At 37.6% G+C, this 52853-nt stretch overlaps 2 protein-coding genes and 1 long non-coding RNA gene across 11 annotated transcripts; 1 reads left to right on the top strand and 2 right to left on the bottom strand.

Moving 5' to 3' along the window:
* Positions 1-8576: 8576 nt before the first annotated feature.
* On the top strand, positions 8577-42122 carry LOC137241402 (ATP-binding cassette sub-family G member 1). 9 transcript variants are annotated; one of them, XR_010949994.1, is made up of 11 exons: positions 8577-9568; positions 27140-27515; positions 32556-32679; positions 33657-33846; positions 33913-34297; positions 40660-40782; positions 40930-41105; positions 41182-41350; positions 41412-41453; positions 41564-41668; positions 41737-41780. XR_010949994.1 is itself a non-coding variant. In XM_067768961.1 (11 exons), the coding sequence occupies exons 3-11, from the start codon at positions 27368-27370 to the stop codon at positions 42079-42081; spliced, it is 1917 nt and encodes a 638-aa protein (XP_067625062.1). In that variant the 5' UTR covers positions 8593-9568; positions 27140-27164; positions 27266-27367; the 3' UTR covers positions 42082-42122. The 9 variants fall into 9 exon arrangements, 7 of the variants coding, with proteins under 7 accessions (XP_067625063.1, XP_067625062.1, XP_067625061.1 ...); XR_010949993.1 differs by having other exon boundaries at positions 8579-9568; positions 41560-41668; positions 41737-41875; XM_067768961.1 differs by having other exon boundaries at positions 8593-9568; positions 27140-27164; positions 27266-27515; positions 41412-41668; positions 41737-42122.
* LOC137241406 (uncharacterized) lies at positions 24561-26994 on the bottom strand. Its single transcript, XR_010949996.1, has 3 exons — positions 26851-26994; positions 24892-24999; positions 24561-24827 (listed from the first exon to the last, which is right to left on the bottom strand). It is a non-coding gene; the product is annotated as an uncharacterized lncRNA (long non-coding RNA).
* Cdc23 (cell division cycle protein 23) lies at positions 41924-46403 on the bottom strand. Its single transcript, XM_067768954.1, has 5 exons — positions 45492-46403; positions 45245-45424; positions 45021-45185; positions 43102-43538; positions 41924-43022 (listed from the first exon to the last, which is right to left on the bottom strand). The coding sequence occupies exons 1-5, from the start codon at positions 46300-46302 to the stop codon at positions 42567-42569; spliced, it is 2049 nt and encodes a 682-aa protein (XP_067625055.1). The 5' UTR covers positions 46303-46403; the 3' UTR covers positions 41924-42566.
* Positions 46404-52853: the final 6450 nt, after the last annotated feature.

The raw sequence follows: 52853 nt of genomic DNA, 5'->3' as shown, positions 1-52853 counted from the left end.
ATGAGCTCTTATATCACAAGGCCGGAAAACAGCACTTAACATCTTTCAACTTAAAATCGGTCGTCTTTCATTCTAAAATATCGTTTTGATTTAAGGAAGACTATTGAAATCAATGTTGTGAACACAAACGTCTGCAAACTTTGGTCTAAATTTTAAAAATTTTATCCAGGGTCCTTGTAAACTTTTAATTATGTAGATTCGCCGAGGATTTTCACCCATGAGTTACGCAATGACATCCACTTAGACTGCTTATGATTTCGATGGCGGCATCCTTGGCCGAATAGTCACTCCCTAACGTTTCAAGGTATTTCTCTGGTGCAGCTCGGCATCATAGCGCGTAACATCCGTTAGGAAGTCTTCGGAGCTACACCTAGAGCTTCTAGAAAAGTGACGTTAACGAAGGTATGAGTGAGCTTCTCTGCTGGCATATGGTGTGAGGGTCAGGAGACGTAGTAGCGACTTGTGGTCAGGATTGCTACTGTTCGCATATCGGGAATTGTAGCTCTTAAAAACAGCCGAAAAAACTGGAGGCGCCCTGTGCCACGAGAGTCATGAGTATTAATAGACCATTAATAGCAACCGTATGTCGCCTTTGTGCGTGGCCGCCAAGGAGCCACATATGATTTAAAGAAATTGTGTTCGCGGCGATTATTAGGAGTCAACCCCAGGTGAAACTACGCTTTGCACGAGATATGTGTGACCATTTTATGTACTCTGTTTCTTTTCAGCAGACGCAGCAGTACCAATTCCAAAGACCGGGGTTAGGTTCGGAGTACGGAACGAGGGACAATGCCTCCGCAAGGAGCTACTCCTGAAAATGTTTGAACGATCTGCAAGATTTTGAGGCAAAAACCCCGGATCTTTCGGAAATGGCCAAAACGTTGATTTCCTTAAATACATACAAACAAAACCTTTCCCAAATATTATTTTTTTAAATAGAAAAATCAAGCTTTTTAAAGTAAGACACCGGCGTACACCGGCGCGCCGCCCACGCCGCCTCCGCCGATGAAGTGATCGGCGTAAACCTCTACAATACATCATGAATAGAAAGCGATCTATGAAAAAAATCGCCGCTAGGTGGCGCAAGGATTGAGATATTCAAAAAAATCGTATTTGTGCTCCGATAAGGCTTTTGAACTGACACAATAAAACGCAAATATATTTGAAATAAATTTTTAACAGAATATTATGCAATACTTTTTTCATTGAGAGGCCCGAAGAGAATTCGGCCGAAAATCTCTTCGGAAGTAATCGCGCCGTACATTCATTTATTTAAATTAACGCAGAAGTGAACAAGCCCTGGAAAAGGTCACAATTTGGCAGACTTTGTCCTGCCCGAAAGCTGATTTGCCTACATTCAAGAACTGAGCCTCTCTTCCCTTCTTCACTCTCTTTACCATTCTTACCCTTCTACTTAATTTTTAATTGGATCATTCCATTTCAAGACACCCGGTCCGCGCAGAACATGATTTTTGATTTCGATGAAATTTTAATATGTTGTTCTTTGGTCAAAATAATGAAAACGTGTTTTTCTTTTGCCTCAAAAAAATTTTTTTTCGGATTTATCGGCAATTGAATTCCATAAAATGCAATCGGTATTTGGGGGTTAAGATACTTGGCTTGGATATCATACGTGGTTCCAGGCTCTGGATCAGGGACTGGTATCAGTCTTAGACCGGCCATAGTGACAAATTGTCACACGTGATTAGTTATCACGTGTTGCACGAGGTGCCCCTGCTTCTACTGATAATGGCGGATCTAGAGAGGACAACTCGATAAAACCCGCACCCCTGAGTCATTGGGTCCTGTTAAGGGTCAAGATCGGTACACAACGGTGACGAACTGGATTGTTAGGGATTTTGATTTTGACTCTGTTTTGGACTTGATGACTTTGGGCTGGTAGGTGCGGTATTCTGCCACCTCAGTAGGTCGGGGTGAAACCTTACCGAAATGGCTGGTAGGCTAATGCTGCACCTCCCCACGTACCGTTAAAACCGTGGCGGGCCTCAAGGTAAGTTCCGGCTCCGTCGCCGTTAAGTTGGTGGTGTAGGTGCGGTTGAAAAATTGCCCGCTTTGCGTCCGGTCTGGCTCTGAACGCATTACCCATAAGGTACTGCGTCAACCCTCGCGTGGCCTCCCTGCGTAGAGTAGAGAACCACGAGACCGTTGAAGGGCGACTACATAATCGGCTCCGGATAGCGGCCTTGAGGGGGGAATTTTTAGAATGGACAAGACTAACACGAATCCGCCAAGTGTGGGGTGCGGAAGAAGAGCGGTTTTGATGGAAATCCGTCAAATCAATCTTCAGCACTCTAAGGCGGCTTCCGCGAATTTGTTGCTCTGCCTTGAAAAAGGCGGAGTAGATATAGTCCTTGTCCAGGAGCCGTGGCTGAGTAGTAACGGCAGAAACATTTCTGGATTAAGGACTGGAAAATTCAACACCTTAGTGCATGGGGAGGCAGGTTGGCCTAGATCCTGTGTGCTTGTTAAAAAAGGCAAAGCTTTTATTCTCTCTAATTTCAGCAATGCTGACGTAACCACGTTCTGCCTCGAGCGAGGCAGTAACGAAATGTGGGTGGTCTCAGCGTGCATGCCCCATGGGGACGTACTGGGCGAAATCACCGCTGAAGCAAGGCGGAGAGGTGTTGGCGTGATCATCGGTGCCGATGCCAATGCCCATCATAGCATCTGGGGAAGCTCGGATACCAACACTAGAGGTGAGTCTTTATTAACTTTTATTGTAGATGAGGGGCTTTGTATATGTAATATTACTGCGGTAAGGGAGGAGGTCCTGGACCTCACCCTGGTTAGTAGAGAGCTGGAAGGACGGATATCTGGCAGGAGGGTTCTAAACGAGCACTCCTTCTCTGATCACCGATATATTCAGTTCTCGCTGAACGAAGAACGTCACAGTCAAATATCTTTTAGGAACCCTAAAAGTACTAACTGGGACTTGTATTGTAGGAAGCTGGGAGAGCTGTTGCCTGCGGCGCCTACCGTTAGTTCGGACCTGTCCGAATCTGAGATAGACGTTCTGGTGGAAAACTTCACGTCGGCAAGCAATAGCGCCTTTCAACTGTCCTGTCCATTGAAAACTTACAGGGGGAAGCGCAAGCCGCCCTGGTGGTTGGATTCTCTTGACGACCTAAGAGCGTCCAGTCGACGGCTCTTCAACAGAGCCAGGAGGAGTAAACTACCCTCGGACTGGGAGCTCTATAAGGTGAGTCTGGCGATTTATAAATATGAAATAAGGATAGCCAAGCGAGATTCATTGCGAAGCTTCTGCGAAAACGTAGAAAGCTGCAATGAATTGGCGAGGTTTAGAAAAATACTGTCTAGGAATCTCGTTCCTCTGGGGTATCTGCGAGATGATGGTGGGGACTGATCGATGAGTAGCGAGGAGTCCCTAAAGATTTTACTGGATAATCATTTTCCCGATGTCCCAATTGCGCAGGGATCTTCGCCTGCATGGTCGGCGGGCGTTGGCCATGCAGAAGTGCCATTCCAATACGGGAAAGTCCAATAACCTGGGCTATAGGGTCGTTCAAGCCCTATAAGTCTCCGGGCCCGGATGGAATCATTCCTGCGCAACTTCAAAAGTCTTTGGGGACTTCTTGGTACTTTCTGATAGGGTTAAATATTTGGGGATTGTTTTGGACAAGAAACTGTCCTGGAGACTCAATGTGGAAGATCGGGCCAGGAATGCGGCCGTTGCCTTGTACTGCTGCAGAGGGGCTATCGGAAAGAGATGAGGACTCTCGCCAGGAGTAGTACACTGGCTTTATGAGATGGTGGTCAAACCGAGTCTGCTATATGGGGTGTTGGTCTGGTGGAAAGCACTGGACACGGCAAGCACCTCCAAAATATTAGTGTCAGCGCAACAGACGGTGCTGATTGGTATCAGTGGCGCTCTGAGAACAACACCTACCTTGGCACTGAATGTCATGCTGAACATACATCCAGTAGATATTGCAGGAAAGGCAGCCGCGGCCCGGTCTTTGGTCAGGCTTCGTGATATGGGGTATGGGATTTCTGACTGCGGACACCCTAGCCTTCTTACTAATTTCGACTTTATCCCGGACAGGACGGACTATTGTATGCCGATGACCGCTCCCTTTGCAACCTTCACCCCAGTCGTTCCGCCGAGGGAGGAGTGGGGAAGAGGAATTATCTGGGGCGTGGAACCGGTTACCTTGTTCACGGATGGGTCGAAGTTGGACGGAAAGGTTGGCGGGGGGGTCTTTTGTCAAGAGCTAAATATAAGCCGCAAGTTTAACCCTCTGCAGCTGACGTGATCAAATTTTAACAATTTAACTGACGTGAGGTCCATCAAATCTCGATTTTAAAATGTTTATATTTATTAAAAATTCTGTTTGCAGTTTTCATGGTTATATTTTCTTGAACAAAAACTATTTGTTAATCCAACCTAATATTACATTTTTAAAGACAATAATTATTTTAACAAATACGATTTATTTCATTCAGTTTCATAAAAACAACAAAACAGTACAATGCTATCAACAAAAATAAAAAAAAAGCCAAAGTTCTCAAAAAATTGAGAAATTATTCCCCGTATATTTAAAAATACTTTTTAAATAAAGTCAGTCTCCATTTTGAGCCACATCCTGTGGTTAGATTTCCTTTTATGCAGTCTGGAAATTTTACATTTTTTGTTGGCAGTTGTCGCAGAGGGGACTAGAACACTGCAAACAAATAGAGTGTATGCAATAATATCAGCTGTATTTCGTTCCTTTTTATTTAAGGTGGGCATATATGGCATAGCTTCCTACCACTGATGGAGTCCAGCTGAATTTTTGGTAGTGGAAGGGGGCAAATCTCTTCCCAAAACTCGACTTATAGTCATGAGCAATTACTTTGGTAGTCTGTCGTTATATACGCGTGATTTTAAATGATCTGGCACCATTTCTTGAGCCATATTTATTAAAAATTCACTCCTCCTCATTTTGGGATTCATGTTTTCACAAGCTTGGTATGCAATATAACAGTTAATCCCTATCATATCCAGCATTCTATTGGAAATTTCCATCGGCTAACGTCACGTTTTGCGGCTGCACGAGTATACCGTAATATAAAATATATTTAGGTACAATGATCACCTCTCGATTCTTCCGTAAATTCATTAGATTCCTCTTGAGTTTCTGCTTCCAAAGAAATTTCGTCATCAAATGTTACTTGTTCTGATTCGAAATTTGGATCTTGTACATCATCGTCCTCGCTAAAGTCCTCTTCTTTATCTATCTGCTCGAGCCAAGCCAGCTTTTTGCTCCTCGCTGCTTTTAAACGTTCCAGCTGAAGTTCTTTTGAAGGAACTCTTACGTCTGAGATCATTGACTAAAAAATTTAAAACGATGATATAGCCGCATTATTTACAATTTTACTGTCGAGAGTTCTGAGAGCCACTATGACAATTTTACGATGTAGCTGATATGCGAACTGTAGGACACTATGAAATATCACACTTATACTGACCTGGTGGTCTGCCAAATCCTTACACAAATACTGACGTGGAGGTATCACATACACTTCTCACGTAGCTACACACGTGTGTTGCCCTCGTCAGCTCTTTTCGTACTGAACGAAGTAGAAATATGAATACGAAAGGTAAAGAGAGTATAGAGAGCATAGGTAAAATTTTTACCAAGATATGCTCTGAGTTTTGATTTGCGGTGTCTATCAGACTACGACGTCAGTTGCAGAGGGTTAAGTTGGCTGATCACTGCAGTGTATTCCAAGCGGAAGTTGCTGCGATTAAGGATGCGGTGGATGGAATGCTATCCAGTGCAACTACGGTTAGGGAATTTAACATCTACTCTGATAACCAAGCGGCTATCAAGGCCTTGAGCTCAACTACAGTGCGATCGAGGGTGGTCTGGGAGTGCCTGACCTTGCTTGCGATTGCATCGAATTATTTTACAATTAAGATTATCTGGGTCCCGGGCCATAGTGATATCCCGGGTAACTGTCAAGCGGATCTCTTAGCCCGCATCGGTACAACTGAACCGGATGAAGATGGCTGTAGGGATCTCGGGATTCCGCTGGCCACCTGTGGATTGCTCCTCCATAGCTGGGCATCGAGTCAGCTCAGCAAACGTTGGGTGGACACGATGTCTTGCAGGGTAGCAAGATCTTTCTGGCCGAAAGTGGATGGCAGGAGGTCTGCTGAAATAATTGGGTTCACTAAGGCTCACCTATCAATGGTCATTGGGGTTTTGACAGGGCACTGTCCGATGGGTATCCATGCGGTACGTCTCAATATACTGGAAACTCCATCCTGCTGCAGCTGTATGGAGGACGATGAGGTGAAATCACCAAATCACTTTATGCTTGATTGCCCAGCTTTTGCCTGAAGTAGGCGAAAGTACTTCGGTCGCGACTCACTTGGATCTCCCGAGGATTTATCCAAAGTTGAGATCGGTATAATTCGGAGCTTTATCGTTGCTACTCAACGATTCTCTAAGTAGCTTGATCTAAGTCACCGTTATTTTTGGTGTATGTGGTATCACAACGGACCTTCATGATGTCCAAGTAAGCTATCCTTAACAGGGCAGCTACCACCTAACCTAACCTAACTTAATCGGTATTTTACTCACCTATTTTTTTAACTGTCAATAACTTTCTCAAAAATTAACCGATTCTCATGATTTTTTCTTTGAAATGTTCGTTATTACTTTTAGTTTTATATAAATTTATAAACAATTGCATATAGTTAACAAAAATTATTTTTTTAGTATTTAGTAAAAATTTATTACTTTTTTTTTCAAAAATTAATATTTCAAAAAAACGGTTATTGTTTTTTGTTTAAACTTTTTCTATATCGAGTGAGCAGTTTATATTTCAACTTGGGTAAATATCCATTAGTCAAGACTCGTTGTTTTCCAAATATGAATTTTTGAATACTAAACTTTTTTTTCGCCATATATTGATGCAATACATATCAGCATACAAGGCGATCAATGCCAAATGCTTAACATTAATTAAAATATCACATTTATTATTGAAAACATTCATTTGTTATTATTTTTCAGAATATGGCAAAATATTTCACTAAACCTGCAATACCGTCACAAGAGCCTTTGCCATGTCCTGTTACAAAATCACTGTAATTCTGAAAAATGATAAAAAATGAATGTTTTCAATAATAAATGTGATATTTTAATTAATTTTAAGCATTTGGCATTGATCGCCTTGTATGCTGATATGTATTGCATCAATATATGGAGAAAAAAAGTTTAATATTCAAAAATTCATATTTGGAAAACAACGAGTTTTGACTAATGGATATTTACCCAAGTTGAAATATAAACTGCTCACTCGATATAGAAAAAAGTTTAAACAAAAAAAAAAAAAATAACGGTTTTTTGAAATATTAATTTTTGAAAAAAAGTCATAAATTTTTACTAGATATTAAAAAAATATATTTTTTTTAACTTTATGCAATTTTTTATCAATTTATATAAAATTAAAGCGAACATTTCAAAGAAAAAATCAAGAGAATCGGTTAATTTTTGACAAGGTTAAAAAAATAGGTGAATAAAATACCGATTGCATTTTATTGAATTCAATTGCCGATAAATCTGAAAAAAAGTATTTTTGAGGCGAAAAAAAAACACATGTTTCATTATTTTGACCAAAGAACAACATATTAAAATGTCATCGATATCAAAAATCATGTCCTGCGCGGACCGAATGTCTTGAAATGGAATGAGCCTTTTCATTCTTGTAATAGGGGCATTTGTCTCCCTACCATTCCCACTCACTACTCCCATTCCCATTTCCACTCCTACGTTCACTCCTGCTCCCACTCCAAACTCCCGTTCCCATTCTCACAATCAATCCCACAATTACCCAGACTCTATCACTACCACCCATACTCTCGCTTCCGCTTCATTACTCAGTTAACAAATATATGTAGATTATAAATTTTTGATCACCTAAAATAAACAGATTTGATTCAAATATGATTCCAAAATGTGATTGAAAACCTATAATCAGTTTTTGATCATCAAAGGTAAGCATATTTGATTGTTTCTTTTGTTCAATTGTATGATAACTCATAATTTAGTCAGAGAGAGTAATCAAATAGTATTGATATGTAGGAAAATTCAAAATTCTATCACCTAATTGCTGTGTGGGAAATAGTTGCCAATTTTCCAATTTTTTTTTTCTAAGCAATTCTTGAACCATAAAATTATAATTCAGCTGTACATAAAAGCAGTTTCTTGATTTTACGAACACCATCGTTGCAGAGTTTGTTCGTAAAATCGATTTTTTCGTAAAATCGAGTACCATAACATTTTTCATATATTCTTGATTAAAATAGCTAAAATAACCAGAGAAAGTACACGCGTTTTTTAAAACTTGTTTTACTCAAATAAAAAATGCAAAAAAAAAAAGAACAAAAAGAAAAAATTAATTTCAGAATGGTTACCACCGTATAACATACATATTGGATATTTTACCTTAGGTGTATGCTCAGAAAAGTTATTCGAACAATATCATATGCTTAATTCAGTAAGACAGTATTTAGTGTTTAAAATGTTTATGTAAAAAATTTATTATAACCATTGTTTGTTTGACAGGAATATTGATGTAGCTGTTTACTACAACTTTTTGAAGCTCCGTCAAAACAACCAAATTTGAAGCCTCAACATTATTTTGCTTGGCCCACCGATTGCACGTGCCAAAACTTTCAATAGCGTATGTATGCTTAACTTTTGGCTCCTTTTTTTTATGATACAAAACACAAAATTTGTTAGTTGGTCGTACAACCAAGTACTGTCGATGCACGTTTGTTCGTACTATAAATTACTCAATGTAAAAATTTTGAATGTTCGTAAAATCGAAATTTCGTAGAATCGAACGTTCGTAATACCAAGAAACTTCTGTATATAGATTCTGAGTGGTTACGAACTCTGCCGGGTCAGATTTCCCAATATTTTTATCATATTTACTCACCTTTTGAACCTTCCCTGCACTTCCAAAAATAAATCAAAACCAAAATTAGCCAAATAGGTCCAGCCGTTCTCGAGTTTTAGCGAGACTAAGGAACAGGAATTGACTTTTATATATGTATGTATATAGACTGCGCTATCTACGAAAGGGTCTGGCTGGGCCCATCAGTACTCAAACCTTTAATTTAATTACTATTTGAAAAAAAAAAATCTTAAATATATGCATGAAAAAAATTATCAAAAAGCGTTAAAATATGAACTCATATCTCCTGGCAAAGAAATAGTGAATTAAAGTTCAAAAAGGTCTGGCTGGACCCATCGGTTTAAATGAGAGTTAAAAAGATCTAAGCTCCAAAGTCTGATCAAAAACTGCACTCAATTTGCGAACGATCGTCTTTCATTTACGCTCAATTTTGTTTCATTCCATAAAACTTTCACGTTATCACTAAATCGGCGGAGTATCATTTACAACGGCGCGAGTGACTGAGCAAGTTCGAAACAATCCCGCAGCTCTACCCCTAACGATTCGATTATAAGCCAATCAGTCTGAAATCGGTTAATTCACAAAATAATTGTTGATGAAAAAGCGAATGACGGTAGGTCATTGTGGGTTCATATGAGAATTGCTCAAATAATAAATAGATAAACGTAAATAGATGCAAATAAATATGTGTTCGTATATAAATATGTGTGTAGGTGTATCATCTGCTAAAATATTATAAAAAGCACAAACAATTGCGTGTCAAAATGACGGCGATTAAATGACCAAGATAATAATTGATTGTGTTCAACGAATGTTAATTGATTAAATATCTCAATCATTTTGAATGCTTGCGACGTTAATTACAGGTTGAAGTTTTTTGTATGTGTGCGAGTGTGTGTTGCTTTATATGTTAATTTACTAACAAATAAAAAAAAGCACATTTAAAAAGGCGGTAAGAAGCGACCAGAAAATTAAATGTGAATGTGAAGGTCCTAAAATCATTTGGAACTCATTTGGGCAACTAATTGTTAAATATTAATAATATTTAAGGCCATTTCACAGCTTTAACTACAAAGTTATTTTTTAAAATAATTATTGATGGTGTTGCTGTTTTGTAACAGCTTCTGAAATTTTGTGTGGGTACGTGAGTATCTTTTGTAGATGAGAACTCATTATGTTTTAATCTTGCGAAAAATCTGAATCGATCATTTATAATGAAACCCACACAGATAGATAGATCAGGAGCAGAGTCCCACAGGAATTACAAATAAAAAAAAGAACAATTAAAAAATATACAAAAATTTTAATTAAATTCAGTTGAATAAAAGTTTTTTTATATGATAAGGACTAGCCGTGTATTAATTGGCCTCAAAGAGAATAATTCCAACCGCATGAGCCTAAGCAAATGCTTTTTAATTATGTTTTTTTCATATTAGACGCTTTGTGATGCTCTGTCAAAGGGCAAATGATATCGGGAATTTTTTTTTTTAAATCAGTGGTTGCTGCACCGTTTCCATCACAATTGCTAGTTAAATAGCGGCTAAGAAGCAACGAACAAAATATTGTACTCACAGACACAGTTATGCTTGGTTTTAACTAGGTCTAATTTTGTGTCAAATGCTGTCGGTTTTTCACATGACATCAAAAGATTTTGCCGATTTTTGGCCTAGAGTTACAATAAAAATTACAAATATATAAATAAAAGCTGCAATTGACCACCGGCAAGGCAAATTTTAGAACAAAATTTTGTTTACCAAATGCCGCCTAAAGCATGTGAAACAACTGTAAATAAATAGGTGATATATGGTCATCTTATAGGTAGGCTGTAAGAAATTTAAAAGTCACGTCACATAAGCAGATGATTGCAAGTATTTTTATGAAGAGCGGCAGATCGAGCGACAGTCGCGCCATCTGACATAAAAAAGCAGCCAACTTCCAACTTTTGTTGCAAAGCAAAGTATAAGAAGAAGAATTCGAAATTTGCTTAGGCTAAGGGTGCTTTCACACTTTATAAGTAAAATTATTTGTCCTACTCATTGGTACTTTTCTAACATTTTTCATTGTAATTTAACAAATGAATAGAACAAGAACAACAACATTAAATATATTACCAAGTATTTTTCTTGTCTAGTATAACGGTCCGCGAAATTTTGTATGTGATTGAGCAAGGCGAGAAAACTTCAATTGCTAAGTCTGAAGTTCCTTTATATTTACAAACGTAACATCTGGCGTAATTTTGGCAACATTACTGGCATGCATAATATTGCGTTGAACACATCTATATGAAAAACTTCATTGTGGCACGACCTTAACGCATAAAAACTATGCGTGGTGCACAAGCACATTCCATTATACGTATTAGGGGACAGATATTTGTACAGATAAAAAAATTGCACGGCTCCAGAGCAATAACAATACTCGCGAAATTAATAAAAAAAAGGGGCAAAAAAAATATCTTTGTATTTATAAATGACCTTCAGGGATAGATGAGGGGATGATATTTTAAGAAATTCCAGTCGAAATAAACGGCTTTTTTTCTTTTTAAGAAGTGGTAATAAGTGAACTTGGAGTCAAGGTTTTGGCATGTTTTCGGAGATTATAGGCTTCAAGTAATACTTTCGGCCTTTCCTAGCAAAATCCATCACGTTCGTTTTCATAGAGCTGGTGCAGCAAACAAAGTCACTTTGGCCCCATTTTTTCTACACCTGCAGCTGATGGAAACTTGGTTTACAGTTCTTAAATAAAAAAGGCTTGTTCCAGTACACCTCGTTTGCTCATTTTAAAATGAAATCGCAGGGCTCGTCCTCACGAAGTAAACCACATTTCTAGTAAGAATCTGTGAATACGGAAAAATTGTCCTAACCAAGACACACCTTATTCCAAATATCGCACACCTAGATAAAAAGAGTGATCAACTCAAAATATGGCAATGTTCGGAAAACCCGAAAAACTGAATGCCTCCCCCATAAAAGTCAACAAAGATTTTTCTCTCTGATTAGTTGGAATATTCGTAAATGGAGTATAGAGATGGAAAGGTGTTGAATTGGGAAGCCCGGAGGTACTCATGACTTCGAAATTTCAGATTTTTGAATTAGGTGTGCGATATGTATACTTGAAAAGTGAAGTTGGTTGAGGGATCGGTCACTAGCCGAAATGGATTAATTAAATTTTTCACATAATTTGAACGTACCTGTTAAACACACACAGCTTTAAGCAACTGCATCATTTGTTCTCTCTTTTTATATGACAGCAGTAATAATGCATTAGAAATATTAGACTAATATAGGCGATAACTTATGTTAAGGAATTGGTTCAAGTACAATCAGTTAATTTTTTTCTTGCTTGCTTGTTCTTGAACGTTAGCGATTAGGTTGCTCAGGTTATTAAGCGATAAGCCCTATACTTAGCTGTTAAATATATAGGTAATATATGTATTCATGTACTAGTGTCCTACCGAAGGTATTATTATTATTATGATTCGTAACAATTCCGCCGGCTATACCCGTTTCGATAACTGACGCCAACTCGAAGCACCAAAGGAACGTCAAGTCTTCCTCCACATGTCAATTTAAGTGCTACAAATTATATGTATCTGTAGCAGACCTGTTAAATATTGATTACTAATGGTAATGATTAGCCGTTCCATTGATTATTTTCTCTAAATGCCATTTAATGATTACTTGCCATTATTTTCTATTTTTATTATTTAAAAAATAATCAAAAAAATCATGATTTTTTACGATTATTGAAAAAATCAAAAAAATCAAAAGTAATTGATTAGTTATAATATCGAGCCTTTACCGCCAAATTGGTGTAAAGGACAAATAACAAATTATACAGGGGGAGTTTTTTTTAATTATCCCTGTTAATAAGCAAATAATTTTAACTAAATTGTGTACACGGCCCTAGTTGTGCTCTAAGTACATAACGCAATCAGTTTCAGTAGCTAAAATAAGTCGTAGTTGTGTTTTTTGTTACTTGCATCAATTTCGCTGGCCCACTCATCACCTGCTGCTGAAATGTTATGTTACTTACATTAAAATAATTCACATATAAAATTTTATTTCATTCAAAGAACTTTACAGTATATTTTATAAAATTAAGAATAGTTCATTAAACGTAATTTAAGCATATCAGGGACCGTAAATAACAATTGCCAGCCAAAATTAAACCAAAAATCCGAAATTCACAAATTAACTTATTATTTGTTATTTAAAACCTAAAATGTATCTTCCTCGTCAGTTTCAGGTAACTCATCTGTAATTGTTGCGCTTTGTTGCATATTTAAAAACTCATTGTGAAACTGTTTTGGTATAGCGCCTTTTTCGCAAAGTTTTTTTAAATCGTTAAACTTTTTTAAAGAAATTTTCAAGGGCTTATCATACAGAGAAAGGGGTCCGTTTCTAATGGAAATATTGCGTTTGGATTGACGCATTGAAGCTAGATTGTTTTCTTTTATCTGTGAGTTATTGCAGTATCCATGCTTTAAAGTTATAATAGAGGAATCCTTTTGGAACATAGCAGATCGAAGAGAGTTAAATTCTATTTTGGTTGAGGTAGGGAACATAGTACGCGCAAAGTTTTTCCAGTCTTTGAAATCGGAATATTCCATTATTATACACTCGTAATTTTTTGGGTTAGTTCTCGCATTGGAAATAACGGTATACCATTCGCTGGGAGCCCAAATATTTCTTTGGCGCGTAAATGACTCTATCGTACTATGAATAGAGTCGACTGGCATCATGGTATGGCCGGGTAACAGAAAGATTATTTTTAGGGTTTTTATATTTGTACAGGATTAAAAAAAAGCGAACATAGCAAGCATGGCTCTGTTTCGATTTTGTCCTGCACAACTGTCACAATAAAGGCTAATAAAGGTATACGTTCCTTTTTTATCAAGGAGTTTTAAGTACTTAAAAATTACCGTGCCTATCTCATTACATCCCCGTTTTCCGTCCTTTTCGCCCCACAAAAGGCAATAACCATTTCTTGTAACACTTTCATAAATGCTTTCATTGTAGTAGGCGTATTTTCTCGAGTAAAACAAATTTACACTTTTTAAATGGGGCGTATTAGGAACCTTTTGTAAATCAAAGCTTGCACATAAGAATGAAGAATTTGTTCGACCTTGCTTTTGGTCATTTGAAAATACTTGTTTTGACGTTTCTTTATCCTTAAGGTGCTTTTGAAATTCTTCAGTTTGCCTTAAAAGAATCTGAGTTTCACGTCCGAGTTCTTAAATTTTTCACATAAAGCACATTTATCTTTTTTGGGGGTATGGAAGCCAATGTGAAAGTCGGTATTAAAAATTTTTCTAAACACTCTTAAAGATAACTTAGATGATTCCTTATTAATGTGACTGAAAGGACTTAAATAATACTTATACAGAGTTGATATGTTTTGGAATTCTGATGGTAAATAAAGTTTACTGCTTTTATTACGACAGTAATGTGAATATACAGCAGGCAACTGGGTAATAAAAGATTTCAAAAGTGCTACTTTATTTTCATCAGACTTATTGTGTGGTTTTAATTTTTTGTTAGCTTCTTTGGTTGTTTGTAGACACTGTGCATTATTTCTAGTATAGATTAGCATGTTTTGGGATACATTGAGAGTGTGAAGCAAAAACTTTTGGCATACTTTTGCTTTCATATTATTAAAACTTATTGTGTACTCAAAATTCCACTTCCTTTTAGTAATTTCGGATTTTCTTCTTTTAATACACTTACGTGTCGTACATGAAAGTATCCAGTCCCGCTGCCTTATTTTATTCCCCATACCCCAGAAGTGCTCGTTTATTGCCACACGATCTGACTCCGTAAATTTGTCCGCACATGAGTTTCCACAATTTTTATTCAAACAGGGGTTCTGTTTAACGCCAGTGGATTTCCGACTCTTGTTTTGCGGTTCTTTTCGGATAACTTTTGACTTTTTAAAGCCCCTATTACCAACACACGTTTCATCATCAATGGAAATATTGGACTCACTTTCACAATAGGGGACGAGAGCATGAATCTTTGCAAACTAAAGAAAACAACGATAAACTCATTTATTACTAAGCCCTAAATAGAAAGGTATTATTTTTCCTATTGCTTGCAGCCAAAATAATTACCTCTTGTTCAAAAGCTTCCATTATTCGCAAAAAGAACTATTTATTATGTTATTTTACATATAACTTATCTCAGTGAAGCGCATTTAGTTTATTAGAATTAAATATTTTTTGCTGCAAGCAACAAAGCACACTAGATATTTTTGATGTAAGTAACAATGTGCGGTCATGGAAAAATATAAACAAAGTGTATTGCGCATTTACCCCAAAATTGTTTCTGCTATAACTTTATAACGGTAAAACATAGAACTATGAAATTTTCGGAGATGACAGATCAGGACAAACACTATCGACTTCGATAATAAAAAAAAATCGATATTTTGTCCCTTACACCAATTCGGCGGTTAAGGCTCGATATGTAATTTTACTAAAGTTATGAATATTAAAAAAGAAATAAAATAAATATGTAAATAATGAGCTTTGTAAAATTGCGGTTATTTTGCTCAACTTCGTGTGGCTGGGGCACCTCAAAACGCCATCCTACGAAAATAATATTTGGTGGTTTTGGTTAACGTTTATAAAGACAACTTTTCATTGCTAGGCCATTACAAAAAAAAAATCCATAGGGTATCAATCCAACCTAGTGTATACTTACCTGTGAATATATTTACATCAACGCTCATATACCATTCGCCGTATATGATGCATGTATATATTCGCCTCGATGAGCGCTTACGATTTAATACTGCATCCTAAAATGTAGAAATTATACCGTGCATCAACAAACGAGAAGTTTTCTTTCAACAAAGCGGAAAAATAATCAAAAAAAAATTTAAAAAAAAGCAAGAATAATCAAAAATGATCGAAAAAATTTGATTACTCTTGACCATTTTTAATTTTTTTTTTTTTTTCAATAATCGGAAAAAATCATGATTTTTTTTGATTTTTTTCTAATGGCAATCAACTAGTAATTGTTTTTTTCGGAAAACAATTGAAATAATCATTGGCCATTAAAATAGGCATCTAATTAATTGATTACTAATGTTAATTCAAATTTAACAGGTCTTATCTGTAGATATGTTTTTCCGGACGGCTGTTACCTTAAAACAATAATTTCAGTGTCAGGCCATTGCAAAGGCCAAAGCACTTTCAAAAAAATTGCTTTAATGAACTTAGAGCCGTGGATTTCAAGTTCTTTACATAAGACGAGTCCCTTAGACGATTGCCGCCGTTACAACGTATTGCATATGTACACAGCAGTTAAACATCAAGCTAGTCAGAAAAGATATCAGTTCATAACTTTCACCTTCGGATTCAAGAGTCCGTAAAAGTTCCAACTTTCACTAAGTCCCACCAAACTTATATTATTGTAAGCAATTACAGAGCCTTATAGATTTGCGATTGTTTTTATCCTGTGTTTTTCTAATCAAAATAACCAGAAGATGACTCTTGATTATCTTACTTAAAGCTGCAGCTGTGTTAGTTCTACCTAAAATGCTACAGATAAGTACTTAGTACCTAAGAACCTTACTACTAATAAACACTTAGGTTTGAGTCAAAGTTAAGTTGAGAAAGCTAGTCCAAATTTGTACCTCAACAATGGCTTAACTTGAAAATGGTACCGTTCTTAACAAAAAGGGCATATTTATATGTGGGAAAAATGCTGTTCCGCAAAGTGAGAAAAATATAATTCTCAGCTTGTGCTTAAATACGATTTTCTAATTGGACTAAACATAAGATTCAAATACTGCAGCATTTTTAAGTAAACAAAATAAAACAAGTATAAATAATGTTTCTGCACAATAAAATGTAGTTGGCTTTGGGGAAATCGTTATTTTCAATTTCACCTTAACCCACTATCCAATGTGAAATATCAACTGGATATAGATTTCGGAACTATAAATTTTCTCAAAATAATGAGAAAATAACAATGGAATATTCAACAATAAATTTCTCAAAGGTGGCAGAAATATGTTTTCGAGGTTTTTTGGTAAATAATTTCATTCACTTCGGGGCAATTTTTTACACTGCCGACCCTGCGTAAGGAAGTGCATCAAAAAACAAAAAAATTTTATAAAAAAACGTAGTAGTTTCGAGACAGTTCCCAACTACGCAGAAGGTTTGACCACAGAATGCAGGAGTATGCAATAGCGTTTCAAATGCATTAAACAGTAAATATAAATATAAGTGTGTCTGTATATAGAGATAAGGACATCTACATATATAAGTATGTAAAATACTACAAATAATGTATATGAGTCATTCTTTCACAAATCGCACGGTCGTTTCGAAAAAATATACTATCACATCTAAGATTGAGATAACTTTATTTTTTTTCGTAGCAAATTAAATGAGCACGTATTTTTTGGTTTGGCTGATACCTTTTTTTCAATATTGGTATTCAAAGTTTTAATATTTTGCTGCGTTTTCTGAATCTTTTTCGCTTGTTAAATAAGCTTTAAAACAAAAAAATTAATTTTAATTAAAAAAAATTTTTACTTAAAAAATATATAATATATATGTAAATGATAATAAATGTAGATATCTATGTATGTACGATACGGTTGACCCTGAACATGCGTGCGTACATAGGCACACGTTGGTTGTAAGTAAACGAATTTTTTTTAAAACTCATTTGGTCAATTATGAAACAAGTAAAAACCTATTATTTTTAAAAGGCCAGGGGCCCGGCAAGGCAAAGCGGTATTGACAGTACTCTAACTAGGATTTCATAGTTCATACATATTTTGTTGCTACAAAAAATTGTTTTAAAATTGAAAATCACTAACATTGTACAGGTTTACAAGTATGATATGTATGAGAGGGAAACAATTTCTTTCCCTTTCTAACACACGGCAGTTTGACACTTCGGTCAGTGTCAAACTAGCGTGGAACCCAGTGGAACATGCGTGGAACATGAGTTTTGACACTGAACGAAGTGTCAAAATTACTGGGGTTGCTTCGTCGAAAGCGACACAGGGAAGCAAAAAAGAGATCGGAATATCAGATATGGGTTGCTGTGATGGTAAATTTCTTTTAACGAATTTAGTAGGAAATTTTAAGTGCACCCATGTGGGTCCTTCAGAAAATTATAAAAAAGTCTTCAATTGGGGTATCTGCCGACGTGTAGTTATTTCAGTATTAAGAATACAAACACGGGAGTTAAGTTTTTCTACCCGTTCAAAAGTTCTCCGCGAAAAACAGTTTGAAACCGAGGTCGACTGCAATAATCCGTCCAAAAAAGCGGAAAGAAAAATGAATAGACGCGTTCTGTCCTGTTGTCAATAGTCCGAAGAGAAAAAGTATTCGAATTATAGGAAGCGAGGCAAAAACGCGTCTATTAATACCTCCCCCGACGGTTTTGGTCGTGTTTTAGCAATCGTCCCCGTAAAAAAGTATCACAATTTGTTAATTAAAATTGTCCAAAATATATGGTTATTAAAGAGAGATGTAATTAAGTGCTCGTTTGAAAGTAAATAAGTATATTTCTTTGTAATATAAGAAAAAAAAATTTTAAGCATTTTCGATAGCAGCTACTAAACTTTGTTTGGTCCTAAGAAGTAAACAGTGCCAAATAGCATCCACAAAAAAAACGAACAAGAACAAGCATTTTATCAGGTGAGCGTTGCTGTGTATGTGCGTGCTGCTACATATCCTACTTGTAGACCTGTACAATGATCACTAAACTAAAATGATAAGCATCCAATCAAATACTATGGGGCATAGTCATAGTCGAAATAAAATGTCATTTTAAGTTAGATAAACGTTTTTGACACAATTTATAAGCGCTATCTGTCAAAAATGCTTCAGCTAATTTAAAATCAAATTTTATTTGACTATAACTATGCCCCTATCGATTTGGTCGTATTGCTTTTTCATTTTTGTAAAAGCAGCGACATCTGTAAATACAGGCTATAAACTAGAGCGTTAAGCGATAAGCTTACATCGAAGCCATCCACTTGGGATGTGATTCGCTGCCACCATTTCAACTTCTGAACAAATTTCATGACTTGAAGATGGAAGTATTATTTCCTAACATCTGCATAGCATTAAATATATTTTGCACACTTCCAGTCAGTGTGGCTGAAGGGGAGCGTTCTTTTAGTCTATTGTCTCGCGTGTACAATTTTTTACGTTCTGCTATGAGCCAAAATCGCTTGACAAGCCTTGGAACATTGGCGTTGGAGTCCAGCCTTGCTCGCAACATTAGTTTTAAATCGGTAATTTCCATATTCGCAGACCAAAAAGCACGGAAGGGTTTCCTTGGCTTATTCAAGCTCTTAAAATGTACATATTTAGAAAAAGTTAATGTAAGCAAATCAAACAATAAAATCTAGCATTTCATTCATGTAAGTTATCCACATATGTAATACTCCTATATTGCTCACAATCATGATACAAAAAAGAAGGTAGTTCCACTCAAAATTTTATTTTTTTTTATTTGGGTACCAGTATCAACACTAGCAACAACATCAGCACTGAAATCCAGCGAAGAATCAATCTTGCCAATAAATGCTACTTTGGACTAGGTAGGCAATTGAAAAGTAAAGTCCTCTCTCGGCGAACGAAAATCATACTCTACAAGTCACTTATCGTACCCGTCCTGCTATATGGGGCAGAAGCATGGACCATGACAACAGCAGATGAAGCGGCTTGGGAGTGTTCGAGAGAAAAGTTCTTCGAAAGATTTATGGACCTCTACGCGTTGGCGATGGCGAGTACCGAAGAAGATTTAATGATGAGCTATACACAGACATCAACATAGTCCAGCGAATTAAAACGCAGCGGCTGTGCTGGCTAGGCCATGTTATTCGAATGAAGGATGATGCTCCGGCCAAGAAAGTGTTTCTATCGGAACCCGCCTATGGAAGCAGAGGTAGGGGGCGGCCCCCACCCCGTTGGAAGGACCAGGTGGAAAACGATTTAAACTCCCTTGGTGTGACCAATTGGCGCCGGTTGGCGGAGCAAAGGAGCAACTGGCGTGCCTTTTTGGACGGCCATAACCGTTTAGATGGTTAAGCGCCAATTAAGTAAGTAAGTATAATGTCATAGGGTTACTGTTTAAGGCGAAATTGTGGTTTTTCGAGACAGAATTTTCCTTTAGGATGAAGTGGTCATCTGAGACAATAATAATATGCTTTAGCACGATTTATGTGCATATATATATCGATTGAGAATACAGTAAAACTTGCAATTTTATTGAAAAATAGTGGATAATGACTCATACAGTTGTTAATGACTCATATCTTTATGGTAGCTTGACCGCCAAAAAATACACGAAAAATCTTGTTGTTCTAGCATGGCCCTATTATCATGCCCCTACAGTGGATATTTCTCAAGGCATGTTGAGAAAAAGTGTACCTTCAAAGTCTGCACATCTATGTCAATGCTAAATATGTATAAGCGGGTCAGCCCCAAGGTGACCCCTGGTACAACGGACAAAAACCCTCTCATAACTAGTGGCTAACTTGCAGAGCTACAGGGTAATGTGGCACTAAAAAATGGTTTAACAATTCCCTCCTAAAGCGCAGCGCTTGAATTATACAATAAATAAAAAAATAAAAAATGTGGACTTCTAGCCAATTTGTCAAGAAATTGCGGTGTCGGTTTATAAGGACCTCGTTTGAGCGAGCAATTGACAAACGTGTATGTTTTGTCAAAACACTTAAGAATGCAATATTTCCTTGCTTTGCATACTTCGATCCATGGTACCATCCTCAGTACAAACAATTTTCGGGAGCTCGAAAAACTTATTAAAACCTTGTTTTCTAGGCTGATATTTCATATTAAAATATTTCGAAGGCATGGTGCTAATTTTTTTTTTTTTTCTTTTTTATTTAAAATAACTATGAAAGTAATTTAGTCGTATTCGTTAATATGAAATCCATCAAAATTAGAAAAATTCGTAACATTTTTCAATCTGGTAGCTTGTTTTTAGACAAATTGTCATTGTCCCCGCAAAAGTCAAGTGGCTAACGTCACACTAAATGGAACTACCTCCATTTTTGTATCATGCTCGCAATATGTTTTGAATTCGAAATCAAAACAAGACAGCCTATATTTTGTGATTGTAGCAGCATAAGTGTGACAAGAAAAAATTTTAATTTAGGTACATTCGATTATTCAGTACAAAAACAAAACCTTTAAACAGCAATATATCGGCACTCTGATGTTTGGGAATGTACCTAGCCTTTTGTAGCAATATAGCAGTATTACATATATGAAGTGCTCCAGTAAATCTTATTTTATATTGTGACGAATATTAGCAACACTAAGGGATACTATCACCTTTAAGCCAATACTAAGCAGTTACTTGTAAGCACATCAACAAATCAATCATTATGTCTATACATATGTCCATACAAGCTGCGGAGAGACGCACAAACACATGCATATATCTGAGGTACTCCAAAAAGTAGGCAATCATCTGTGGAAGTATCACTCACATATACACGCGCATATGGTTATGCGAGAAGCTATAATAATCGTGCATCTGTAGTTATAGCTGAGAAATTTATAGCTGGTAAACGAGTAGTAAATTCTAGAAATAGAAACGCCTAGAAGTATGCGAACGAGACATCACAGAATATAAAAGGAGTTAAAGCTGAGTAAGCAGTAATCAGTTTGATTTAAGCACGCAATCTTTTGAGAAATAGACGTTTTATTGTGAAAGTAGTCTAATAAAGACCATTTTGCATTATTGAATATTGGAGTTATTTATTCAACAGTTTAGTGATTCGAACGTTAGCAGAAGGTTGCAAATAAGCGTTATAGCACTAAATTCGTTTCAATATGAAATAAAACTGACAATGTGAATTGAAAAATTTATTTATGTTATGTTATTTTTTTTACTGGATTGAGTTTATTTTTTAGGGGGGCCTGTAAACGCGAACTGTCCCAGGGGCCCGGCTCGGATCTCTGCGGCCTGGTGTCCACTATTCATCGCAACCGATTCGGCTATATGTTATACACTGCCCACCAGATGTTTGTGTCTGCACTTTTCGGTACAACACGTTGTGTAGCTAGTTGATGGGTCTCCTAAGCATTATCTGAGCGAGGATAAGCGTTTTTTTTTACGCGCAAACGTAAAAGTATATGTGACCCGGCGGCCACCGTGGTGTGATGGTAGCGTGCTCCGCTTATCACACCGTATGCCCTAGGTTCAACTCCCGGGCAAACAACATCAAAATTTTAGAAATAAGATTTTTCAATTAGAAGAAAATTTTTCTAAGCGGGGTCGCCCCTCGGCAGTGTTTGGCAAGCACTCCGGGTGTATTTCTGCCATGAAAAGCTCTCAGTGAAAACTCATCTGCCTTGCAGATGCCGTTCGGAGTCGGCATAAAACATGTAGGTCCCGTCCGGCCGATTTGTAGGGAAAATCAAGAGGAGCACGACGCAAATTGGAAGAGAAGCTCGGCCTTAGATCTCTATATGATCTTATATGATTTGTGGAAAAAAATTAAGCTTGGTTATATTCCTTTTGTTAACAATTTATTTTTCCAGTTTCAATCATATTAACTGGCCTCTTTGAGATTCGTCCTTGTTAACAAAACTTTTCAATTACGATGTTTCTATTAGGATGGGTCAATGTAAACTGGTTGTAAACTTTGGTTTTTGTAAACTTATAAAAAACAAAATAAAAAATAACCAACATTAATTCGATATCAATTGTTGAGTAGATACACATTCAGAAATTTTTTCTGCAAAATCATAAAACCCAAAATTCTATACATAGAAATTCAAAAATTTCAGGCAGTTTAAAAGTCACTTTTCAAAGATAGCAGTTTGTAAAAGAATCACCCGTCTCTATTTGCATTTTACCCACTTTCTTATCAACTCAATGGTAATAAAATAAAAAATAAAAATATTTTAAATTAACTTGGTATAAAATTAGTCATTTTGTTCATATCTACCATTATGATTTTTATGTGTATAGTTGTCACGTATGTATGTATATGTATACATTAGTGTAGTTCTTATAAAAAAAAAAATGATTTTTCCAATCTCTCTCCTTCGGCATATAACATACCAATTTGTGTCCCGATTGGATACGGTGTAGACTACCCTATCCTTCGTTTAACCGTTTTTTGTCTTCACCGCCCATTCGGTTTTGGACAAGCCCGGCACTACCCGCTCCGTGATCGAAGTGTAAGTGATGTCTGCTGGCTCTACTGAATAACCTCAAGGGACTTCTCACTATTGTGCGATTATTCCCGGTTCTTTTTTTTTATTAGGAATTTCCTCAACAGCGCTGTCATATGTAGGGGCACTTCTCCTGTTGGCTATCTATTGCAAATTCGTTCGCAGGATGTAACAAAATAGAGACTCGCTTCTCTCATTCGTATATCTTCCTCCCCATTCACTTGCATACGCGCCTATGACTAACCGTCCTTTGCGCCCTTCCTCTTTTGCTAGCTTCTTTCACTCCACTGGTGCTGCCTCCGCAGTATGGGCCATAGAGCAGAATGCCAGGATAAATGCCTGCTTATTCTTTTGCTCGAGGGCCACCACTGCGAAGTTCTCAGTAGTGTAATTAAGTAATATGAATGCAGCTGTTGCCTTACCATGACTGCAGCTCTCAACCTTCCTTCCGTTTGCGCGTAGCAAACGCCAAATCAATGACCGCTGGCTTCTTTCCTCCCCTAGGGCTAGGGTAGATTATCTCTCGCTTCTTGCATATTACAATTATTATTCTCCGGGCATCTTTTCTCGAAGCGTAATAGCTGTGGTGGGTGTTCCTCTGTGCTCGCATCACCATTTGGCTGTTTGTTCTCCTCTTACACCTTCGTGGTGACATCCGCGTCCTCCACCTACGTGAAGGCGTGTTAGGATTGTTATCCTTGGGACTTCTTTTCCTGAGTCGCATATACTTTTTTCCTATACCCCAGGCCAAGCTGCGTGTACAATATATCTTCCGACTGCTTGTTTAATTGGAAGATGTAGAGATGATTCTCCTCCGTAGGCCGAGATACAGTAAGTACCTTCCAATCCTGTTTCGGTACATTGGGATTCTGGCGCTGCAGAATTCGCAGTTTATTCTCCGACTTCATCACGCATCGCATGGTATCCATACTTGAACTTTTGGTACCGTATGGAGATGCGCTTTATACACGACCTCAAACCACGCATTCGTGCCTTGCCTTTCGCAAGTGAGAAAAATTAATCAATATATGTATATATGAAAAAAATTCGTTTAACCATGGCCATCCGTCTGAAACTACGATAATTCAAGTAGAGCTTAAAATAAGTAAAATGAGAATACATCGTATATAACACTGGACGGCACGGGCTCAGTTGCATGGGATTTTATGCATGATTGTTAAAGTACTTGTTATCATAATTTCAAATGTAGAAGCCGTTCTTTGCTAGCAGCTCTTCTTTCCAAAATATTTAATAATAAAGTTTTTAGTGAAAATAATTGTTTTTTTAATAAATAGACTTTATTTTTATCAATTACAGGGAGTAAAATTTTCTTTTAAGAGATTTTCTTTTTTTGAGTTGATTTAGGAGCACTACTCTAAATGCTCCAGCAGTAATCAGCTAACATATGCGCGTTCCAGTGTCCTTGAAATCGCTGTTCCACATTGCGAAGGTCCCGATAAAAAAGCTCACCTTGCTCTTCACTGAGATCGCCTAAATTTTTAGGAAAACGTTCCAGGTGGCTATGGAGAAAGTACATCTTGATATTGATCAGTTGGTCTATATGCTCAGAGAAGTTAGGTAACTTCCTGTTTCCTAAAAAGTTGTTTACAACCCAAACGAACTCGTCCCATGCAAATTTTCCAGGTGCTTCCATAAGGCTGGTGAGCTCTGGATCACTAATCTGTGAAGGATCAAAAATCAAAGCTTTAACCTTTTCAGAACTCAGGGCCCGTATCGTGCCTTACCGTGATCTTATCCCTGATCGAAATCAATTTTCTAAATTCAAATAGTGCTAAAATGATGAATTGGAATAGTGACATATTTGAGCTAGGCATAGTGCGCACATATTAGATCTGCAATTTATAATTATTATAAAAATTTGTATCGATTGAGTGAAAATGGTTTTCTATACGTCATCGTATAACACGATACATTAACCAATTTTGTCTAGGGCCTTTACATATTGTTTCATAAGACCGAACAAGTAGGTTGATATAGATCCATTAAGAGTTATTCTGCGGTTTATTCCTGTTATGTTTACCACACTGAAATAACAGTCGCTGTGATGGTCTGACGGTTCACGCCATATCACAGGAGTTCGGTACTTCAAATGAGGTATTTGTCCATAAGCGTAATGACTGAGCACAACTTTTACATATGAAACTTGGAATCCAGGTTTTGTTATTAGTTTCATATAGGGAACCGAATAAGTCCATATAAGCTCGTTTCACTAGGTCTGATGGACTCAAACGAAATTCTATGAACATATACGCGCAAATAACGCAACGGATTACAGCAGTTACTACACCTACTATCGTAATATGTAAACTGAAAAGTGTTTTTTTGTATGATACTCGTATTCCAAAAACTCAAGCTGCTAGAATAAATTTGAGAGCAGACTTGAAATCAGCAACTCCCAATTAGTGAGAAACAGTTAACAATGAACCTACAGTAACGAAATTTTGTTTGTGAATTGTTAAGTCGACTTCTAACTGAACTTGTGAGAATCCTTTTTAAAATGTGGGCGTGGCACTGAGCATATGATGTTCATTTTCGACACAACTTACGACTTCCTTACTTCATTTAAACTTTATTCCAATTGCCTTCCTTGCATATTAGTATGTAATGTGCATACAGAATAAAATATGCAACGAAGGCAATTGGTAAAAATTTTACAACAACTAAGGCATGAGGTGGCTGAATGCGTTTATAACACTTCAACCATCGTAGGAGTGCGGGTTCAAATCCCACTCCCGGGAGAAAATGCTTTGAAGAGATTTACAAGGTAGTATCGAAACAGCTGTCGCCTTGTCGCTCCTGATGGCACGTTGTTTAAATTTTTCCCAAATCTATATATATAAAAAGAAGTGCACATTTTGATTGTCACTCCATAACTCGAGAACGGATAGAAAGATTGCCATGAATTTTTTAGGAAAGATACAGAAAGGAGAGATGATAGTTAGTTGATTTTGAAATCCGAAATCGGTTTAGCCATTCTTGAGATGTGATTTTTTTTTAGAAAAAATTCAAAATTTGAAAATTTGGTATATAAATTTGCCTATATTAGTATTTACGATCCTTTTTTTCGTGGATTTAACCAGAGACGGACTGGGACTGGGATTAGAACTAGGACCGGGACTGAGACTCGGAGTGGGACTGGGACTGGGACTGGAACAAAATACATACCACCCTCTGGGACAGGCAATAAGGGATGAAGAAGAATGAGAAGAAGGTGAGAGAAGAGAAAAGAGAGAAGTAGAAGGATACTGAGAAAGAAATAGAATGAGACGAATATGGAGATAGATGAAGCGAAAAAGACGGAAGGAGGAGTGAATAAAAGGATCAGGAAAAAGTGAAGAGGGGTGGGGGAGGGGAGAGTTAGACGGAAAAAGCTTATTAAAAAATGCAGATAGGCCAAATTTAGGGCAACAACAACGTCTGCCAGGTCTGCTAGTTATTAAATAAAATGTTCATTGAAAATTAATCAATGCGCTAGTCCCACGTTTGAAACTTTGTTATAAGTCTGTAAGAAATATGATTTCATAGACAGTATTTAAAAAACAGATTAATAAAAAAAAACACAGAAAACTTTTATTTTTAAACTACTTAAATACATTTTACCATTTCCTCTACATTATGTGTATCGTAATTTATACAAAAATTCAGTAAAGGTACTTCAACCATTTACGATTTATAAATTTTACCTTTCAATCGCTTTTGGTTTCTTCCGTGCATCGATCCATCAAAATGAAAAAGACCAGTTTTTACAGTCTTTCTTTTTTGGCTTTATCGTTTTGTTGCAAGCTTGTTACATTCTCTTTGATTATACAAATATGTAATACATATAATATGTTTGTATGGATGTTGATATGAATTGATTTAGACGGCATACAATCTGCTCTTCAGTCGGGCTTGAGCTTTACAAGAGAGTAAACAACATATGTACCCTTGGCTTTGAAATGTGTACGTAAATTGATTGATTTTTTCATATAGAGAACCAAATTAGTGCATATTTGCAGTAAGTTAATTAAATTATTTTAGTAAAAATTGTTTAAAATAATTTGGCTACAAAGTAAAAGATAATTATTTAAATCACAAATAAAATTATATGGAAAAAAGTTTGAGTGCATTTTTAAATAAATAAATGAGCAAAATACAGCGCATTGAACTGCATAAATAATAATAACAACAAAAACAAAACATACAAAACTCAGCTGAACTATGCCAAATAAGGGTATTCACACAATAATCGGCACCGATTTGAACGTAATCGAAGCAAATGCTAATAATGAGCCATTGAACGGAAACCTGTTGGAGCAACAAAACTTCAAATTGCACTTCAGCAATGTTACTTATGTTACCAAACAAAGTAAGTATGCATTCAAGTATTTATGTATGTGTTTGTATGTAGTATATTTATATAAAGTTACATAATTAATAATTTACTAGTATGTTGCGTTTACACTCAGCAATTTATATATTTTTGTATGAATGTATGCATTTGTACAGAAGGGATTTTAGGCCGAGCTTCTCTTCCAATTTGCTCCTTTTTAATTTTTCCTACAAATTGGCGGTACGGAACCTACTTGTTTTATGCCGACTCCGAACGGCATCTGCGAGGCAGATGAGTTTTCACTGAGAGCTTTTCATGGCAGAAATACACTCGGAGTGCTTGCCAAACACTGCCGAGGGGTGACCCCGCTTAGAAAAATTTTCTTCTAATTGAAAAACCTTATTTTTTAAATTTTGATATGGCTTTGCCCGGGGTGTGAACCCAGGGCATTCGGTGTGGTAGGCGGAGCACGCTACCATCACAGCACGGTGGACGCCGCATTTCTGCATATAATGGGGTAATAAAAAAAGTTCGCTTAGACCTGGTCTATATATAATGAGATTATTTTCGTTATCGGTAATTAAATAACCATATTTGTTATGTACAAACATTGTTGCTTGTCAATTTAGTTTTCAAGATCAACGGAGCAGAATAAAATTCCAGGAAACTATTCTCTTCCCCTAGTGCATAAAAAATAAACTTGGTTTGTGAAGCTCTTACCAAGCCTTTTTCACATAGTCTATTTTTTTTTTTTTTATTTTCAACCATCGAACCTTATAAACTTACTGTTGTTGTTGTTGTTGTTGTAGCAATGCTTCGCCCCACCTAACAGCCGCGACCGATCACAAATTGTCATCAATATCTTCTAACGGGAGTCCAAGGAAACTTGCCGTTTCAACAAGGGTGGACCATAAGGAATGGGGTGTTAGAGGCGTTGGTTCCACATTACAATTAAAGAGATGGTTGGTGTCATGTGGGGACACATTGCAAGCGGGGCATACATTTTGTATGTCGAGGTTGATTCTGGATAGGTAAGAGTTTAACCTGTTACAGTATCCAGAACGAAGTTGAGCAAGAGTGACACGCGTTTCCCTGGGGAGTATGCGTTCCTCTTCCGCGAGTTTTGGATACTTTTCTTTAAGTACTGGATTCACCGGGTAATTCCCGGCATAAAGGTCCGACGCCTGTTTATGGAGTTCACCAAGGACCTGCTTGTGTTTTTTCGCTTCATACGGCTGGGTTCTCAGGTGCCGTATTTCCTCAAAATGCTTACGGAGATGACTCCTTAAGCCCCTAGGCGGTGCTGGTTCATCAATCAGATGTCTGTTGGGATGCTCAGGTTTCTGGGTATTCAACAGGAACTGTTTGGTCAGCATCTCTTTTCTCTCCCTGATGGGGAGTATTCTCGCCTCATTATGCAGATGGTGTTCTGGGGACATCATCGGCTGGCTAATTGCTTTGTATGTAGTCATGAGCGTTTCTTTATCTTTTCCCCAGGTACTGCCAGCGAGGGATTTGAGGATTTTGTTACGGCTCTGAATTCTCGGAACAATTGCGGCTGCGTGCTCACCAAAATGTAGATCCTGATCAAACGTCACACCCAATATTTTGTGGTGTAGGACAGTCGGTAGCGTAGTGCCATCGCCGTGGATATTCAAAATGGTCAACATTTGGAACGTCCATGTTGTAAATAAGGTCCCAGAAGATTTAGTCGGTGATAATGCCAGGTTTCGCGAGGCGAAAAAACTGGAGAGATCAGGGAGGTAGCCGTTTATTTTATTGCATAGCGCATCGATCTTTGGGCCTGGGCCTGTGGCCATTATTGTGCAGTCATCGGCGTAGGAAACGATTGTGACTCCTTCCGGCGGTGAAGGTAGCTTAGATATGTAGAAATTAAACAAAAGTGGGGATAGGACACCACCCTGTGGCACCCCTTGTTTAATTCTCCTTGGTTTTGATGTTTCCTTTCTAAATTGCACCGATGCCTGCCGACCACCCAGATAATTTGCGGTCCACCTTTTAAGACATGGGGGAAGGGTAGATCCTTCCAGGTCTTGCAGTAACGAGCCATGGTTGACCGTATCAAAAGCTTTTGATAGGTCTAGCGCTACGAGTACTGTTCTATGGTGGGGGCATTGATTTAAACCGCAATTTATCTGGGTGCTAATGGCATTTAGCGCGGTGGTGGTGCTATGGAGTTTCCTGAAGCCATGCTGATGAGAGGCTAGCTGCAAATTTGCTTGAAAATAAGGGAGCAAAATGGCTTCAAGCGTCTTTGCTACTGGCGATAGGAGAGATATCAGACGATACGACTCACCTATGTTAGCTGGTTTCCCAGGCTTTAGTAGCGGGACCACCTTGGCCATTTTCCATTTCTCGGGTATGACAAAAGTGGAAAGAGACAGGTTGAAGACATGCGCTAAATATTTGAAACCCTCTTTCCCTAGGCTTTTAAGCATTGGCATGGCTATGCCGTCTGGGCCCACTGCTTTGGACGGTTTAGCGCGACCAATGGCGTCCTCAACCTCTTTAGCGGTGATGGTGATTGGTGACGCGGTGTGGTTATGTGCGCGTCTATTGGCTCTCCGTCTATCTTTGTCGACCGTAGGATGCATTATATACTGTCGGCAGAAAGCGCTCGCGCATTTTTTCGCATCCGACAGCACTTTGTCGCCAAAGGCGATGGAAACTTTGTCTTTGTGCTTAGTCGGATTCGATAGGGACTTTACGGTGGACCAAAGTTTACCCACACCGGTAGAGAAGTTACAACCTCTTAGGTGCTCCTCCCATTTCGCCCGCTTATGTTCGTCCACAAGCAATCTGATGCGTTGGTTTATATCCCTTATTTGGGGGTCGCCTGGGTCAAGCTGTCTTATAAGGTCACGTTCTCTCGCTAAGTTTGCGGCCTCCGCCGGGAAGTGGGGCCGGATTTCGGGAATTCTCCCGGCGGGAATGAAACGTGCCGAGGCGGATTCAATGACCTTACGGAAGGCACGCTCCCCTTGGCGGGCATCAGTCGGGATAGGGCAAAGCGGTTGTCTGTAAAAGATTTATATTCTTCCCACTTTCCTTTTTTGAAGTTTATGAAAGTGCATTTTGCGGTGACGATGAAGTCGGCGGTACGCTCGAGCGAAATAAGTATGGGCAGGTGGTCGGATGCCAATGTTACCATCGGCTGCCAGTTGACGCAGTTTACGAGATCTGCGCTCACGATTGAGATATCTGGCGAACTGTGACAGCTTCCTACCATTCGTGTGGGGGCGTCTCCGTTTATTGTGCAGAACGTCGTTTCTTCTATTTGATCCGCCAACATCTCACCCCTACTCTCCGCCCGCAAGTTTGAGTGTCATAGATCGTGATGGGCATTGAAATCGCCTAAGATAATGCGATTGTTGCCAGTGAGTAAGGCTCTGATATTAGGGCGGTATCCACTGGAGCAACAGGTGGCAGGAGGGATGTAGATGTTGATGATTTCTAGGTTTGCATCGCCTGACCGGACAGATAGGCCTTGACGTTCTAAGACATTGTCCCTGCGGTCGATGCCAGGATCAAATATATAATATTGCACAGAGTGGTGTATGATAAACGCGAGGCCGCCTCCATTTCCGCTCTCGCGGTCTTTCCTGTGGACATTATACCCAGAGCAGGTCTGCAATGCAGATCTTGCTGTGAGTTTAGTCTCTTAAATCGGAGCAATGCGGATGTTGTGCCGCTTCATGAAATCGACTATATCCGTAATCTTCCCAGTTAGTCCATTACAGTTTAACTGCAGAATTCTGAAGAGCATAAGGGGAGACGCCGCCACTCTGGGGGTAAGTGACGGGTGACTACGCCGGGGTTGTGGAAGGCCAAGACGCAATTGCTGTTGTGGCCCTGGGACTGGGCGTCCTTGGGAAAGCATTGGGGTACCCGGATGATTTGGGTTTGCGACCTGGCAACATGGGGCACTTAGGCGTAGACTACGGGACGCCCTTGGGCGTGAACAGCAAGGAGCCACAAAAGATTTATAAAAGTTACGTGGACGTCGGGTTTTGGGATCAAGCCCAGAACAACCTGTCCGATGCAACCATCCCTTGCACGAGACACACTGAACAGAGTATGACCGTCCTAAAAAGATTCTTTTCCGGCAGATGCAGCAAAACCAATTCTCAGGACCGGGGTCAGGAGACGGACCCGGATTGGATTCGATGCCTTCCCGGAGTAAGAGAATATGGAGCAGTCCTGCTGCAAGGAGCTGCTGGGAGGATGACAATTTGTGGGAGGGACGCAACAAATTAAATGGGGTCACACTGGAATAACAGTCCTTGGTCGGGAAAAATCCCGAGTCGCTCCGGTACATAGAACCGACTGCATGGGAAGTCGTTATAAACTTACTCGTACATACATATGCATTTATATGTACAGTAAAATAACTTAAATATGATATATGCATGTATGAATGAAAATATCATTTACTTCACTGAATTTACATAAATATAAAACTTCTTGGCCACTATTGTATTATACGATCTGTGATCAAAATCCATTTTTTAAATCACAATAGCATTTGAATGACATATGTTTACTAGTGACCATACGTACTCATTAGATCCATGTTTTATTAAAAAAAATTTAAAAATAATTTGACAGGTTCATATTTATCATTTGAGTGGCATTGGTTTTTCATCACGAATCGTAAACCATTTTCAATCAAACGATAGATATGAAACGGTTAACCTTTTTTTGAAAATGACAGTCAAATATGGAGTACGATTGACCCCATCTCACATATGTTACTACTCCGATTCATCATCTTAGAGCTATTGGGATTTCAAAAATTATTTTCGATCACGGTTCATAACACACTGGTTTGATTTATACAAAAGTATCAGTGAAAATCTTGTAAACAACATTGGATCAGATTTTCTGTCAATCGTGGATTCCTTTAACTTTCAACTCCGCCAATGCCATCGCCATTACATTTCTATAACTGTAAAAACCTCATAGGCATGTCGTTATATGAGTTTATGTGTTATCGTTGTAATTGTCCTACTATTCACATATTTTATTTCATTATAATTAATTTATCTTCAATAGGAAAAAAGCAAACAACCATACTCAGAGATGTTTGCGGCGAATTCAAATCTGGCCGCCTTACAGCTATTCTTGGACCATCTGGTGCAGGGAAAACATCGATTCTCAATGTGCTGTCCGGTTTCAAGTATGATTTCATAATAATAGATATTTCAGACTGAAAATATGCACTTCCTTTGAAATATTAACTTATGAAATTTTTTAAATATTACAAAAAAATATTTCAATCGATATGATTAGTTTAATTCACAAAGATTTTTCGAAACTGCGTTTTTCACAGATTTTGGCAGGATATATTAAAATAAACCCCCAGTAAAAATTTGAAATCGTTAAAACCAATGACTACAGGGATAAATGTTAAAATAAAATGTGTTTTTTGATCTCCTGTAAAATTTCAAAATTGTTGGCCCTGTGAATTAAGCTAAGGAAATATATATAGTAGAACTCACCTATACAGCAAAACCAAGTTATTACGAAGAGATTTATCCGTAAGCATTTATTAAATCTCCCAGTATTTCCAAGTTAGCCTCCAAAACATAGATATGGTTTTCGAAGTACAAAATCGGACCCTTCCTGAAACATCCTTTTATTTGCTGTATTTAAAAACCAATTTTCAGAAAAATTAAAAATGAGCATGACTGAAATTGGAAGAGAAGTTCCGTTTAAATCTCCTCGGAAGTATATCGTGCCATTTATTCATTTAAAAACTTAAAACAATAAATTAAAAAAAATTTGCGGAAGAGTCCGATTTCGAACTTCGAAACCTAATATCTAAGTTTTGAATGCTGTGTACTGGTCTTTCTGCTGTTTTTGGTGCAATTTCTTTACAAATATTTGTTTGGTCCAACACCCATAAAAAATGCTATATGCTTGATAATATCGATTTAAACATTTTTTATAATATTTGAAAAACAAGCACAGGAAGTTTCCACTCTAAGCCAGCTTATCATATTAACTGAGAAATTCTAGCATCCATTCGTCAAAAAATTAGACGTTTAATGATGTTAACTGACATTTGGCATAAGGAGACTTTAGCTGTTCGCCCTTGTGGCCACAGATTTATGAGCAAAACACTTTCATATAATCGTTTTCCTTTTTTGTTAGGGCCACTGGTGTTTCTGGTCAATTCATATTTAATGATCAAGAACGGGATATCTTGGCCTTCCGCAAAACCTCATGCTATATACCACAAGATTTTGCACTGCTTGATTTATTGACGGTGCAAGAGACAATTACAGATTCGGCTGATCTTAAATTACCCGCGAAAATCGCGACTAAGGAAAAACAAAAAATTGTAAATATCAATTGAAGGATTTACATTTTTTCCACGTTATTTTTACAATTTTAATTTTTTTATCAGATCGATGATATTCATCAAATACTCAATATGGATAAGTGTCGTCACAAATTGGTGAAAAATCTTTCAGGTGGTGAACGCAAACGTCTTTCTATAGCCATTGAACTGGTGACCAATCCGCCAGTGATGTTTTTTGATGAGCCTACCAGCGGCTTGGATAGTGTGGCAAGTTTACAAGTTATCAACTATTTAAAGCGTCTGGCATTGGATGGACGAATAATTGCGTGTGTAATACATCAGCCAAGTTCAAGACTGATAAAACTATTCGATGATGTTGTTGTTATGTCGCGCGGTCAAGTGATATATGCAGGTCCCGTGAAGGAAATGATACCGGCTTTTGAAGGAGCGGGGTTTGCGTTTCCGGAATTTTATAATCCCGCTGATTTTGGTAAGATTTTTCTGACATAGTTTTTACATATACACATTTACTCACACTAGGGTGCCTCACCAAAAAAAATTCGCTTTTTCTATTGCGATTATCATTAATCATTATTATATAGATAGACCGGTTTGAAAATTAATTAACTAAAACAATTTTTCCAAAAATAATAAAATACCTCGTATGATTTATTGATATTATTCTTTCGTATTTTGGGTGAGATATTCTAATGTAATATATGTGGTCATAAGTCTTAACAGCCTAGGTCTAAAACCACGTCATCGAAAAGGTTGCAGAAAACGCGTCAAATCTCGAATTTAAAAGCCAAATTTACAGAAATATTCCATGTATGTAATAACTTCTATATTCCTCCTACAAGCTGGGTACTCACAAACATCAGAGTGTCCATGATGTAATAATAAAGGTGATGTCAACAACATAACCTCACTTTTTCGGCAGCTCTAAATGCCAGTATTTACGTGTATTTCAAAAGTATAAAATTTGGATTACTTAATTTTTCGTACAAATTCTTCAAATAAATTAGTTTTCTGCAAAATTTTGTCCATATTCTGTTAGGGAAGACAAATTTACGTTAATCTTTTTGACTAAACAATTCTAGTAACGGCTTATATAGTTATAATATTTCTAAACGTATAGTAAAATCTGCTACGATCGCAGTGGAACTCAAAGGCAGTTCTGTATGATAGACAACCCAATAAATTATGCATGCCGAACTTGTCAGAATAAGGGAAAACGTCAACGGGATGAAAACACCTGGGGGTCAATTCACGTTCTATGAAGTTGTGAAGTGAAAGCATTTTCACCACTTCATCTGATATGCGATTCAGTTTCAAAAAAAAAGTGATATTTATTGTCAAATTTTTTTCATTTAACGAATATTTTTTCACCGTTGAATTTGCCCGTGAAAAATTTATATATATAAAAGAAAGTGGTGTTAGTTACACTATAACTCAAGAACGGATGAACCGATTTGCCTAAAAATTAATGCGAGAGGTAGCTTAGAACGAGAAGACGGACATAGGATACTTTTTATCCCCTCTGGATGGTTTTCCGGATCCCGTCGGGGTTATTTTCGGACTATGTCAAGATTATTTGGGGATTCCTCCGGAATCATTTTTGAATGGTTTTCGGGATCCATCTGGGATTCCGTCGGGGTTATTTCGTGACACTCTCGGTATCCTTCAGGCATCATTTCTGGATAGTTTTTGGGATCCATCTGGGATCACGTCAGAGTTATTTCGGGACATTCTCGGTATCCTTCAGACATCAGTTCTGGATAGTTTTCAGGATCCGTCCGGGATCCCCTCAGGGTAATTTCTGAACATTTTTGGGCTAATTTGGGATCATTTGGGGACCCTTCTGGCATTATTCCTGGATGGTTTTTGGGATCCATTCAGGGGCATTTCGGGACTATTTCGGGATAGCTTTCTGGCATAACTTTTTGATGATTTTTGGGATCCGGTCAAGTTTATTTCGGAACTTTTTCGGGACTATTTCGGGATCATTTTGGGACCCTTATGGGATCCCTTCGGGGTCATTTCGGGATAATTTCTAGATGGTTTTGGGGATCCGTCCGGGATCACGTCGGGGTAATTTCGGGACATATCGGGATATTTCAGGGACCTGCTCAGGTAATTTCGGAACCTTCTGGAGGCTATTTCGGGATCATTTGGGTACCCTTCAGGGATCAGTTCTGTGTGGTTCTATGGATCAGTTTAGAATCCCGTCGTTGTCATTTCGGAACTTTTTTGGGACTATTCTCAGACCATGTGGAAAGGGGAAGGCTTTCTGACTTTGGACGCTCTAGCCTTCGAGTTTATGCCTGACAGAACGGACTATTGCATATAACTGCTCCCTGTGCAACCTTCACCCCAGTCATTGCCCGGGAGAGGAATGGGGAAGAGGACTCATCCGGGGAAGGATACCGGTTTACTTGTTCACGTATAGGTCGAATATGGACAGAAAGGTTGGTGGGGGGCCTTTCGTCAAGAGCTAAATGTAAGCCGCAAATTTAAGTTGGCTGGTCGCTACAGCATCTGACATCCTTTGCTCTGAAAGCAATGGAGAAGATCGTAGACCACAAGATTAGATCAAAGGCTCTCGATAGAATACCACTACATCGAGATCAGTATGCATATAGGACAGGCAGGTCGACAGAAACTGCATTGTAGCAGCTGTCAGAAATCCAAAGTGCGTTCGAATGCGGAGCGGTTGCGCTATGCGCATTTTTGGATATAGAGGGGCATTCGACAACACGGCCCACGAGAATGTGAATGGGGCACTCGAGAGAAGAGAGATACAACGTCCAATCCGTATGTGGATAAACGCCCTACTGCATACGAGGATTGCCGAACCCTCGAGTGGGGACGGTACAGTAGAGATCAAGACAACAAAGGGATGTCCACTAGAGATCGTCCTGTCATCCCTGCTGTGGAGCCTGGTAGTAGATGAACTTCAACGGAGGCTCTCAGAGAACGGAATCCGATGTCAGGTTTACGCGGATGATATTTTTATAATTGTAAGAGGCAGATTTGAAAGCACCCTTTGCTACATAATTCAAAGGGCACTCAGGGTAACGAAAGAATTGTGTACTGAGGTGGAGCCAAGTATCAACCCTAACAAGACAGCCATTGGTCTGCAGACGTATTGCAGGAAGATCCTGGGGATGCAGCCCATAGATCCTAAGATGGATGTACACTACTATAGTGATACTTGTCAGTGTATGAAGCAGTAGCGTGAGCATCAAGGACAACCATTATGACCATACAAAAGTTACTCACGAAGCTCAACGCTTGGCATGTATCTGCATTATGAGAGCTATGCGAACATGGCCGACGTCGGCAATAGAGGTGCTGCTTAAGTTAACGCCTCTACACATAATAATTGAGCAGTCAGCCAGGAGTACTTTAGTAAACATAGCTAAAGAGGGATGCGGAAGAGGCAAAGTGATACAGTCACGGAACATGGAGAAGCTGAAGGAGCAGATTCCACTCATCCAACTTCCTAGTGATGAGACGAGGAAGCTAATAAAGTTTGAGAAGCGCTTCAAAATAGAGCTGGGGAACAAGTGTTTATTGAAGCGCTTCACCGGGAACACATTATAATATGGTACACCGATGGCTCGAAAACACCGGAGGACATAGGAGCGGAGATCTTCGGCCCCCGAACCAAAATGTCCCTACCAATCGGAAAATGTCCGAGCATCTTCCAAGCCGACGTTTTCGCCATGAGCCGGTGTGCAGAGATAAATTTACAGCGGTGATATACAAACGCGGGAATCGCTATACTCAGCGACATTCAGGTTGCGCTCAAGGCACTATCTTCAGTTGAGATTGAATCATCAATAGTCCTTGAGTGCGTGGAGAGGTTAAACAGTCTAGGGGCCAATAACACCATCCGTTTAGCCTGGGTAACTGGACACAGAGCAGTGGATGGTAACGAGCTTGCCAGATTGGCGGCGGCGGAAAAGCCAATAAGACCCGAGCCCATCATACCGATAGTGTCACACACAATAAGGGAAGAGTTCAGGCAAAGAGAAGCGTACCTAGAACCTAGAACAACACTGGCGCGAAAGTCCAGGATAGGAGGATAAACGATATAAAGCTATGATTAAGCTCCCAAAAAGCAGCCTTAGAATTTTAACACGCATACTCACAGGTCACTGCAGGCTAAATAACCACATGGATAAACTAGGTATATCGTCTAGTAGCCTCTGTCGATTCTGTGATCGCATACATGAGACTGCAGAACACATGCTGATGGAATGCGATGCAGCCGCGAGAGGAAGATGACAATTCAAAGAAATCAAAAGGCGAATATTGGGCATTTTCTTCTTTTCTTATTGAAAAGTTGAAAATATTTACTACTTTCATTAATTATATTTTTTTTTTACTCACCACAGTGCTCGTTATTAGATTTTCACAACGAGTATTGCAAAGAACACGAATCGCCTAATATGAAAAAGTGATGTAATAAAATGGAAAAAATAATTTCTCAGCGAGCATGAATTTTTTTTTTCACTTCATCACTTCATAGAACGTGAATTGACCCCTGATATTAATTTCATCATGAGAGTGCCTATATATTGCTATTTAATTTTTTTTGTATTTAATAATCGAGTTTACCAAATTAAAATTTTTGCATGTCACAATTATGCTGCTACAATCCATGATACAAAAACCAGATAGGTGAAGTGAGTATTATAAAATGGAGTCATATTTGACAATACTCGCCCTCATAAATTTAAGTGTTGCTTCTTTTCTTATCTGCTGCAAAAAAATATAACGCCTGTGGTCTGTATTTCCTTTTGTGGGAGGGTTTATTTCCTTTCACTGAGAGGAAACGGAAAAGTTGTAGTCAACGGAACTGAATGGCTGGCTCTTTAAAGTATCGCATTGCCGCTCAGTAAGGAATATGGAAACATACTGCTGACGTCAATGTAATGATTGACGATCTAAACAATATCATATTGCGAATGAATTTCTGGGAGGCTTGTAGTACGCAAGCTCGGGATAAACCAAGTATCTTTGACTTGTCAGAAGTTTGTTTTAAAAAGCTCTGGCTAACCCTGGAAACGTTTAGACAAATATGAAATACTCCCAGCCGTATGATCCAAGCCGGCAGGCATTGTTCTGAATTTCTCTATCTATCCACGTGCCTCTCATTATCTAGCCCTCTTCCACTCTTATTTCCTCTCCCCACATGACCGTTGTTGTACTGACTTCACTCGTCTGGTTCTATTGCGTTATGGCTACCATCACAAAAATTGTGTAGGCTGTTTTTTTTTTTCGAACTCAAAACTTATTACGAGCAGACTGTAGGAGTGTTACATTTTGACATGCAAAGTTTGGCAAAATTTTTTCGTATAATAAATAAGAGAACTTATTTTCCGTCGGTTATTTACGAATACAGATTGTTTTTTTTTTTAATTAAAGGCTGACGAATAAATTATTTTGTTCAAATAATAAATAAATAAGAAAAGAACAAAACATATTTTGTTTTGCTTCATAAATGAGTAAACTACAAGTTTTTGAGACAAATTTCCAATCGGAAAATTATTCAACAATTAATTATCTATAACAATTTTATTCATGGATAAATTATTTTTGAATAATTTTCTTAAGATACATTTTCATTGTAGTGCAATATGCTCGCAATGAGTTTTGAATTTGAAATGAAAAAAGACAGCCTATAAAATTTTTGTGATGATTGTAGTAGCATAAGTGTGACAAGAAAAAAATAAAATTTAGGTAAACTGGATTGTTAAATACAAAAACAAAAACATTTTAACAGCAATATATAGAAATATTCCATATATGTACATATGTATCTAAATACAAATTTATTCGAATAATGCCCAACTCTGCATGTATATGTATATTTATATCATTCAAAATCAATAATCCATATACATACATTATTAAAATCTGAACTGGTACGTAGTGATAGAACGATACGAGTACTGAGTGAGTAGTGTCGATACTTTTCCAAAAAATACTCGAGTATTTTGTACTCGATGCTTTTTTCCAAGTACTGATTAAAGTATCGATACTTTACCAAGAGCCGATGTTCTATCTGTTAAAGATCAACAAAGTTCAGTCCATTCACAACTTAACTTGAGATCTTCGACGATGTCGTAAAAGCTCCACATTTCACTTAAACCGACTTTTTGATAATGGTGGAATGGCAGACGGCTTCTGCCTATGATAAAAGTATGTGTTTATTATCCAGAATCACTAACTCCAAAGCAATTATGAAAACCTGCTAGCTCCATAAAATTTCAATACACTTTAACTTGTCATGCAGTAAGCTTTTTTGTTCTACTGTGAAATTTGGTGACGGACTTAGCAGCTTTTACGAATCGTCGACGATATATTGGTATTGAAAAAGGCCGAAATCAGATTATAACCACGCCCACTTTCAAAAATGGAAAAAGGGACAATGCATTAAAAAATACTGATGAATTGATGAAACTTGACGGTGGATTAACTTTGTAAAATAGGCGTGGCATCGCACAAATACCGATCAGATTTGGGCCGAGCTTCTCTTCGAATTTTCGTCGTGCTATTTTTTATTTCCCTTACAAATTGGAAGGACGGAGGCCCACATATTTTGTGCCGACTCCTAGCGACAGCTGCAAGGCAGATAAATTTTCATCTAGAGTGCTTGCGAAATCACTACCGCAAGCGTACCAGTCTGGAAAAACTAAAAAAAGTTCTATCACTACTCGTAGGTGTTTATTTAGTAGGTATGGAATCATCCTATCTCGACTTAGGCGATTAAGACTTATGACCTCAGATATTTAAGACAATACATATATAAGTAAGTGATAACTATCTATACTGTTTTAGCTTTGGAAGTATGCAGCGAGGAGCATAATGAGAAAATTGTTAACTTAATAGAAAGAAATAAGCAACGGCATAGCGGATTGAGGCAACCAAATGATGATGTCGAAAATTTGCTGCACGAAAGATGTGAGAGAGAAAAATTACAAAAAAAAAGCTATTTCTTAGAATATGTATTAAGTGTGCTTGTTTGTAATGTTTTATCGTGCCTATTAGGATTTTGTTTTTTTTTTTTTGATAATATCTTCAACTAATTTTTTCATTTTTTGCTCAAAGCCAAAATGTTAAAGTTCTCAAACTCCCATGCCTCCATTGAGATGCAACCATCTAAAGACTTGCAAACCAGAGAGATGTGTGACGGACCCTACCAATTTTCAAGGGCCCAAGTAAGCGCTTTGCGTCAACTCTTCATACTCATACGCAGATCTTTGCGTTCAACGTCAAGAAACTTGGTATAGACGCTATTTTTTTATGTACTAATAAAATACATTTTAATCCTAATTTGCGGTTTCACACGAATTCAATTAGATTGTGGTTCAATTGCGGATTCTGATGCATATCATTGTTGCAACTCTCGTAGGCTCAGTATTTTGGGATATTGGGAACGACGGCGCGAGAACACTATCGAATATATCCTGCATTTTTTTTATTATAATGTTTATTTTCTTTGGAAATGCAATGCCAGCAATATTGTTGTGTAAGTAGTATATGAACGAAATACTTGTTGTAAGCCAAATCAAAAACTACTTTCTTTGCAGGTCCACAAGATACGGCGGTTTTTCTAAGAGAGTACTTAAACGGTTGGTATTCATTGAGTTCATATTATGCTTCAAAACTCACCGCTGATCTGCCGTTGCTATTTCTTTGTCCAACACTATTTACAACAATTATTTACTTTATGACTAGCCAGCCGAATGATATTGCACGATTTGTTATGTGTTGGGGTATTAGTTTGATTTTAGCCGTTGTTGGACATTTTATGGGTTTGACCTTTGGTTCAACATTTGACCTGCAGGTAAACTAAATAAATATGTACAAGATTAAATAATAAATAAACTTTTATACTTATATGCGTATTCTTAGATGGCAATTTTGTTGGTACCTGGAATTGCGATTCCTTTTATGATATTCTCTGGGTTTTTTATACGCATCAATGAACTTTCAAGTGCTTTTCGGCCGTTATGTGATATATCATTCTTCCGCTACACGATGGAGGCCCTTATGCAGGCAATTTATAGCTATGGTCGTCCTGATTTAGAATGCCACAGGGATTTTTGTTACTTCAAGTCACCAACTAAACTACTAAAGGAGTTAGACATGTTGGGCGATTTGTATGGCCGCGACTTACTAGTGCTTTTCATATGGATTTTATTCTTAAAAATGCTGTTTTTCTTGAGTTTAATAATGCGTATTAAACGCGCACTGTAATTAGTAGCAATCACAAACATTTTGATTTAAGGTAAAACAAACATTGTAATATATTTTATGCTGGGAGAGAACGTATTGTTGTAAGGAGCGTGTTCAAATAGTGAAATCGCACATATAAACATATGTATGTAAGCTTTCAAAAAATGATTTTTTATACATTTACATATATAGATATATTATTTTAATTTATATCTAAGAGATTCGGTAAAATACTCAAGATGTTGCAGTTTTTAATCCCCGCCTTTTCCGTAACCCCTGGCAAATGTTAAATATGAGTGAAACATGTAGACACTTCATACATACATACATATATTTTGACAGACTTTTACAAAATCAGATCGTAGTTTACTTGTAATTGAACACAGATCATAAATATTATACTTATAGTATATTTATATAGCTACTAGTTAAACTAATCTTCTAATTTAGATTAAATTAAAAGGTACTTTGTCTAACAATGGTTGCAAGCATGTACGTTTATTAGTTTAATCTATAGATATCGACGATATTTCCATTGAGTGCAACTCGTCGTTACTTTCTGCCTCTTTAACTTGTGGCGATTTTGCAGCTTTTTGCTCCATTGCAATCGCTGCTGCCGCACTAGTACTTGGACCGATATCATTTACACTACTGGATGCAATCATCTCGCTTTCATTCAAACTAATATCCGTCGTTGTTGATATTAAACGAGAATTTGTTGCACTGTCTGCAGCCGTCGCCGCAGTTGTTTTTGCGACTTTTGCATTAGATTGGCACGACAACACGTAGTCACTACATAAGTATTTGTAATCACTCAATTCCATATCCATGTCATCATCGGATGAGGTGTCCGCAGCTATTACATTCGCATTTGCAGAATTTGATTCACCATCGCTACTTCCCAATTTCCCACTACGTTTATTTTCAATGGTTTTAAGTAGTGCTTTTGCTTCCGATTTTCGCTGAATATGTAAATGAAAGAACCGTTAATATAATATATTAAAATAATGAATAAAGTTAGTTAGAGATATATATTTTTACCTCGTCAGATTCAAGGCATTTGTAGGCATAATGAGAGGCCTTGTCAAATTGTTCTTTATTTTCATAATAATTGGCTAAAGTCATATAACCGTGGTATAAACTTTGTTTGTCGGTTGCCGCACGTTCGTCCGCGCAATACATTATGTAGCACTGGACCGCATCATCAAATTCTCCTAGCCTTTCGTGGAGGCCAGCTAATTTGCACATAGCTACCCCTTCGATGTCTCCAACATCACAGGCTTTCCAATAACACTTTGTTGCATTATCGAATTTCTCCAACTTTTCATATGTTTCTCCCAACGCCACTAACATTCGACTATCATATGGACGTAGCTGGTGTGCAATTTTGAAATAGTATAAACTATAGTAATGCATTTTCAATATCTCATACGATTGGCCCAAGCCATACCAAGCACGATAATCTCGTTTGTTTACTTCTGAAAATTAAATGAAATTTTAGTGAATGAACCCCATTTATTAACACTATCTTATGAGATATAATGGCAACGCTTACCTATGAGAAGCGAGTGCAAATTAAATTAGTAAATAAATGGTATGACCGAGAGATTACGAAGTTAAACAAATTAAAATATGAGCTTTACAAAATAGCACAGAGTACAAATGAGTGGGATAGTTATAGTTATACAAAACGTAAATATAAAAAACTTGCCAAAATAAAAAAGAATGTGGAAATGTCTTAAAGATGCCATAAACATGAGTAATGACACAGCCCAAGTAAAACGTATAGTAATAAATAGTACACCCATTGAAGGAGACCCTGATATCGCGGCCCAATTGAAACAGTTCTTTGTCGAGAGCATCACAACAATATGTAATACCATTGAACAACCTAGACCAGCTGAAACCACAGAGGATATTAGGGGAAGTGTTTTTGAACTGAAGCAAATAAATGTGGAACAGCTGTTGCGAACAGCAACTAACTTAAAAAATAAGTATGGAGGAAAAAAACTAGTATCAGAAGGTGTATATAAAGACAGTATGGAATATTTGAGATACGCTTATACATGTATTGTGAATGAGAGCTTTAGAGAAGGTGTAGTCCCAGCATGCTGGAAAACATCAACAGTGATACCAGTTGAAAAAGTTAAAGGGACTAAAAAACTAGAGGAAATACGGCCTATTAATACGCTGCCTAGTGATGAAAAGATTTTAGAGAAAATCGTAAAAGACCAGCTTCTCGATTACCTGAATAAAAATGAAATTATCATATGTGAACAATCAGGGTTCAGAACCAAACACTCTTGTGAAACCGCCCTAAACCTGGTTATAGCAGAATGGAAAGAAAGCCTGTCAAACAAGTTAGTAACAGTGTCGATCTTCCTGGACCCAAAAAGGGCTATTATAAAACCTCATTTCATATACTGTCCTACGATATTATTCATGTTAGCCGACACGAACATCGCAAAGCTACAGGTGAAGCAAAATAAAGCAATGCGGTTAATTCTTAGAAAACGATATGATACCCCAATACATGAAATGCTAGAAAGTTTAAATTGGCTGAGTGTAAAGCAACTTATTGAATACTACACTCTAAAATTCATACACAACATGAAATTAGGCAACCTGCCGAAATATTTAAACGACCGAGTAACATACAACAATGAGGTTCATGCTTATCACACAAGAAACAGAAATAACTTTCGTCTGCCAGCTGTTCGATCAGAATTCGACAAGAACAATATATACTACGAGGGATTGAGAGAATACAATGATCTACCATGTGAAATAAAACAATGTCCAAATATCAATAAATTTAAGAAATTATTATATAACTATTGCAAAGCACTACCATTTAGATAATGATCTCATACATGCATGTACCTAATTTAGGTCTATAAGACCGTAACTAAATAAATAAACATAAACATTTATTTTATAAAATAGCAAATCTGGCTTACCCACAGCTTTGCGATAACTTTGTATGGCGGCATTTGTATTTTTTAGCTCCATAAACTCATGGCCCATTAATGTCCACGCCGACAGATATTTGGGATTCAGTTTTAGAGCGCGTTGAAAATATACTATGGCCATTTGATGATCTGATCGTATGCTATAATAGTTGCCTAGGATATACGGGATGGGAAAAGTTTAAATATAAAAGCATTAAATTATCTTGACGTACCAACAACGCAGCATGTCTCTGGACAGAACTTATTGATGCTCACTGCCTTATGTGCTAGCTGTGCCATTTCAGTCTTAAGCTCCTTAACAAATAACAAATTAGAGTATATATCCATATTTTCCAAGCGGTAAGGATCAACTTCCTGTAGCGTTTGGAAAATTTCAATAGCTCTATCAACATCTGTTGAAAAGTTCAAAGCACGAATATTTTAAACTTAAATAAATTTGTGGCTATTTTCTACATTTACCTCTTTTGTTATGATAAGCAATAGCCATTTGTGAGGTCACATAAACGCATTTCCGAAATCCCGCCTGTTGAAGATCTTCATATGCTTTCAGGGCCTCATCATTCAAATACATCTCAATATAGCTATGTGCAACAAAGAAGTGTCGCATCCAATGACCGCCAAAATTGAACGATAGCATGCGTTCCTTATCCAATATTAGTGGTGCTAATTCCACATAGGCAGCCCACAACATTGGAGATAATCGAATGGCATGCACCAACATTTGTACGGCTACCTTATTGAGATTTAATGCCTTCAATACTACTCCATAAAGATAAATTCCATAACCATCTAGGCGGCCATGCGAGTATTCCGAACGAAGAACTGCCAGCAATTCGGTCAAATCTCGCACGTGGCCAGTATCATTAAGATTTGAACGATCCGTTGTAGTATCTAAACGTCGTTTCTCTTTTGCCATATATGTTGCATAAAGGTGGAGGAAACGTGGAACAGAGGATTCACAATTTCTTACAAAATATGCCGCTCGATCATATTCTCGCACATCAAAATAACTTTTAGCTAAAAAATAATCATCATATTCAGCCGTTGATATTCCTTCTAAGAATTGGCAAGATTCTCCTCCATCCGGCGACATATGACGATTGCAATTGCTGTCACCAGCTCCTTGACAATCGTTGTCACTAAGGCCATGGTTCATTTCGGCTAACCATTTTGCACTCTGGTTTAGACCACGCTTCTGACACTCAATTATTCCTCGACGAAGTTCTCGCTTTACATCTGACAATGGAATATTAAATAGATCCTCCTCCATATTATACAAAATTTAAAACAGCTTTATTAGACGAGGAAAGTGGATTTATCATCCTTCCATGCGAATCAGCTTGCCGCTGTTGCCGCTCACTAGAAAGTGAAATGTCAAATTTTGACAGTGCAGTTTGACAGTGCTGTTGTTACACATGGCGGAACCATACAAGGTGGAGGCACTATGAAATACATACAGACATAAATAAAAATGGGTTGGATTTTATATAAGGTGCCACGATTTTCAAACTTTTGTTGATTTGTAGGAGCAGAGGGGTCCTAAAAATAACAAAATTATCATCCGCAACTTTAGGAAACTCTTAGTTTATGAAATATAAGCTTTTTAATTTCCAAATTTAGTAAAATTTCAACTTAAGTCCTGCACTTAAAATTAGGGTCTCACATGTCGATAGCGGTATCAAAAGACGCGTATTTGCGTCAAGATTCAGAATTCGAAAGCAGAAACTACATTTTTCATCTCGTTTAAAAGTTAATAACGGAAAACCCGTCGGTACTATTGTCGCTTTTTTCGTTGTTGCAATTAAACAAATGACGGTGGTGAATAGTGTTTGCAGCTCCGCAACAATATCTTTTTATCTTGGTAGAACATTATAAGGTGGCGGCACGTCGACATAAATGCAAACAAACATACACTATTAATGTATTTTGTTTTTGTTAAACACTTTTAATAATTGTAGTCTAATATTATTTGTGGTGCTGCGCAGAAGAGTGTACTACGCAGAAGGACATCACCGTGGTGGTAGCGCCTATGCAGAAAGGTGTTCTACGCAGAATTACCGTTGGAATCAGCATAAAAATTTCTATAAAGTCCAATTTTTTTTTTTTTTTTTTTTAACAAATGTATGTATTCTGCACTTGTTCCAATTAAATACATTAATTTCAAATTATTCAGAGAATTACAAAACAAAATACATTGTTAGTGTATGTTTGTTTGCATTAATGTCGACGTGTCACCACCTTATAATCTTCTACCAAGTTAAAAAGATACTCTTGCGGAGCTGGCAACACTAATCACCACCTTCATTTGTTTTCGTTTGTTTAATTGCAACAACGAAAAAAGCGACAATATTACCGACAGGTTTTCCGCGAATAACTTTTAAACAAGATTAAAAATGTAGTTTCTGCTTTCGGATTCTGAATCTTGACGCAAATACGCGTCTTTTGATATCGCTATCGACATGTGCGACCCGAGTTTTAAGTGCAGGACTTAAGTTGAAATTTTACTAAATTTGGAAATTAAAAGGCTTTTATTTCATAAACTAAGAGTTTCCTAGAGTTGCGGATGATAATTTTGTGATTTTTAGGACCCCCCATCCTTTGAAAAAAAAAAGTTGGAAAATCGTGGCACCTTATTCTAAATATTCCCCTCAAATCATGTTAAAAAAAAGTACCAATAAGCCGTGCCGAAGCGGTGCCAAGCAGAGGAAAACATTTCTGAAAAACACGGTTGGCTGACTTTATTATTCATTAGTCGTGTTTTTTACACGTATATACGTCTACGTTTGTATAAGTTTTTTATAAATAAATCCATACCAAATGGTGGCAAAGCGAATTCAACCAATTCGACGTGCAGAAGAATGTCAAGTCAAAAGAAAATTTGCATATATTCCGATTAAAAGCCCTGGAGAAGTTGACGTATACATATCCATATAAAACAGGTTATCCAACCAACCTTATGGAAATCAATAGCCCTGTTTTTTAACACGCGTATATCCGTTTACTTAAACTTTATATGGACTGCTAAGCGACAAACTTTAAATACACCTCTGAAATTGCTGCGCATAAATTTTGTCCTACTAAATTTCAATACGCATTATACTCAGATGTAGCTGAAATATGTGTCTTTGTTTAACCCTCTACACTAATTCTATGTATTCTATGTGTCTCCACAATTCATCGCAACTGATTCAGTTATATGTTATACCCTATGGCCATCAGAGCGTTGTGTCTCCGCTTTTCGGTACACCCTGTTGCTGTAGCTAGTTGTTTAACAACAGCCGCTAGATGGACCTTCTAAGCATTATCTAAGCGAGGATAGGCGTTTTTTTCACGCGCAAAGAAACGTATACGCGTGTAAAAAAACACGGCTAATAGTGTTTTTCTACATGTATATACGTTTACGTTGCCGCGTAAAAAACGCGGATCCTCAATTAGATAAACTTAGGAGACCCATCTAGCGTGTATAACATATATATAAACCGGTTGCAATGAATAGTGGACACACACTGTTTGTAAAGGTGATATATAGAATTAGTGTAGAGGTGAAAAATAGACACATATTTCAGTTGCATCTGAGTATAATGCATATTGAAATTTAGTAGTACAATTTTATGCGCAGCAATTTCAGAGGAGTAGATAAGTTACTGGCAAGTGGCGGTGAAGGAGGAAGCAAAGAGAAAACCGCGTTCAGCGTCGGAGATGGTCTTTGGCAATTTACAGTAATGCTTTTGGACTTTGTAATGCACCAGCTAATTTTGAGAGACTCATGGATCAGGTATTGAAAGGACTACATTGGAAAACATGCTTGTTGTACCTGGACGACATCATGGTATTGGGCAAGAACTTTGATGAACATCTTAAAAACTTGTTAGGGTCTGCTGCGACGGTCTACGGTTACGGTCCACTTGGGAGCGTGTTCGCGCGAACACACCTAGTGATGGGGCGAAAGTTGCGATAAAAAGTATCGGAAAACAAGAAAAAAAACAGACCGGCCATCACTAGAGAAAAAATTGGGAATGAGTTTCCGGAAAAAAGTGTGATTGGCTGCACCTAAAATTGTGGCGGCCTGGCGATAAAAAAAGGGATCATGTAACATCGGTTGACACAACTTCAATAGCAAGGCGCCAACTGCTTTATTAACATTATTGCGACGTCAACTGCACATCCCCACTTATATTTAACGAATCGCCAAACACCCTAGCCGGCGGTGCACGTATTCAAACGAGCAGTGTGGAAGAACCAAAAGACTGCAACGAGAAATTGCAGGCCCAACTACTAGAAGAACAAACAAGTGGGAATAAACCTTATCACGGTGGTGTCGTGTTGACACAAGTGCAACGTATATAATATCTAGTGAAGTAGGTTGGCGTTTCACAGCCACACTTAGTGAGGAAGGTGTTAGGGATTCCGATACGGATTCGGACGGCACTGAGCTAAATGTTGATGCAACCCGAAGATAAATCCCTTTCTCTACATTACGAAGTACCCTACCACCTTCGGAAAAGCGTCCGACCACCAATTCCGCCTCCAGGGCCAGCAGTACGCTGCCGCGTAACACAACTAACGTCAAAATGGCCAAGTCATCCAGATCGTAAAGGCCAGCACGAAGCTTTATTGCCACCAGGTTCATTCGATTACCTCGGACCAGAGCGCAACAACCACTAACAGTGCCAACACGGCGCGCCCGAGACCGCGCACCACAACCAACAACAGTGTCGGCTTCACCGGCAAAGTCACCTTCACCAGCGACAACACGCCGGCAGAGACCCATGGTACGTACTCTGTCGGCCATGTAAGTACCAGCAAGGTATAACTTTAGATATAATTACCCTACAAAAATTTCTGGTCACAAAACTTACCCACGCCCATGCAAATGTGACAAGGAATATAACCTATGACTGTATAATAACTAGTCAACCGGCGTGGAATGACGAGAGCATTTTTGCAGGGTAGTTAAAGGAATTTCCAAGTGGTATTTAGAGGGTTTTATACAGCCCGGGTAAACGATTCGACAAGGATCGATCTTTTTTTCGTCAAAATTACGACATTTTTTAAGAATTATGAACATAAAAGATGAAAGGATAGTTCAACTTATTATAGAAAAAAAAAAGTTACACATAAATGATTTCCACTATTTAAGTTTAGCTTGTATTAATTATCTAACCAAAAGAATTATTACATGAACACTTATGTTTTGCAACTTGACAAGATATTAAAGAATGCAACAACAGTTTAATGTGCAAAATTATTTACACATTTTAAAAGGGTTGTTCACAAATAAACAGGCAGTTTTGTCTCAGTCAGGTCAAGCAGCACTTACCTGTTAGAACGCTCAACACTAATTCCAACATACGCCGTTTATTTGAGAATGCATCTTATATACATTATATTGAGCAAAACTCTTTAAATATAACTAAAATTGTATTCAGCAATTTACGAGTATAATTCTATTTACCTAATACCTACCTAAGCATTAGCTTTACAAAAAAAATAAAAGGCATAATTTTTTTTTATCATTTTAAGAATATATTTTGTCGCTTTAAAATGTTTGAAGTTAGCTCTATAAATTTTATTGATAATAAGCCGTCGCTATCACGTGAAACATTTTAGCGATTAATTTTTGGGAGCTCAACCATAAATTTAAAGAATTTTTTTTTTTGCGACAGCAGCCATTCGTCGATTATGCAAGAATTGGCAAAAGGATTTTGAATTTAATTTTTTTTTCTTATATCTTACAAATGCAATATATATATATATATATATATATATATATACATATATATATATATACATATGAATCCCTATTGCGGGCAATATCTTTCGAACAACAATACGAAAGTAATCTACGTGCACGTAATACATATTGCTATCGCAATTTCATCTTTATTGCTTTTGTAAACACTCTTCTTGGTACATATTAGATATTATTATCAATATACTATGCGCACTAGCATTATACCAATTTGATATTAGGTTACCCGCAAAATAAGTTCTACTATAACATCATAATAATTTTTGTAAGTGGAAAACAAAAAAAAAAGCAGATAATAAGTGATTATCGTAACAATGTACTTTAAGGGCAACCCCTTATGATAATAACCAAAACAGAACTTTATGTATATTTTTTTGTTAACCAAATATAAGCAAATTATTTGAATACCTTTGTTGTTAGAGAGTATGGTTTATATTAGAATTTAGCTAATAATTCAATGACTTTTCAGAGAAAAGGTTTAAGGCATTAATAATGAGTATTGGATAAAAATTGTATTTATAATGGGAATGCTGACGTCGCCCTTTATTTAGAAGGCGTAGGGTAAAGCAGGTAAGGGGCCACCGAAATTGTGGTGGCCATGGATTTTGAGGGTTGGCTAAGCACCGGGCGTCGCAACACCACCCGCGGCGACTCTATGTATATTCGGCCTCTTTTTGTTTTCTTTTAATTTTTCAGCGTTTTTTTTTGATTTTTGATTTTAGCGTTAGTAACCGGCCATGTCCGGTTCGGTAATTATTTTTGCGTCAGTTTTTTTTTCGAATTTTGAATTTTTAAAATTTTGAATGTTAACGGTCTGTCCCGTGGCATCCGGTTCGACCGGATGTCGTTTTAATTTGTATTGATAAGCGTTTTGAGTCGGTCTCTGCGCTTCTGTCGGTTTTTTTTTTTTTTTTTTGAATTTGACAGATGAGTTTTTTTAAGGCATGATATGACAAGGAAGTTTTCCAGAGAATAGCTGGCGCTGGTCTGAAACTAAGTCCCAAAAAGTGTACGCTGTTTAAAAATGAAGTAAATTATTTGGGTCAAAAGGTAACGACAGAGGGCATCTGCACTGCGAACGAAAAGATAGAGGCAGTAGAGGATTGGCCAAGACCACAGAACCTATATGAATTGAGAAGTTTCCTTGGGCTGTGCACATATTACCGCCGATTTGTACCAAATTTTGCCAGCGTAGCCCATAGCCTCCACGAGCTTACAAGAAAAAATAAAGCTTTTGAATGGAAGAAGGAGTAAGAAATGGCTTTCCAAACATTGAAAGAGCGTTTGTGCACTGCCTGAATGTTGGCATATCCGATTCCAGGAGCAACGTTTATTCTAGATACAGATGCCAGTGGATATGCTATAGGAGGCGTTTTGTTACAACTGGTTGATTGGGCTGTGCACATATTACCGTCGATTTGTACCAAATTTTGCCAGCGTAGCCCATAGCCTCAACGAGCTTACAAGAAAAAATAAAGCTTTTGAATCGAAGAAGGAGCAATAAGTGGCTTTCCAAACATTAAAAGAGCGTTTGTGCACTGCCTCAACGTTGGCATAACCGATTCCAGTAGCAACGTTTATTCTAGATACAGATGCGAGTGGATATACTATAGGAGGCGTTTTATCACAACTGGTTGATGGACATGCATATTACTGCCCTTCAATGGGATAACCAGAGAGGAACTACTGGGTTACGCGGAGAGAGCTGTTGGCATTGATAGAGTGCATTAAACATTTTCACAAATACCTCTACAGCCAGCGATTCCGCGTATGGACAGATCACGCAGCATTGAATTGGCTTCTGCAGTTCTGTAATTCGGAAGGACAATTGGTACCGTGGATCGAGCAGCTAAAAGGCTATGACTTTTCCATTGAGCATCGGAAAGGTAGTACCCATGGGAATGCCGTTGCAAAGTTAAGAAGAACATGTAGTTTGGAATGCAAACACTGTTCAAAGGCTGAGGCTAAAGAAGACACTATAGATTTCCGCCTAATGACTATAACGTGTACAGATGAATGGGACAAGAAACAACTAAGGAAGTGTCAGCTACAAGAACAGATCTGTCGCA

The sequence above is a fragment of the Eurosta solidaginis genome, chromosome 2 (assembly GCF_040869045.1).
Source record: "Eurosta solidaginis isolate ZX-2024a chromosome 2, ASM4086904v1, whole genome shotgun sequence".
In the NCBI taxonomy this organism is placed as follows: Eukaryota; Metazoa; Arthropoda; class Insecta; order Diptera; family Tephritidae; genus Eurosta; species Eurosta solidaginis.
The sequence above is the reverse complement of the archived record's forward strand: the minus strand, read 5'-3'. Positions and strand labels throughout refer to the sequence as shown.

Coding starts and splice junctions, on each gene's coding strand:
- LOC137241402 (XM_067768962.1), top strand. CDS start 27,368: ATGCCAAATAAGGGTATTCACACAATAATCGGCACCGATTTGAACGTA. Junction 40,783..40,929: donor AAATTTGCTGCACGAAAGAT/GTGAGAGAGAAA, acceptor TTTTGCTCAAAG/CCAAAATGTTAAAGTTCTCA. Junction 41,669..41,736: donor GTTCAACATTTGACCTGCAG/GTAAACTAAATA, acceptor GCGTATTCTTAG/ATGGCAATTTTGTTGGTACC.
- Cdc23 (XM_067768954.1), bottom strand. CDS start 46,302: ATGGAGGAGGATCTATTTAATATTCCATTGTCAGATGTAAAGCGAGAA. Junction 45,425..45,491: donor TGCTTATCATAACAAAAGAG/GTAAATGTAGAA, acceptor ACTTTTCAACAG/ATGTTGATAGAGCTATTGAA. Junction 43,023..43,101: donor AATGCCTTGAATCTGACGAG/GTAAAAATATAT, acceptor TTACATATTCAG/CGAAAATCGGAAGCAAAAGC.